At 40.5% G+C, this 72089-nt stretch overlaps 1 protein-coding gene across 1 annotated transcript; it reads right to left on the reverse strand.

Annotated features, from left to right (window-relative positions):
• Positions 1-1251: 1251 nt before the first annotated feature.
• Positions 1252-31350, reverse strand: wscd1b (WSC domain containing 1b). The gene is made up of 9 exons (XM_012868153.3): positions 31110-31350; positions 29003-29568; positions 15923-16037; positions 14647-14831; positions 9141-9262; positions 6125-6314; positions 5460-5624; positions 5164-5364; positions 1252-2145 (listed from the first exon to the last, which is right to left on the reverse strand). Exons 2-9 carry the CDS (start codon positions 29391-29393, stop codon positions 1793-1795), a joined length of 1722 nt encoding a protein of 573 aa, XP_012723607.2. The 5' UTR covers positions 29394-29568; positions 31110-31350; the 3' UTR covers positions 1252-1792.
• Positions 31351-72089: the final 40739 nt, after the last annotated feature.

The raw sequence follows: 72089 nt of genomic DNA on the forward strand, positions 1-72089 counted from the left end.
ACAGCACAAAAAGCTTTGAGCCAGTCAAGCATAACGGTCATTTTTAAATTAGTTTTTGTCAAGTAAATAGTGACAAAGTATGATATGTCATCTGTTGTGTTTAATGTTGTGAGATTTTTCCATGAAATGTTCACCTTTGACTGTGGTGATGTCACACATTGATGTTTATGATATAAAGGGCCTAACGAAAGGATTTAAACCCTTTGAACCCTTTTACCTTTTGTCAAGTAATGACAATGAAGCCCACGCAGCACCCTAAGCAAAATAAATGGGCATTTATGTAATAAACCAGCCCACAGCAGTTTTTGTGACCTGACGAAGATCAGGTCACTATTTTTCGAAAATAGTGCAAGCTCAGTCAGGTTGAGTGGAGAGCATCTCTGAATGTAAATAGCTCCGGCTGTCCTGTTAGAAGGTGAATGCTCACCAGCTTCCCTGTCCCTGCTGAAGGCAGAGATGATTCATTCATCAGGGTGATATCTAATGTTAGTTCTCAGACACACATACGTAGTGCCGTGTGTGCGCGCACACGCATGTGTATGTGTGGGGTGTTTGTTTTTGAATTGCCGTATATTGAATGGCTGCTTGTTTTGACAAATGTCACAGACAAATCTCTTCTCAAAAGGCTAATGGATAGTAAAGTGATCCCGTCTTATCTTTGACAAGTGGGAGCTATCTTCTGACCTGTGGAGCAGGCCCAGCATAGCTACAGCAGCTATAGTCCGTGGATGGTTGCATTCACTGTATAGCGTGGATAAAACTGTAGCCAGGTGTGCAGCAGGTCATCACTCAGAAACCTTTTACAACTTTAAGCCTGTTTTAATAGTTCAAGCTTTAAACTGTAGCCAGTGCTTGCAGTCTGAAAGGAATCAGTTTCTACAGTTGAGCTTCATATTTTTAGCTTTCTAATGACACCCGACTAAGCCAAAAGTATTTTAAGGAAACGTGGATTCCTTTTCCCCCTTTATTCTGTTCATTTAATAGCCTTTTCATACCTGTCACGTTGCAGTACCTCACAGCCAGCAGGTGGCACTGTTATTCCACTGTTCATTTCTTTCCTCAGGGTTCCACAGTGAACGGCTCTGTTTCCTTTCTTTGGGCCTCTATTCTGGTTACATTCTGCGCTCTGGATGGACAACATCTCCTGATATCAGCATTTAGATCAGAGGCAACAACCCACCCACCTCCACCCCCCATGAAGATACTGCCTACCTCCCACACTGCATCGTTAGATTGAATCAAGCCAGTGTATACAGTTGCTCTCGCTTCCAATCTTTAATGACATCTTCATAGAAATTCACACACAGCTTGTGATTGGCTAATGGGATTTCCCACTGAGAGTCCGTACAATCACATGTGACATTTCTGAGGCTTTTCTCTGTCAAGAAACAGTGGCTACAACACACAAATCTCTCTCTTTATCATCTGTGTTAGTATATCTGGATATGCTTATGACTGTGGAGATAAGAACCAGAGGAGTTAAGCACATCCATAATGTGGCAGTGGGGACATGGCTTACCCAGACCCTTCTTCAGGTAAACAGTTCATGTCAAATCTTTTCTGAGTGTTTGTCATCTATGCTGCTTTCAGAGGAAAGGTCAAGGCCTCAAGCTTTCAACAACTGTTCTCTGCTGGATTTCTCAGTGACCTGTCATCTTTTTTGTGACCTGGCTTTTTAAAGAGTCACTTGGTCCCCTCACATCAGCCACTCCTGCTTCCTGCTGAGAATAAGCCACAAACCTTTCTTCTCTCAGGCCAAGGGTGAACCAGTCATTTCAATGTCTACCCACCATCATCTGGGGAGGTACTCCTGTGGAAGTCCGCTAAAGTTCCTGCTCTGCAGTGCCTGGTCAACTGTAAGAATGAAGGAGTCAATCATCCCCCTCATGTCAGGCGTGAACGGGTCAAAAGATGACCGCTGGGCCCCTGGCCGCTTGAAATGGCCGTCCTGGTTGCTCTGTGCGCACAGCAGCCTTTCCTCTGTGATGGTGACGTTTAGGAAGGCGGCAATGAGACGGAGCTGGGAGAGAAGGGCTTTCTGCAGCTCCTCATAATGCACCACCAGCAGACGGCGTCCAAACTTCAGCCAGCTCAGGGCGTGGGAGGCCCACCAGGGGGCGTAGCTGGAGACAAACTCTGGCCATTCTGCAGATCAAAGAAGGCAACATAGCGGGTCATTTCCTGGTAATTACTAGATTATATTTGAATGTGTCTTCATCAGAAATGTCTTCTTACATTAGTGTTCAAGAACAAAGAGCTCAATATCTGGTGATTAGCAGGGAACAAATATCCTGGAATCTAATAAACTTCCAGACAGATTGGGTAACATTGAGTTGGTGGATGGGTCCTTTCAGTTTAGAACCTTTGTTTCTATGAGTAAGATATTTACTGTAAAATCAATCTAAATCTAAATTCTCATTTAGGGTTCCCAACACAGAGCGCAACATTTGGTATTTTATTTTGGCAAAAGAGCAGCTGCCTGCAAACATGGAAGCCATTTAGAGAAGCAGAACAGAAATAGAACAGACTACAACAACATATCCCTGTCCTGTGTAAGTAAAAATTAACAACAGCGACACACTGTTTTAAAACGGCATATTAGATTGTTGTGATTGGCAAGCTGTTGTACCGATTTGAGCCACAAGGTGTCAGTATTACTTATAGCTCCTTTAATAGACCCAACAAAATTAATAGAAAGGAAGGAAACTGGACATAAGATGAAAAATGCACATATTGTAACCGTAATGTAATCCTCAATCCATCTAACATTTGTTATTAGTAATTTTAAAATCCTGTTTGGACTAAATGGTCTAGAAAGACCAAAATGATTAAGTCTGATCTTAAACAATGTTCTGATTAATAATTTGTGATCTGAAACTGTCTCAAAGCTATTTATACAAGTGATGTGAGTGTGAATATAATCACGCAGACAAAGCATGTAGCAGCTTGGAGAGGACAATGTGCTGGTGGGAAATGACTACGAGATCTTTTCACATGGATGGACTCTCTCAACCTCAGCCTGTTCCCTCAGTCCCTCCACAGTTCACACATTTCTGTTGATCAGACTCTCCAGGGATCTCGTTTATAATGCTTGCACATGCACAAAACGGGGCCTGAAGCTTGCGTACATCACTTTCCAAACAAAAGTTGGGATCTCTAGAAAAGGAAAAAAAACCTTGATGTGAAAATTTGCGGTCCTCATGGCATCTCTGACGGAGACGTTCGGTCGTTTTGGAGACGGGGGAGATTGGCGATCCAGATGGTAAAGTGATGAATTGCAGCCAAACTGTATCATGGTTCCTCTCAGGTGTTCAATTTCACTCCATATCAGTCTTTATTCATAGATCCACTTTATCATAAGCATTCAAAACCCCAGTGGTATTCATGCTTGCCCTGGTGACACACAACTATACATAAGGATAAGGGTAGATAAAAAAAAATGCCAACTAGCCAACTGAAACCCTAAGTCAAAGTCAACATTTCATCCAGGTTTTCTACCATCACAGTCCTCTCCCTGATGAATGCCAGGGTGATGTGTAACACAGATTAAGAGATTATTGCGACAAGGTGTGAGGCAATTGCTTTAATTGCTGTAAGCAGTAACTCATGCATGTTGCTGCGCCAACGATGCATTGGAGGACCTTGCAGATGGAAGAATTAGGAGGGAACATGGTTTCAGGGATTTCCTGGTTAGTGGGGTGACGTAGATGCAAGATTTAGGCAGTTCATCTGGCAGGTTGCTGGTTCAATCTCCTGCTCTGACCATCTCAGTCGTTGTGTCCTTGGGCATTGCCTGCTAGTGGTGGTCAGAGGGTGTGGTGGCGGTGATGTATGGCAGCCTTGCTTCTGTCAGTCTGCCCCAGGCAGAGCTATGTTAGCCACTGTGGCTACTAACATGGCTCACCACCATCAGGGTGTGAATGTGTGTGTGAATGGGTGAATGACTGAATGTAGTGTTTGGGGTTGTCAGACTTACAAGTACATGCCATTTACCATTTACCATAGTGATTATGACTGGCCATAATGCCACTTTAGACTCTGGGCATTGCATTCTGTCATAACCTAAGGGACAGTGGAAGAAAGAAGCCACTTCTGTCCAAGAAAAACCTGAAGGACAGATGGAAGATCAACCGTAAGAAAGGATGGTCAGCACAAGAGTGGTGCAAAGTTCCCTTTTCTGCTAAACCTTCCTTCTGATTGTTTGGAACATCTAGAAAATCATTTCCCTGGAATGGTTGTTGTCTGACAGTGAAACATCCTAATATAACCAATGTGTAGCAGTGCTCCAATCCCAAGAAACCTGGCATTACTAAAAAGCATGATCAAAAGATCCTCTGAGAGTAACTTCTTGGAACAATGCTTGGGTTTTAACATTGATCAGCACATTATCCAGTATAATGGAGCTTTGTGCCACAAGGCAAAACTGATAAAGCGATTAAAAAATAAAAACATTGAAATTTTAGATCTGTGCACGGATTTGTTTTTCTCACAGAGAAACTGGTGTCAGTTCTCAGAGAGTAAATTACAAACAACTCCAAGCACTAAACAGACAATAACGAGTCCTCAGCAGACCACATTTGTTTCAGAGGTTCACATGCAGCATGTTGGAGCTGCTGAAGATGTGAAGAGAGCGAAACAGGAAATATAGACTTCTTATAGATGTATTGTATTTGCTGATAAAAGTGCTTAAAAAATGAAATGTTATTTGTTGTTCCTAAGTTTACCACAGACAAGAAAAAATGGCAAACAGTGAAGTCAGAAGCACAACATTTTGACCACTACTAAAACCCATTTGGCTGTAGCTGTTTAATATGAGAGCAGAAACAAAGAGTAATGAAGATTCTGCAGCTTTTGACCCGTTTAGTGCCCTGCTACACACCGGTTACATGTAACTGATCTATGCTCATTGGCTCTGAATGTCTGTGCACCTATTGCTGAAGTGGACTTTAATTTCACTCTATCAAGACACTTTCCAGTTTGTTCTCTTTGAGAAAGCAAAGTCCTTGATCTGTTGAGCACAGAACCTTTTGTTGAAACGTGTGAGTGTGGCGTAAAAGATCTCAGGAAAGCTTGCCTCACAGTGAATATAGGGCTGTGTTATACAGTGACGACAGAATCTTTCAGCAGAGGCAGAAAACACTCGATCTTAAGGCGCACTGTTACCTTTGCTGTCCCACTGTGCCTCTGAGGCATGGCCCAGGTGTCCGGCACACTTGCGGTTGAATTCAGCTATTAAAGAGCGGTAAGGGTTTCGAATCAGCAGAATGGCAGAATCAAACATCTCGATCTCTTTCTGACCACTTTCATGGGTCTTCACACAGATACTTCGGCCACTCTTCCAGTAATCCTTCTCCCCTTTGAAGCCTGGTGCCAGAGAATAAATCGATCAGACAAACACATCCAGAGAGCGGCAAGGAAATATTTCGACAGCTCCTTTTCCTTAGGTGTGCTCTCCCTACCTCTGTTATAGAGACTGCCATCGAAATAGAAGCTGCCAGTGTAGTATCCGGTCACAAGCTCAATCAGGTGTCGGACCCAGGTGTTGCCCGCCCCCGGAAAACTGGAGAGAGCCACCAGGGAGGAAGATCTCTGGGGCAGAAACATCCTCTCTTTGCACCTGGAGTCTGTGGGAAAAGTTTGCTTTCTTTCATTCTTCTTACTGTTAGCTGTGTTCCCAGCAGATGAGAGCAATTGAAGAAGCTGAGAGCCTAAAATGGAGTCACTTTATGGAAAGCTTAGACACAAAAGATTGTGTGACACTAACTGCAGCATGACTGTGAGAGCTCTGAAATGGATCTGAGTCAAGATTTCAGGAAATATGGAGGAAAAGGGCTTTTAAGTGCAATTTCCTACTCTGTCATTCACTAAGAGGTGTTCCTCTAAGAAACCAACACCGGGTTCAGACACAGTGTTACAGTATCGACTACTTTTATCACAGGCCATTCTTCTCAGATAAAAGGGGAGGTTGAGCTTCAACTGAGCTGTGTGATTAGCAAAAATCCCTGACAAATCAGACAGTGAGGGGCATGAAACACTCAGCTGTTACACTGCAGAAACACTTCAGCTGCAAACGCCTCTCCTCTCCGCTCACATGCAGCTGACTAACAGACAGAGGGGGTCTCACCGAGCACAGGAGTGTGATACACCTGGTAATGGTCACTCTCTGCTGGGGCTGTGGACTCAGAGCTTTCTGTGTGGTTCTGAGAATCGCTCTCTGCACACTGCTGCTTGTCCAACTGCTGGTTGATGTTGAAAAGAGATGATGTCCACGTGCAAAAACAATGGGGTCTCTTCAACACAGCCAGGGGGAGCTCCTGAAAACCAAAAGCACAATTACACACAATGACATTTAAAAAACTCCTTTTGGAGTTTTCCACATTTTGTCACATTATAGTTAGAAACCTGAATGTATGCTATTGAGATGTTTTGACCGACACAAAGTATAGCACAACTGTAAAGTGGAAGATAATGTTTTTTACAAACAAAAATCTGAAATGTAGGACTTGGATTTGTGCCCAGCCCTCTTTCCTCTCCAACTCCTGAATAAAATCCATTCCAAGCAATCTCCACCAAAGGCTACTTGTAAAATTAATTTGTAAACAGTGTCCAGTATCTTGTAATCTAATCTGAAGGTAACCACAGCGTTTCTGTTTCTGCCTGCAGAGGTTTGTTAGAGAACATTAGAGAAAAGAGCAGCATCATGAAGACAAAGGATCACAGCAGACCCAACACATGCAAGCTATTAATTATGTAACCTACAAATCTGACCTTTCACAGATGAGTAGGAAGAAGAAAGCCAAATGTGGAGCTAGGTGCTCTGGTCAGATGAGACCAAAGCAGAAGTTTTTGGCCAACATGTGGAATTTTGTGAGGCAGAAAACTGATACCTCATATCAGCCTAACTACTGCTTCATCACGATGAAACATGGTGATGGCAGAATGATGCTGTGGGAATGCTTTTGTTCGATAGGGATGTTGGTCAGAGTTGATAAGAGGATGGACAGAGCCAAATACAGGAAAGAGACTGGAGGGTGACCCTAAACATACAGTCAGAGCTACAAAGAGAGAAATCCAATTTAGGTTAAAGCATATTTATGTGTTGGAATGGCCCAGACCTTAATCCAACTGTAAATCTTTGGCAAGGCTTGGAAATTTACTTTCAATTCAATTACATTTTATTTATATAGCGCCAATTCATGATACATATCAGCTCAAGGCACTTTACAAAGTCAAATTCAATCATATCATACAGATAGATTGGTCAAAAGGTTTAATATCTAAGGAAACCCAGTAGATTGTATCAAGTCTTGACAAGCAGCATTCACTCCTCCTGAAAAAGCGTAGAGCCACAGAGACAGTCAACTGCATTTTCCATGTCTTTGCAGCAATCCTTCATACTGAGCATGCATGAAGCGACAGTGGAGAGGAAAACTCCCCTTTAACGGGAAGGAAAATCTCCAGCAGAACCAGAACCAGGCTCAGTGTGAACGCTCATCTGCCTCCACCCACTGGGGCTTAGAGAAGACAGAGCAGAGACAAAGAAAGCACAGAAGCTCACATTGACCCTTTCCAACTTATATGGTAATGTCAGATGATCTGCCTCCCTGGATGGTCACAGCTAACAGAACACCTGACCAGCTGTACCTACTATGAAGAGAAAGAACAAAAAGTTAAAAGTTGAAATGACAACAATGCAAAATTGGAGAACAGTGGGATAACTCAGCAGAGTGAAATAAATAGACCCTGATGTCCTCCAGCAGCCTAAGCCTATAGCAGCATAACTATAGAGGTAGCTCAGGGTAACATGAGCCACTCTAACTATAAGCTTTGTCAAAAAGGAAAGTTTTAAGCTTAGTCTTAAAAGTAAACGGGGTGTCTGCCTCACGGACCAAAACTGGGAGTTGGTTCCACAGGAGAGGAGCCTGATAGCTAAAGGATCTGCCTCCCATTCTACTTTTAGAGACTCTAGGAACCACCAGCAGACCTGCAGTCTGAGAGCGAAGTGCTCTGTTAGGAACATACGGGGTAATCAGAGCTCTGATATATGATGGAGCTTGATTATTAAGGGCTTTATACGTTAGAAGAAGAATTTTAAATTCTGTTCTTGATTTAACAGGAAGTCAATGAAGGGAAGCTAAAATTGAAGAAATATGATCCCTCTTGTTGATTTTCATCAGAACTCTTACGGCAGCATTTTGGATCAGCTGAAGACTTTAAACTGCATTTTATGGACTTCCTGACAGTAAAGAATTACAATATGAATATGAAGTCCCTAGTGTGTGTGTTTTTAAGATATATATGATACATTCTGCATCTTGTTTCCCTCTTTCCATGCTCTGTAAATGTTACCAATGTCTCGTAAGAAACTTAAAATAATGTGCCTGGTGTGCATCTTTTGCTCCATATAGGAAAAACCTCCAGCAGAACCTGGCTCAGTGTGAACTTCATCTGCCTCGATCAACTGGGGGCTAGAAAAGACAGGATGGAGAATGTCTTCACAGACATTCTCCATCCTGTCGGACCGCATTTGAGTAATGTTGCATAGAAGAATGTTCAAAGTTGTCTGACTGTGCAAGGCTACTAGAGACATACCCAAAAAGACTTTGATCTGAAAGTGAAAAGTGAAAGAAACACTCGTGCAAGGTACAATGTTGTCCTCTGACTCCGGGTACAGGTTTCTCTTCAGCTTTCTGTTCCAGTCAGTCTCATCACATCTTCAATCCACTGTTTATTTTCCTGCATGATGTTTTCTCACCTCCTCAGCTACTGAAGGTGAGAACTTTCAGTGCTGAAGCTTGAAGATGCTGCAGGGAATTTTTTTACTCGAGTTATGCATGCTTGCACACACACTACGTGATGAGAATTAATCACACGGCTGTCAACACCAGGCTGCTTTTTTTTCTTTTAGTTTTTCAGCGGAGCTGCAGCCACTAAGCCTTTAGAGCAGGACTCAGAGAATTCTCATTAAAACCACATTAAAGGTTTAATATTCAGCAAAATTCAAAGAGCTCTGTGCTCCCACATGTGATCCCGTAGCCCTCTGAGCTAGCCTCCATTGTTTGAAGGCAGAGCGGCCCATGGACTGCTGCGTGCAATGAATTAATCATCACGTCTGTACATTTTGGAGCTAGGATTCCGACCTTATCAGTGCACGTCTCGATGCAGGACTGTGTGGTCAGGTTCAGCTGAAAGGAGTGGATGGGGAAGGTACCAATGGTGCTGTTCGTCAGCTTGAAGCAGCCACGGTGGTGGATGTTTCTGACTGGAAAGACAGAGTAACATACACAATAGGGTGAATGAATAGCTGTGTACAAGTTGCTGAATAATAATGATGGAACTGAAATAGTCTTTTCTTTCTCTGGGACGAGATGGTAGCGCATGGCAGACTTTCAGAAGCATGAACGAGAAACGGCGTCTGCAGAAATTCCTTTTACTTAGCATTACTGAGTCCCTGCGCACTGTGTAGCACATTCACAGCTCAGCCGCTGATCTCTGGAGAGAATGAAGCTTCCGATCATGAATATTAATAGTGTTTGTGATTATGCTTCTTTAACACAGCTGCCCTTGCCCAGGTCAGGAAGGAAGTGCATGTCTTCACAAAGCTAAAATCTATTTTTACAGGAGCAAATCATGGGGCATTGTGTTGTTGTGCCTTGAAGAAGCAAACATTTCAACTCATTTTGTTTAACAACCCCAAACCTCATATCTTTGATTGGGATCCTAATGTGGTGGAACAGTGGTCCGATCCTCGAGGTCTGGTGTCCTAGAACTGTTACATCCGTCCCCGATCTAACGCGCCTGAATCCACTGATCAGCTCATTAGCAGACCTCTGGAGAACCTGACTGCACACTGAGGAGCTAATTCAGCCATTTGATTCAGGTGTGTGAAAACAGGGACACATCTAAAAGCTCCAGGACACCGGAACTCGAGGACTGGAACTGAAGACCACTGTGATAGACTATAATGTAGTGCATAATTTTGCAGTGCAAAATTCAGTATTGAACTTTTTGGCCTGTATGTAAATTGCTGCGTGTTGGTAATCTAACAGTAAATTACCACATTCCTACCATGAAAAATGGTGGTGGCAGCATCATACTGTGGGCATGCTTTTCTTCAGCAAGGACAGGGAAGCAGGTCAGATGTTATTGGAGGATGTACGGAGCTCCATTCAATATGACTTATCTTGAGAAATTTTGCAAAGAAAAGGAAGTTACATTTTCAGCATCTTTATGTGCAAACCTTCCATGTCTTAATTATATGCTTCTTGGTCTATCGCATAAAACCCAATACAGGTTTGTGGTAACAGGACAAAATGTGAAAAAGTTCAAGGAGTATCATCACTCTAGCAAGGCAATGCACATCTATAACTGCATCTGTAGAGTTTCTTTTTATGAGGGAGAACATATTTTAAAAACGAACATGCAGCTTAAAAAGCATGGTCCCAGGTTTAGAGACTCAGTCTTTCATCATCCACAGAAAGAGGCTAGTTATGGGCAGAAAATGTTCTTATGTCTTTATTTTTAGTGTGTAAATATGTTATTTTTCGGAAAGTGATTTAAGAAAACTGGCTATTTTGTAGTTACTTTTTTAAAAAGCCCAATGATATGAGACAAACTATTGGTTTTAATATGCCATTTTTGTCAAGCTCAGCTGTTTATTACCAATGATGTTTATCTGCAAACAGAAATTAGCTGCAGCGGCACATGGGAATAGATAGGATGTAGGCGTAAAAAGATTTTGAGCTTTAGACTCTCTCATTTTGTTTCCGTGCTGTTGCTCTCAGAGCACATCACACATGCAGATGTGTGACTTTTAGGTCTTTCGAAGTGTTTCGTGAACACATTTCATCGTAGTGGAAAAGAAAGCAACATTTATAATGACTACACTTACAAATGTCGCTTGGAAAGCAATCGCAGCAGCTTGATGTTTTATGCATTTGTAGCCACAGCTTAGAAGGCTGATGACAGCTCCCAGATGGCTGTCACGCTAATACGGAAAGCTTTCCGGAACGTGACTTTCCCAGGTGTGCATCAGACAGATATAATGACTGTCAGAGCAGTGATGGAGGGCCCTGTCACCTACACAGCAAGGTAAAAAATGCTGACATGTTCAGCCTCACTGCAGGCTGAGATGTCTAACAGGATGTCTAGAGAATATTTTAATATATATATTTTTTTAATCTGTGCATGTTGAACTGCCACACACAGTTAAAACCTATACTATGCAGCTAGATGAAAGACTTTTCAATACATTTTAAGTTTTTTTTTGATATAAGAAAAACACTTATGATACCATGTTGTCAAAAGTCAATCTCACACTCAAAGTGGAAAAGGGGAAAAAAGAAGCAAAATGTTGTGCCTGGTACAAGAAATAACACTATATAAAAAAGGTTGCATGAAGTTATGAGGTTTGTTGAGGTGACTTGTAAGGTTCAGTGCTCATATTCACAAAGAATTCGAAAAGTAACAGTAGCGCTTAGAGATGTAATTTTAGGACAAATCATAGAATCTATCGAATTCTAAGATTTTTCTTAGAATTTTATTTATGAAAGATAAAAGTTATTTACAAAGCACCCTGGGCCTTAAGAGAGCTCCTAACGTGAGAAGAAAATACTACGAGTAGAGAGGAGGACTTTTAACGAGTCTAGAAGTGTCTGAAGCAGGGAAGATGACAGAAACACAGAGACCTGATTGGCTGATCCACCTAAATGTGGAAGAAATGAGCATATAACCTTCTTTAACAATCATACACTTATTAATATGTAGATAAGATAAACATCGACATCCTCATGGAGGGAAATTAATTAGTCTCAGCGGTCCGACGGGTTAAAGGGACGACTTTATCAATGTAATTTTATTCAGGATCAATAAATAATAATAAGGAAAAATATGAAATAATCATGGATAAAAAGTGAATAAATGTATAAAGAACATAGTAAAGAGGAATTTTCATATTATTTACAGAAAATGCTCTCAATAATAAACATTTTAAAAGAGTCTGAAAAAGTCACAGGAATACATGAATATACACTCTAGAAAAGATAAAAGAGGTGAGAAAGTAGTTGCTGTATTATACATGATGACATCAGTATCTACAACCTAAATAGTCATCTAGAGGTTTGCTTGTGAAAAAATGGGCTTCTTAAAAATTGATTTAGGATTTAGATATAAGATATACTATATTTAGATATATATTTATGATTTAGATATAAACATGCCATTTATATAGATATATAAGATGTAGTAATATATTTTATATTTACCATTTACCACTACATGTGAAAAATATATATTAAATGTGAAGAAAGTGCACTAAATAACCGCAATGTGATAGTAAACAAATGTTTTTCTGCTAATTTTTTTCATTTGGGCCCCCCATTATATATGATTCATGGCTAGCTAAAAGTAACGTGCCGTCTTTCCAGAGAGAGAACATAATGTGTTTAGCTTCATCTTTTGTTTTGACTGTAGGTATGAATCAGTCTAAAAAACCCTTTTATATCGTTCTTAAAATAATATATATACTAAAATGTGGCGATGATGAAAAATTCTGGTTTTTGGAAACCGTTGTAATATGCTTTTAATCGTTTTAAAATGTAAAAGTTATTTTAGACAATCTTCAGAGCGATGACTTAAAAGCACTGAGAGAAAACAGTAAAAGTGATTTTTTTTACCCATTTTGTTGTAAGGGGGGGGGGGTGCAACAGAAAACATTTGAGAGATATGACATAATGACCACACCTCAGAGTAAACATGTTGTGGACCCACATCATACTGCAAAACTTACTGGAAGGGGAGGAGAGCCAATCTCTCATCCTATGTCTGAAAGACACTGTACGTTAGCCGGGTTTGTTCATCTATGGGCTTCTGGTAAGTGGTGCACAGAACAGCCAAAACATCAAGAGCAGACTTGATGGACCATCTTGTTGGCCCCACTGCTAAAGATGAGTAAAAAGGCTTAGAAGCAGTGAATCCTCTGTTACAGCAGCATGCTCTCACACTGAGAAATTTAGAAAAACCCAGCTGGGAACGTGAGTACATTTACTCACTGTGGAAAAATATCATACCATCCATCATCTATACCTGCTTATCTACACAGGGTCATGAGGAGGCTAGTGCCCATCTCCAGCAGTCATTGGGAGAGAGGTTGCCAGTCCATTCCAGGACAACACAGAGACAAACAAGCATACACGCACACACTCATACCTAACTACATGCAGAAAGACCCCAGACCGGGATTTGAACCCAGGACCTTCTGGCTGTGGGACAATGCTAACAACTGCCTCACCACGCGACCCAATATAATGCTATGTAAAATTATTCCTTTCAATAAAACCCCTGGTGGTGCAACAACTGGAACCGATTACATAATAATGTCACAAAATATATTCTCTACTTTTTTATAGTTAAGTTCTTGGATGTATTAATCAGTGATCCATTCCTTTCAGGTTGAAATGGGTCTTTGTGAGTGACATGACACATGGTCATTTATATAAGCCACTATCCACTAGACAGACCCATATTTATTTTTGCTACCGTGTATGAGCACAATGTTAGACAGCCACAGCAAAGAGTGGCATGCCGGGTCTGGGTCATCAAGGCTCTACAACAACCATTAGATATTATCTACATGCCAAGTGGTTGTTTAGAGGTGATGCCAGAAAAAGTGTGTGGACATTGTAAAACCCTACTGGCACTGAAGCTGGTTGCTATGGCCGACTGGCAAGTATGGTAGAGAATCTGTGAAGCTTTCAGCCTGTTTCTATTCCAAAGTGCCTGGAAACCTTGTTAGAGCGCATGGCATTGTGAACTGGCTGAAATACCAAGAGCTGCCAATAAACTGAAAATGGGTTATCACAGAGTCAACAGGAAAATGACTCAAAACTTATGGCCAAGACAAACAAGAAATGCTTTATCTCAGTCCTCAGACTGAATCCTCTAGAAACCCTGTGGGCTGAGCTGCATAACTTTAGATGATGTAGAAAGAGCAGACTGTCCTAGTTGCAAAAGAGTTCCTGCAAAAGTATTGACAGTGGAGACATCCAATAACTGTGTCGGGGGGATTTTGGTAAAACACTTATTTTTTAAAGTGGGATGTTTTCCCTAAGGAGTACATGTACCCTTTCCCAAATCTTTTATAGGAAAATGATGCTGCTGCAAGAAAAGCTGAATTTCTTTTTAAGGTGTTTTACACATCATTATCGAGGGAAGGGGAGGATGGGGGGGGGGGGCAACAGATTTACACACTGAATCCCATTCAGCAGCCAGCTCTGGCCTGGATGAATTAAGTGCTCGGGTGGAAGTTAAAGATTTTAAAGACTATTTTTATCAATAATAAAGAACACACTGCTAAAATATGTGTAAGGAATGAATATTCTGTATATGCAATAACTATATAATGAACTTTGAAATCTTTGAGGCTCGAGTCAACTGAATAGAAAAATAAAGGAACATGTTGCACTAAGGAATTTGAAGCTAATTGAATTTTTAAGACCAGATATGCTGCATATGTTTTCATTACAGCAATCTGATTCCCTGTTCAGATTTTTTTTCCCTCTTAGTTATAGAATTGAAATGGTCCTGTTATTTCTCCTCTCGCCTATATAAATAGCAAAGTGCTGTGTTCCCCGAGGGGAGTTGGCTCACATTTTCTGTGACCTGGCAGCTGCTCCTCCACCTTGTAAATGGAGAGACGGCCCACGCCGCCACAGGGAGACCCCCTCTCGCCCCGGCACACCAGACTGCAGTCTTCCTCTGGAGCCTGCGGGCTGCTGATCCGGTTCCCACAGTGACACTCGGCTCCATACTCCAAGCCTGCAAACTGGTATCCACTAACCGCCGCACACACACACACACACACACACACACACACACACACACACACACACACACACACACACACACACACACACACACACACACACACACACACACACACACACACACACACACACACACACACACACACACGGAAGCACAGTTATTTCCCTAGCCAAAGGCGTTTCATAACTTCAGACTCTTCCCTCAGGCTGAGCCGTCCCACAGGAGAACATTAGGTAAGATTTCACACTTATCATTTAATTCAAACTTTCCTGCATTATATATATCAGATCCCCAGAGATGGTTGTCTTTGCTGCTGCTCATGTTCTCGTCTGACTGCGTAATGTCCTCTTCTGCATGAACTGCAGTCACCTCTGATCTGCACTTTACATATCTGAGCCCTGGTGACTCATCGCCATCGTTCTGCTTTCATCCTTCTTCCTTGGGAAAGCAGAGCCCTCATGAAAACTGACCTTTTCATGTGTGTCCTTTGAAGCTTCCTCGTAAATTGCCCTGACTTTTTTACTTTAGCTCATCTCAGTAATTGGCCCGCTCAGGTAACGAGCCTGACTGCTCCCCACGTGGACACCGGGTCTTGACTGTCCTGGGATGCAAGCAACAACTCTAACTCTCACAAGCTCTCTGCTGCTCAGGCTCTGTGCGGCTACACTGCTCCTCTGCTGTGATTTAGGAAAAAGAATAATTCAAAGAGGTCATTCCTTGAGCTGGCTTTGAAGGATTCCACCTGCCTCTTCACATTTCCTTGCAGGTCTGTTTGAAGGTCATGCAGCGTCGCTCACACTGACCCCCTTGGCTAATTTTCAAAGCTGAGCTTCAGAAAGAGCTTATTTCTAAAGAGCGCTATATTTGCTCCAACTGCTGTGGTCAGCTCATTAGGCTTTCCACGGCAACGGATCGAGCCACCAGTCCACACTCTCCCCTGGCTCTTCCCATCCCTCGTCTTTTAAACTCCCCCAGACACCTGGCTCTCCATTGGCTGAAGACACAGGAGCCATTCATGGTGAGACAGGGATCCAAAGCTTCCCTCAGACAACGGGCGCTCTGTGGTCCCATTCACAGGAGCCGGCCAGTAGCAGATTACCTTTCGGAGCAGGTGTCCTGACACAGGGAGCTGGTCATTTTGCGCAGGTCATACAGCATGGTTCCACCCAGGGCTCGGTCACTAGCGTTATGCAGGAAGCAGCCGATGTATGTTCCTGCATGTTTCAAAATTTAAAAAAGAAATGGCATTCAGTCAGGCTGAAGTGTGCGAAATCACAATATTTTTTAAAGAGTGGCAGGGTTTGGCAGTCCAACGTTGTCTGGCTCTCTACATTTCCTCACAATGGGATCCATTAGTTTCTCTAAAACAGTGACATTTTTGTGCAGTACCACTAAATTAATACAGGAGAACAGAACAGAATTAAGTTGAAATAAGTTAAAACGATTGACCTAATTTGTTTTACACAAGTTTCCATACATCTTGACCTGGTAATATTTACGCACTCTGGTAGGGAGACACACAATCCTGTCCACAGCTCTCCTCACATAATCCCATATTTTCTGTCAGATTTAGTTCTGGGCTGTGGTTCGGTCATTCCAAAACTTTTCCTCCCATAAATTCCTTGTTTTGTTCATTTAGACGTATACTTGGACTAACAGTGATGTTAACAAATTAAAATCAATATCAACCTATAAGGTTTAGGGGCTTTTTAGTGAAGCTTAGCATTGTTTTGAAGCAAATCTGCCTTTTGGAATTATAGGCTATTGTTTCATAAACCTACCCCTTAGCTGAGACATATAGAGAACATAGGAGATTGATTATATGTGGATTTATTTCAAATCTCAGAAATTTTTGTTTTGTCCAAAAGGAAAGGTAAATGTTATTGTACTCCATGTTGTTGTTTTATGACAGTTTCTTGAAGAGGATGCTCAAGGTTGTCTGTAATGTCCTTTATTTTATGTGGCTCGGCATGTGTGCGCACACCCAGTCCAAGATGGCAGCCAAATAAAGTTTTTGCGGGTCTCACATATGATATTTTAGAAAATTTTAACATCTATGAGAACTTTTTAAGGACATCTCCAGTCTGTCAGGTATTTTTGGACAAAGCTTTCTGACCAGATGTCTTTATCACCAGAGCGCTCTAAACCTGGACGGTTGGATACTATCCTGAACGTTTTGCTTTTCACTTTAAAGACCTTTACATCTCTTTCCAGTTATCCTACAATATGGACCAAAACAATAAGCCAACAAGTTGTACTTGTAGTTTAGTGGAAATGAAAGTGAACAATGGTGCTAATAGACATAGTTTGCTTCAATGCAGATAATATCCTTCAGAGCTAAACTTCAAACCAACTTTATCAGCTAAAGACTTGTTATTCACAGGAGCAAATAGAGAGACTTCAGTGACCTCCAAACCTAACAATGTTAAAGGACTATTTTACCATTTCAGACCACTTTCTTCTACAGTTTGTAGGTAATGGAGGTTCTTACAAGTCATCATCCTGTAACCACAAACTGTGATGTAAAATTCTACTTTTATTGATATCTGGAAATGCTCAGCCTAATGCAGGGCCTACTACCTCTATCCACTGTCTCTCAACTTCAAATGAGTGTAAAAGTAGAACACATTTGGGTTTTTTACATTTAAATGTTAGACCCCCTGTTCCTAAAATAGGTTCAGAATCTGGGCACACAATGAATATTGATGTATTGGTGGTTTCTGAAACTTGGCTTAAGAAGACCATAACAGAATGTTTAATTTTTATTGAAAAGTGTATAGAACCGACATATTTCTAATGATTCTATCGGTGATAGATTATGGTGATATAATATTCAGGGATTAAGCATCATTATCTTTGAAAAGACTCCCTGCAGTCTATCATGCGTTTATTTCAATGCAAAATCTCTCACTCACCACTGTGCTATATGTGAGCTGGTTGGCAGGACATCATTAAGTGCAACATCATTAGTTTGTGTTGATCTACAAAGCTTTACTGGGTAATCTCCCACAGTATCTCTGCGCCCTGCAGGCTACCAGTTGTAGTATCAACCCTTGTGGGCCTCCGACTAAAACAGTCCGCAGAACAGAACCGACCTTCTTTTCAGATTGTTGAGCTTTTTGAAGCCGCTGGCTACGGTACGACTACCCCAATAGATGATGGCAGAAGAGATTGCCCTCTCCAGCCCAGGCTCATAGAAGATCTGCAGCTTCCTGCTGCAAACGCTGAAGGACTGAAGCTTCCTCAAGAAGTACAGTCTGCTCTGTTCCTTGTAGTATGCAGCTTCAGTGTTGTGTCTCTATTCTAATCTGTTCTGTAGGTGAACAGAGGTATTTATACTCCTCCACCACCTCCATAATTATCTACTTTGTTTTGTTCACATTCAAGATGAGAGGACTGTTTCACACCAGGCAACAAAGCAGTCCACCAGCTTCCTGCACTCAGCTTCCTGCCCATCTCTGATGCATCCAACGACTGCAGAGTCATCTGAGTATTTTCTTTTTTAAAAGCCCTAAGGAGATTGTTTTTGTTAAGAATGAAAGGACAAAATAATTCAGCCCGCCCTGAATCCAAATTACTTCAATCTGAACTGATCCAGAACAGTAGTTGCTATAAAACAAGATGCTAAATAGCCAAAAGTTTTAGAACGTACAAACACACTCATCTGTCTGGTGTCCCTCACCACTGATAAATTAACTTTAGTGGTGAGATAAGTTTATTTTTTATATTAAATGACCCAAAGATAAGTTTAAGAGGCATTCTTGTAACCAATATTATGATCCTACATAAAACAATGAACAGGTTGTTATGAATGGTGAACAAACTGGTTCATATTAGTGAATAAAGGTCAGTTTTACTGGAGAATATGTGCATCTCTGTCAGAACTAAGGTCTGTGTCTTACTTAACGTAAAAGCTGCTCGATGGTAGCAGCTGACAGACTTGTAAACTCCTTTTACTGGTCAGTACTGTTTACAGGACTTTACCCAACACCCATATGTACTGTGTGCAACATTACCATGGTAACTGTGAAATGGGACAACACTGAGCACTTACTGGATATGATCTACACTTATGGATTAATTCACTCTTGATTACATGAAATAAAGTTTCAGACAAAGACCTCAAGGCTAAGTCACAGACTCGAGTCTCTTTCTCTGACACGCACTCAAACATACACAGTTAGTTGCGCTGCAGACTTATGAGGCCAAAGCAGCCTTTATGTCATAACTCAATCATAATAATTGTACAGCCTGTACTGTGAGCCCTAATACCTGCAATATCTGTCATTTATGACTGACAAGAGGTAATTATCTTCCCAATATTCCAGTTATTCTTAATCCCAATTACTTAGAATCTATGCACTTTTACTGGAACAGAAACTGCCCATGCAGAAAGAAAGAAGTAACAAATAATATTCTTTGACAGGCTAATATGATGTTCTGACAAGATTAAGGCCCCGTGTAAAATGTCGCCTGAATTCAGTCTTTGATGTTATCTTTGCTGCATCATCCGCCACTCAGCTGAGACATTAAAGCCCTCTTTAGAAATACCAGTTCCTGTCTACAGAGCAGCATATGCATTCTTCTTGTCTTCAGACTTCAATTACATTTTTCCCTGAGGAATACAACTGGTATATTTTTAAGTTCTAGGCTTAAAGTTATTTCACAAACCTCATATACTGAAGGGGTTCGTGTTGAGCTGTTGCATAGAGTGTGTGAAACAATACCCTCCAGATTAGCTCTTTGGTTTTAAATTACAATTTCTATATTTAGTTTGCATAAAACAACAGAATTTAGGTTTTAGTATAGCTGAGGCTTCCTGCTGAAGTTTTCGCTGAGCACAGAATGGACTGTCACTAAATTCTGCTTAAGAAACGATTAAAAAAGTGTTGGAAATATGGTACATGCGGCAAGGTGTTCAGGCAAGATGACAGCAAGCTATGGGCCGTGAAATCTCTGGCTGTCAACCATCACCGTATCGAATAAGTGATTCAATCAGGACACAACATCCTTTAAAGCCCATCGAGCCAGGGGTGCCTTGGGCGAAGCTGAGTCACCAGCCCCCTGTGGCCCCAAAGAGTAACGGTGGAGAACACCAGGAACTGCTGTTTGAAAACACTAAAAGGCAAAAAAAAACAAAAAAAAAAAAAAAACACTAAAAGGAAGTGGCTACTAAAGGCGGTCAAATTAAGAGTTTTGAGGAATCGCCCAAGGTGAGACCACCTTCTCTCCCTCTCAGGCACCCAGAAGGACAGATTAGTTCTTTAATCAAAGTGAGGAAGAAGCCCCAGGCAGCAGGGCTTAGGAGGGACGCAGCCTGAATTTGTAGACAAGGATAAAAATGACTGCATTGAGGTCTGACATTGAATGGCTTTCTTAAACACTCAGACAGATGGCCATGGCGAGTCTCATCGTTCCCCGCAGGACTGGATGGAGGAAGCTAATGACGGGATGGCCGAGGAAAAGGACACATGTCCCTGCCAACTGTTAGCAGTCATCAAAATTAATGAAACAGGAACTGATTGTTAAGTAGCTGCTTTCTCACCCAAATGAGCACAACTAATAAATCTGTAATAGCATTGCTAAAATGTCATAATATCTCTGTATAGCCTACAGTTTCTGCTTTTCTGAAGCTGTAAAAATGTCTGATTGCTGTTTGACCTTGGAGGAAACCTGAATCCATGCCACGAAAGGAGTGTTTCTGTGCTGTGAAAGGCCCACAGTTGTGATCAGTTGTTTTACATATAACAGTTACCTTTATACACCCTGGCAGATTCAGATTTAAAATTACTTTCAGTCAACCAAAAAGTTTGTTTCTGATCACATGTGACTGCTCTTGCTGAGAAAAATCTGAAAACAATGTAAATGGTGTTTCAGTTTTTAATTTTTCTTTTGATTTTTTATTTACACATATATATATATATATATATATATATATATATATATATATATATATATATATATATATATATATATATATATATATATATATATAGGGACTGCAAGATGTTACATGTTGATAAAATTAAAAGATTACTTGACCTATCAGGACTGAGTGGTACTCTTAATTGGCATTGACATAATTTTTAGTTTGGGCTTTACTGAGAAACTTGACCCTGTTCTTTTTCATGGTGGCATGATTAAATAAAACACATTTTCAATGATTTGAAAAAACAAGATGCTTGAGTTTGATCCAAATGATTTCGATAATGCATAGATATATACATCCTTGCTAATATTTGGTTAAATGTCCCATAGCATTTTCATCTGATCAACATGGATTCTTTGGACCACAACAAGCTTTTTGCACAATGTGACTGGGCATTGACTACTGTTTTTGGGCAGGGTTGTTAAAGTCTATTTAAAATAGTTGATCTCCTTAACTGATCTCTCACTTTTAAGCAGTGCATATATTTCCAATCAGGTTGAGGTCATGGGGTCATTCCAGAAACCTAATCTCAGCAACTTTGTTTATCCAGAACCATGAAATAAACAAATGTTTTTGATGTGTGTTTGTGATCACGATCCTATTAAAACACCCAACTGTGCTGAAAAGATAAACCATTTTTTATTATTCCATCCACTAAGTATAATGAACAGTGATGACTGACAGTAAAACATCCCTCAGCAGAATGCCACCACAACATTAGAGCTTTGGATATTCACCTTAGTTTTAAAAGCCCATCTTCTCTCTCTCTCTCTCTCACACACACACACACACACACACACACACACACACACACACACACACACACACACACACACACACACACACACACACACACACACACACACACACACACACACAGAGTGAGAGAGAGAGACCTTGGACTTTCTCTCTCTCTGACCCACCAGAAGTGAACAGCACCTCTCAGTGTTCTGTCCATCAAAATAGGCTACATATCATGAATTAGAAAACAAAGTTACTGCAGGAATTAAAGTCTCTGTTGGATATTATTTCGGATGGTGCGGGGGTAGAATATGTTGGGTTCTACTGAAGTTACCAGGTTATCTCCAACGCCTTTAGCGGGTTTAGCTCTTGGTGATTCTGAGCGCACTAATGGACCAGCCTCCTGTCCTCATCTGGACAACAACCTGGACTGGAGACACAACTGTGTCTACAAGAAAGGACAGAGCAGACTGTACTTCCCAGGAGAGCTTAGGTCCTTCAGGGTTTGCAGCAAGATTCTGCAGATCTTCTATATGTCTGTTGTGGAGAGTGTAATCTCCTTTACCATCATTTGTTGGGGTAGCAGCAACAGAACAACAAACTTAAAGAAGTTCAACAAATTTATAAAGAAAGCAGGATCTATTCCGGGGACGCTTCTAGAACCTCTAGAGATAACTGTGCAAGGATTCTTCAAAAAATGAAGAACATTATAGACAATCCTCAGCATCCTCTTCATCAGACAGAGGCTTCTCCAGACCCGCTGTACAGCAGACCGCTACAGGAGAGCCTTCCTGCCTGCAGCCATCAGCATCTACAACAACTCCGTGAAGAGACCCCTATGAGTTACCCGAGCCTTTAATTTCACTTTGGGATTAATAAAGTATTTTTGAATTTAATTAAATTTTCCCTCAGCATGGAAATGTTGGTGTTCTACACTAACCTGTCAAGCAAATTGGAAGAATGCAGATACACACAAAGGTAAAACTATTAAAATGAAAAACAAAACAACAATAAGAGACTGCTGAGTAAGGGCAAATTTACAACATTTGAAAATAATACTGTACAGTTATTAAAACAGCATACTCAGATTAAAAGAATCGTGCACCTGAGTAAGATAATTAAAAAAAATGAACAAAATGTGCCTTTACATTTCTTGATCTAAACGTTGTGGCTGAAGCTGCATGCACTATACACCGTCCATGATGGTCTGTAGAAGAAATTTCTCAGCACAGTTTTGGATGGTAATGACCGTAGAACCTGCAGCTTCAAACCTGTACAGGTGTCTGGCCTGTCAAATAGTATAAGGCCTGTTCACAAAATGTTTGTTAGTTATATAATGATCTAATTTAACTCAGTCTTGCAAAAATCTCATTATTACGGTGCTAAAACAAGCACTGGACAGCTAGGCTCAATTGGATTTTTCCAGCACTTGAAAAATCTATGCAGACTCAAACATTTGGGCTTTTGTCCAGAGATCTGAGATGTGAGATTTGGATAACAAGATTGTGTTGGATGGATGAAGGCTGTTAAATGACAGCTAAGCTTGGCTGGATGCCTCATAAGGCTCCTGGTTTGCATTTAATTATTTCTCTGAGAATTATGAGTTCCAAGAATGGGAGAGCTTCCTAACACAGTTTTGATGTAATGCTACAAAATGCAGAGCTGGAAGTCATTTGAATTTGTCATTTTGTCTTTTAGATCAACCAAGTCATCCCTAATGTCAAGTACGTGTTAACTCTCAGAGCCAGAGGCTACACCTGCTAATATTTAACAAACCGGGTGTAGCTGCCTGTTTTTGCTGTTAGTTTAACCTTACTGGGTTTTGATGAAATACTGAGATAACTAATGGGGAATCCACAGTGTGCACATAGCAATGCCTCCATATTGCCTTGACTTTACTTATTCAGATTTTTGGTCTGTAGATTTTCAGCCCCTTTTTGACTTCTAAATATAAATGTTAATAGGACCCTTACGTTAAATGTATTTCACGTATCAAGGTTCATTACCTATAAAAATGAAATCCGAACAATATACCAAATGTCAGTTGCAGAGGAAAACAACATAAAAACCAGTTGCCTGTTATTGTTATGTTCGAAAGGTCAGGCTGTTTAAGTCTTCTTCAAAAGAGACAGAAAAAAATCCTTTTGCATGACTATGTTGCTATTTCTGGTAAAGCAGAAAAGGCTGTGTAAGTCTGAGGTCTGCGCTAACTTTCTAATGACAAGTTATGTTGTAATCTTCAACGCATGGCATATGGTTTGCATCCCTTCAGTAAGTTTATCTTGGTTTGCAGATGGCTTTTAGATCCATCTGTCATGATCTGCTCAGATGTGGTGTTAACATGAGTCCAGGCTGAGTCACGTACCAGTGGACAGATTTAAGCATGGCTGTTAGCGTCTGGTAATAATCTTTGTCCCAGATGATCTTATCTCCTGTATTTACTTCTCTGCACTTCCTTGCTCCATATTCACAGCCCGCTCTAGCCACTTTGGTGTCATACTCGAGATTATGGTCATGTTGGGAGGGGGGCAGTTGTATGTATTAAAGGTTTAATTATAACTCTTATTGTAACACTATTTCTGCTTTGGTCGATTTTGTAAAAAAAATTATTCAATACGTATGGTTGCAGTCTGTGATCCTAAACTATATTTACCAACAAATATGTTTAATTTCAAAGCTTTTAACACAATATAAGACAGTAACAAGACAGTTTTTTAATATTTTTAATAATAGATGTGGTTGTTTTTTAAAAAAAAAAAAGGAGTCATTTGAAGAACGACAAATATTTGAAAAAGCGGTATTAAAAGATCTTTAGAATCCATTTGGAAGTTACAGTTCACTTACTGTCTCTATGGAGGTTTAGAAAACTTTGGGAGATTTTGTTGTAAAGTACACTTTTAACCATATGGACAGATATTATCTTAGTGTGACTGTCCAGGATAAATGTATTTAGATTTACCTGTTGCTGAGCAGTACAAGCAAACGGTAAGGTGACTTTATGTATTTATTATAAATCCGAACTTACAGCACTCACAGCATACAGTCATTGTGTATAAATATACAAAGAGCAGTATTTACATGTGTGTTTTTTTCTCTATTGTAACATATAGAGAAAAAGAGAAAAGCTGTTCATCAGAGAGACAGTCTGGGAGATAAGCCGCCTCTTTTGGTGGGTGGTTTTAGCAAATAGTGCTCTGTAGTTTGTGTGTGAGGTATGTAAAGATGTTAGCTGCCATTTTCCTGACCCTAGAACTGTAAAAGTCCTGGATGGAGGGAAGGTCAGCGCTGATGATCTTCTCTGCTGACATAATTGTTTGTTGTAGTTTGGACCGGTCCTGTTTTTGTGGATGAGCTAAACAACACAGTGACAGACTAAATAGTTGCAGTATAGAAGATGAGCACCAGCTCGCGTGGAAGTTTGCACTTTTTGAGTTTCTGCTGAAAGTCCAGTCTCTGCTGGACCTTCTTTAAAACAGTGTCTGTGTGTGAGGGCCATCTCAGGTCCTGAGAAGAGTGGTTTCTAGGCACCTGAGATGGTCCTCAGTGGACACAGTGTTCTCGAAGATGGTGTTCAAGGGCCTTCAAACTGCAGCAGGGTCATTAGCTGTAGCTTCTTTTAGCTGCTCTGATCTCCTTTATCAGTTTGTCCCTTGCTTGCTTGTACAGGGCCCATTCCCCAATGCTGTAAGCCTCTTCTTTGGTCTGGTACAGCTTAATATAACATAAATAATCTAGTTGAGATCATGGATTTCTAATAAAGTAGGTTGCAATACGCTTATAAAGTTACACAGCAGTAGCTTTAATAAGAAACATTTTTAGTTAATTAACCAAGCTGGCCTAAGAAGATTAGACCTTCAACATAAAAAAAGAGCAGAGCTCCACCAAATTCACCCACTCAGCAAAAATAACTTTCAAAGAGGGGGATGTTCCTACCAATAACATTTTAGAGCAGCTCTGTCAGATATAAATATAACATTTGTTGTTTATTTTGCTCAGAGACTGAGAAATCACCTAGTTGCTACTGCAGCTAATTATTACTGGTAGTTCTAAGCAGGAGTGGTTACGACTTTGATGTAATAACATGATGTGGAAAATGTGATTTGGGTTTTCTTTTGGGTTTTCGTGTTTCCAACTGCTTGGGGTCATTTATGTAAAACATCCCAATCACCTATGGGACCTTGTGATAAAAAACTGCAGTACCACTCCAGTCCAGCGCATGGTGACAAGAAGACAGCAGTCAAACAACAGAAGGACAACGTGATGGTGTTACATCTCCTCAACCCCCAACTCTATTTCTCACCACCAGACTCCACTCTATTCTACTCCTGTTGGTGGAAATAAATGAAAATAAAGCACAGCTTCTTTCTGGCTGGACTGTGTGGGGACTGTGGGAGGGGAGTTGGGGTGTGTAACAGAAGTGGAGGGGAAACAGCACTGATCTTTTACTAAAGCACATAACATGGCTATATGCTTTAAGAGCAATTTTTCTTTGCCACAGCAAGTTCAATGGAGACGGTATTTAAGTACAGTAATGCAAACCTTTGATCACAACAGAATTATTTTTATGTAAGTTAAAGGCTATACGCAATGAGCAGCTCTTTCTCTGCCACAGAAAGCGAGCCTGCTCTGTGCACACACACACACACACACACACACACACACACACACACACACAGTGGTGAATTCGTTTTTAATTGATCCAAGTCGCCGAAAACATCCAGCCAAGATTTTCACATTTCATATCTGTTATGCGCAGATATCCCCAACTAACTTAGCAAACGCTTTATAGTGACTTTTCAGCCATGACGAAATCACGGGAAATCACAGTCTGGCCAAGTAATCGGGTCGCATCGGCGGAGCTGGACTCGGCCAGGCTCGCCTGTCAGCGGGTCTCTGACACACCCGACAAGTCTGAGTAGAATTAAAGTTGGCTCATAATCCTGATGAACTGACTGCACAGATGAAGTTTGGAGGTGTACTTACTTGCCTAAAATCATCCTAAAACAACTTTTTGTGATAAATTAAGATTAGAAAATTGATAGGTTTTTAAACCTCCCCCCTTGTGGTGGACAGTTTTTATTACTGTGCGCAACCTCGCACCCTCAAAAAGCCCCGAGAAAGCCGAGAAATGCTGGGTTGGTCGGGGGACCAAAGGCCCGGGAGAGTAAAACCCGGGGAAAGTGAAATTAGTTGGGTAAATGTGTATGGAAATGCTCCCCTTGATTTGCAAAGCCCCAGGCTTTTGATAGGCAATGGAAAAGGGGCTTATTGTGTTAGAACATGGAGCTTCAAAAGTCTCTTCCTTTGAAAAACTGTGATTTATTAAAGTTTCCCACCTTTGAGATTTTTACATTTCTAGATTAAAATTCTGATATTTGCCCTTTAAACAAAACGACTAATGATTTTATCAGCTAAAACCGATAAAATACGGACAGTTTGTTGCTGTAGCATGCTGGAATAGGTAACACCACAAATATTTTTCCCTTTGCTTCAAACTGAAATCTAGAGGACAGGTGGAACCACAGACGTCAATCATTTAATTCACTGCAGACACACTTCTGAAACTGTTCCTTTGCCAGAAAACAGCTTTTAAAACTGATATAATTCCCGCCTGCAACATTTTTCATCAGTATTAACTCACTTAGTGATTGAGCAATCACATACTGTTTCCTTTTAAAGAAAGGATTAAGTGTGCTGCTTTTAAGAATGAGATGGAAGAACAAATCCTTCACCAGATCCAACGTCATTACACTTAACATTTTAACAAAAATAGTACAAGCAGTGATAAGCACTGTTAAGTATTGGAGAGAATCTGAAAGAATAAGGCAAAAAAACTTGAAGTCTAGTTCAAAGAAAGCAAAAGCTAGAAATTAGATTGCTTTAATCCTTGCTGGTATTCTGTTGTTTTTTCTCCCTGTGTACTACTTTGTCTCCCCAAGGCTTTTCCTCCTCTGGTTTCGAGAGGACCACTAAGCTCGTCATCTACAAGATCTGGGGCACCCGCACGTAAAATGTCACATGAATGCATAATGAAGCTCTTCTGACTGTTCTGGGGTCATGATTATCTCTTTCATACATGTTGAATGAAATCCACTGTGAGTGCTTTGTGAGCATTACAGTGAGTATAATTCCTCCGCTCCTGGCTATCTGAGATAAGAAGGTACATTACCAAATATATAATACATAATATAGCTGTATATGTGCCTTTTCTAAAAGAAAAAATATATAATTCCTCAGTAGAACACCAGCCCAGGTCGTCACCACAACATTTAATGATCTGCAGGCTTCTACAGCTCTAGGTCAGGTAGCGGATGTCTGCTTTCTGTGTGAGTTTAAATGACAAAAGAAATACGCATGACTGGAGTCAGAAAAAGGGACTGAGTGAGCGGTAAAGCCACATATCCAACAGGCCTGGATGTAAGAAAGAAGAAAACCACAAAATAACTGATTGGCTAAATTCAGGTTTTGCATTTTGAACCAGACATCTGACTGATAAGCTTTTTTTTCCTGTAGTAAGAAGTCATTCACTTTGCATTCACCTAGAGCTGGATGGTCATTTAAATGTTTTTAAATGATTTTTCCCCATTGAATGCTTGATCTCTGCTTATATAGCGAAACTGGGTCAGCTCTTCACTCATTTCACTCTGAATCTATAGGGTACAGAAAGACCACGTGTGTCTCATTCATGCCTTCAAGAGAATGACTTTTAATGAAAGATGTACCAAAAAATAAACTGGTGACCAAACAGAAAGCTGAAAATGTAATCTTGTTCCGATCAGTCAACACACCATATGTTAGTGCTTTCAGGTCATGGTCAGAAACAAGTAAAATCGGCGTTAGCAGGTTTGGGCTTTGAAAAAACTCAGTAGTTGGAAAGTGGCCACATATTATCAGATTGGTGCATCTTTAATTTGAATTTTTTAGCTTTTGGATCCCTGGACAAATCACCTGCCCCAGCTTGTTCCATTGACGGTTGTTGATAGCTGATAGCAACCAGTGTTGTCAGATTAGGCGGTTTTCTGCCCAGTTGGGCGGTTTTAATTTTTATTTTGCGGGTAGACTGCTTTGGGCAGGTGGACATAATTTGGTAGGATTTTTGAGTTAACCTATAAATGTTGTCATTTCATCATTTCATCATTAGTCATTGGTTCACAGCAGTTATTGGGGAAATTTGACTCAACCATGTACTGATCATAAATCACAATGAATTGTATTATAGTTCAGAGGAGTATGTTTAGCGTTCAGATATTCAGCCTTTCAGCCAACAGTGGATTTTGTAACAAAGGTAAGAAACCATAACGACCACAGTAAATGTAATTATTTTAAATGTTGTGTAGAATTAAGCTTTGCATATTTATGTGTGCACATTGATCATAGTTTGTGTCTTCAAAAGATGGACCAGTGTTTCATTTCCAATACGTTTGATTACAGACTAGAAATATTGACAGAACACTTCTCACATGGAGACACAATGTTTGCATGCTTAACACTGTCAGGATTTTTTCTTACCTTTGTGTCTGCTGTTCCTGTGCTGAGACACTTTCTGCTCTGGACTCTCTGGCAGCAGACTGTGAAACCAGCGGCGATGTAAGTGTTGGACCCCCAGGCTGCGGGAACCGGTCCAGTTCCGCGATGCTTTGGCTCCCCCGCCAGATACAGCCTGAACGGCAGCCCATCTGGAACGTGCCCTCATGCCTATACCTGCCGTACCAAGGGCAGCAGGGGGTGCAACGAGAGACAGCAGGGGTGGCAAGCTGGGGGGATTGGGCGGAGCTGTCTTGATGGTGGAGCGCTGCAGGAGCAGGATGCTGCCTGCCATCAGATAGGCAATGCCCAGGCAGAGCAGCAGCATCTGAGCTCTCTTCAAGAGGCAGTGGAGCTTGCTGAGGGGTACCACCATACCTGCACAGTTAACTGCCTCCCACTTCAGTTAAAGGTCATTCAATGAATTAGGACTGAGAAAATATGCAAGAGGTCTCCAAAATTCTGCAAAGCCTTGCAGTATGTGCATCTATAATGGTCCATGTTGCAGCAGCAGTAGAAGAATGGATGTTATTTGTGACTCCAGAAAGATCCTGAAGATGGGAAGGTGGGGAGAGGATACACACATACATTTTAGGTTGGACTTAAAATGCCAAAATATATATTGTAAGAAAAACCAAACGTAATATACGGTATACACCAATGAGTAATAACATTATTAAGATTGACAGGTAAAGTGAGTGACACTGATTATCTCTGGATCATGGTACTTGTTAGCAGCAAGTGAACACTATGTGCTCAAAGTTGAGATAAAGACACACAAAGCGATGGTTAGATGACTAGGTTGGAGCATTTCCCAAACCACAACTGTTTTGGGGGTTCTAGGTCTGCATTGGGCAGTCTAATAAAAGGATTATATGAACACCAAAGGTTCCTAAAATAGTGTTTGTATACATCCCAATCAAATGTCTGCAATTGCAGGTGTTTTAGAACGGTAGAATAAGTCTACTTTGGTCTTGGACTAGCCTTTAGATTCAGCCGTTATCTGCTGCAGGCACTGCTCATAATCCCTCAACAGAACCTGAACAGTTATGGGTCTGGTTGAGTCACGGCTGTTTTGACAGCAAAAGGAAGACCAACAAACTATTAGACAGTGGTATGCCTAATACTTTCATAATAAGAGATGCATTAGGTGCTTGTTAACAGACAATCTTGCAGCATTTTGCATAAACAACCTAATAATCTAGTTGTGGTTCGCCTATATGTTCTTGAAATAGACAAATTCGGTTGTGCCCAGTGATTCCTGTTGCTTATTTCAGGTAAAAACTGAAGAGGATTAAATATCCCTTCGCCTAAACCTAATATGTGTTTCTTTTGTGAGAGATGTCACTGGGGTCCTGCCCTGCAAGAATATATATAAATGCGTGATGTTGCCCGCGCAGCCTGAATCCTGGTCATCAGAGTGAAAAAAAAAAAACCCTGCAGTGATAAAAAGCTGTGGGCATTATGGGTGCTTATGAAAGCGGGATTATCACAGCAGCCCAGGGATCAACTCTCACCCGAACAGCGATAAATATACATGTGATGAGCGACAAAAACACAGAGAGAAGAGGCGCTGATGCTCTATCAGAGCTGGTGATTGCAGCCAGTGTTTTATGTAGCCTGACACGGCGAGCAGGGGAGCAGAGAGGTGAACACCCGCTGATCGGGCTGGTGGCCGTCACACGTCGTTATGTCCTTCAGATCCACTTTTTCCTAACCGGGGCTCTCCCGGCAGCAGCAGCGGGGGTTCGGCGGAGCTCCCGACAACAACAGCCTACAGAAGCAACAGTTTGCACGACGATCGAGTCCGGATATCTAAGTTGTGTTCAACTCCTGTTATTATTCGCTAATCAAATAGGCCGACCACCCCCCCCCCCCCAAAAAAAAAAACAAAAAAAAAAAAAAAAAAAACAATGCGCAAACGCGTTGGATCAGATAGAAAATTGATGACACACTGCCCAAAGAAACGGATCACTTGAGGGAGTGAACACGCATCAGTGGTTGGAGAAGGAGGTCTTCCATCTTAAGCCCCCCTTTCACAGCGCCTCCACCATTAAGGCATTGGCAGAGGCTGCTCAGCTGCGCGGCTTACCTTCAGCGGCGGTTTCCTCAGCCGCTCCGATGGCTCCTTGCGCGGTTTTCTTGTCCTGCATGTGAAGGTCTGCCGGGCTTTTGAGTATTTCCCGCAGCTGCGGTTATGTAATGTGTCTGTCTCCGGAACTCTGAGTGTGGACGAGCCAGCGCTGCTTTCTGTCGCCCTGAAAAGGCTGCGGCGGCAGGCAGAATGTGAGTGTGTGTGTCTGCTGTGGATGAAGAGGAGGTGATGGGGAAGGGAGGAGGAGGGGAGCTCAGGCTCATTTACATTGGTGATGTTAACGCGTCACAGCTCCTCCACAGTGCAGACAGGAGAACCGAGCCCAGCAGTCTGCAGCCTGTACTGCAGCTCCACCGTGAACCCAGCTGATCACTGAGCTCATTATTTGTTCAGATCCAAATAAAGTTTGTCTTTTCACTCTCCGGTCGCCTAGTTATGCCCTGCAGTCATGGCTGGGTTGTTTTCACTCGAAGTGCTTCATTTCCTGGTGTTATGCATGATCTCCGCGCTGCGTTTTGAAAAGCCATAAGCGCGTTTCAGCACCACGAACAGCGCTCCATCTACGAGCTGCTTCCGTAACAAAGAGAACTCCCACAGATCACACGACAACCATGAGGAGCTAAGCAGCCTAATGCAGAAAAGAGCCGGACACATCAGGTTGCTGCGATTCTGAAGTTAAACGATCCCTCTATAAAAAAGTTCTGCTCCACAGAAGCGCTAGCCAACATTTAGAACTACCACATTCCCAATGAGTCGTGCTCGGGAATTTCTTCAAAATGCATGTTTGTGGAGATCAGCCGTGTACTGGTGCCGGAAACAACGTTTGTCAGTGGACATAATCAGCAACGCCATCTGCAATCTTACAGATACATTTCCTCATTTCGTTTTACCTACTGCACCTTGCAAAAACATTGATACCACAGTAACTCTCACATTTATTTTAACATTACAACCAAAATGTCAATATATTTTGCTGGAACTTTATTTGAGAAACTCCACACATCACCCTGAAAACTCCATCCTCACATTGAAACAAGGTGGTGGCAGCATCATGCTGTGGGTAATAAAAGTTGGCCAGTGTGGTGTGAAGATTGATGTAAAGTAGGATTAATAATGGGCAATATTTTAAGAGAACCTGGATCAGACGTTTTCAACAGAACAACAACTTACAGTAAGAGCTACAATGGAAGGGTTTAGAACAAAGCACGGTAAATGGATTGATTTCATACAGCGTTTTTCTAGTCACATCAGCCACTTAAAGCACTTAACACTAGGGTCACATTCATCCAGTAACACTCACATATTCCTAGACTGATTGCTGGGAAACTTGGGGTTATTCACTTTCCTAGGAGGAAACTCGGAGGCTGGTATCAAACCCACAGATTTTCAGATTGCAAGACGGCTACTCTGAGAGTTGCCCCACCAAATCATACATCTGTTAGCATTGCCTAGTCAAAGTCAAATCCCAAATCAAATTGAGAATCTGAGGCTATACTTGAAAATTGAAGTTCACAGTTGCTTTCCATCAAATGTGACTTATCCCAAAAGGCCTCCAACTGTTACTGTAACAGAATATATTCAGTATTGACTCATTGGTGCTGAATGCAAACAGATGAAATGGTTTTTATAAGGTGTCATTGTGCTTCCACTTTATAATTCAGCATTATGTTTGTGAGGTGCTATAAGTTACGCTTCACAGCTTTTTGTCACTAGAAAGATTTTCATAAACAGCATTTGGTTTTAAGCTCGGGAGACAACTTGAAGGTAGAGAGAACTGAAATGCCCTTAAGTGGAATGCACCAAGTAACTAAAACACCGTTACCTTGCCTTAAAACCACAGTGTATTGTATAAGCCTGTCTGGATTTGTTATGTTGCCCAGTGGGCGTAAGCTGGAGTAAACTGTTACCTTGCTGTAACCCCCAGTGGGAGTCTGCTGCGCTGAGGTTTGTTGCACATCCAGTGTATGAGGAGCGACATGGCTTCCCACACTGAGCGTACCAACACTGTTATTATTCCAATCAGCCTTCATATTGCTTGAGCTTGACATTTTGTACTGTGGTTACATTGTGGAGCTGCAACCTTTTCTAACTTGACCTCTTTGCATGAACAGCTGCGCAAGAAGCTTATCTGCAGGCGGTCGTTGGAGAAGAATGAAGCAAATCCCCGGCAGGATGCCTTTTTTTCCTATTATATTTCTTCCTTTATTTCTCCCCTCACGCCATGCCTACTTTTCCTGAGGACAGGGCCATCTGTCCCTAGTGTCGCAGTCAATTTAACCTTATTCAACCCTTTAGATCGGCTAGCACTCAGACCACTGCACAGGCAGGAGGCCTGAGCTGTCAGTCTGCAGTCTAGACAATAGAGCTCCAGCCTTCCCTCTCTGCCTTTCTGTGCCAGCTCACAGACATTGATCACCTCTGACAAGACAGAAACACTTGCTGTTGAGTCTCTGCAGCAGAGCCTCTCAGTGTCTCCTCCATCCTGTAATTCTTCTCCTCCTCCTTCTGCAGCAGCGTTCTACATCCTGAAATTGTGAGTTTTAATTCAAAGTGGATGCTTAATTGTCTTGGAAAGCATCATTTCAAAGTAACTACCTGCAGAAAAGTGTTTTTTTTAATCTGAGGGTGTGTGCTGCAGAGAAAAATATCCAAATAATCAAAGCTGTATTTAGACTTTTCAGAAGATGACGATATATTATTGCATTTTGTCACATTACAACCAAAGCTTCAATGTTTTTTTTAAGCAATAGACTAATACAAAGTAGTAGACAAGTGTGAAGAGGAAGACAAATATGACTTTTAAATGTAACAAATAAAAATCTAAAAATGTGTGGCGTGCATATTGAGTACCCTCATTCAATTCTTAATATAAACACATAAATCAGTAATTCAGGTATATATATATATACATATATACCACCTTTTCACATCTAGAAACAGAACATTCCCACACTCTACTTTGCAGGTCTGCTCGATTCAAAAGCAGTCTTCTGTGAATATCCATTTCTAAGATGCTCAGTTATATTTAGTTTTGGACTTTGACTGGGCCATTCCAATAAATAAATATTACTTGATCTATATCATCCCATGCATTGTAGCTTTGAGTGCATGTCCAGGGTCATTGACCTGCTGGAAGCTGAACCTCCACCAGAGTCTTTGTAAAGTATTTTGCAGCTTCAAACGGGTTTTCTTCCAGGTTTACTCTGTATTTAGCTTCTCCCATTTCAGTTTTCCCTTCATTACTGAAGAAAAGCAGACCCACAGCATGATGCTGCCACCACCAGTTGACAACTCTCCACCGACAGTTGATATGCAGGATGTCAGAGAGATTGCTAGACGTGTTATGACTCTGCTATTAAAAAGCTCTCTATGTCCGGCTGAAATTTCAGGTCTCCTGTCTGCCTCATTAATGTCTGTCTCCACATACAACTGAAGTATTTTCTAGTCAGAAATACATCAAAGATTTATAATATGTTTTGTTGGTCTACCAACCACAAACCCTGACAAAACAAAGGCCAGAAAATTCAATTCAATTCAATTCAATTCAATTTTATTTATATAGCGCCAAATCATGAAACATGTCATCTCAAGGCACTTTACAAAGTCAAGTTCAATCATATTATACAGATTGGGTCAGATTATACAGATTGGTCAAAAATGTCCTATATAAGGAAACCAGTTGATTGCATCAAAGTCCCGACAAGCAGCATTCACTCCTGGGGAACCGTAGAGCTACAGGAAGAGTCATCTGCATTGTACATGGCTTTGCTGCAATCCCTCATACTGAGCAAGCATGAAGCGACAGTGGGAAGAAAAACCACCCATTAACGGGGAAAAAAACCTCCGGCAGAACCGGGCTCAGTATGAACGGTCATCTGCCTGTTTTGGGCGTAACAAAACAATATTGTTTTGTTACGCCCATTTGCCCATGCTTGATATTATATGAGATAAAATAGCTTTTATTGAGTTTAAATGTTTTTTGCATTACTTGATTAATTCAATTCAATTCAATTTTATTTATATAGTACCAACTCACAACACAACATCTCAAATCACTTTACAAAGTCAAATTCGATCATACCCAAAAGACAGATTGGTCAAAAAGTTTAATATTTAAGGAGCTCCAGCAGATTGCATTGAGTCTTGACAAACAGCATTCACTCCTGAAAGAAAGTAGAGCCAGAGTGAACAGTTGTCTGCATCGTTGATGGCTTTGCAACAGTCCCTCATACTAAGCATACATGAAGCGCCAGTGGAGAGGAAAACTCCCCTTTAACAGGGAGGAAAACCTTCAGCAGAACTAGGCTCAGTGTAAACGGTCATCTGCCTCCACCGACTGGGGGTTAGAGAAGACAGAGCAGAAACACAAAAAGCATAGAAGCTCACATTGATCCAGGAATCCTTTCTATGTTAAAGGGTAATAGCAAATGATCTGCCTCCCCTTGATGATGTCACAGCTAACAGAACACCTGACCAGCTGTATCTACTATGAAGATAAAAAAATGACAGAGAACAAAAAGTTAAGTTGAAATAACAACAAACAATGCAAAATTGGGGAACAGTAGGTGAATTCAGCAGAGTGAGAAAAAATAGCCCCATATGTCCTCCAGTAGCCTAAGCCTATAGCAGCATAACTATAGAGGTAGTTCAGGGTAACATGAGCCACTCTGACTAGAAGCTTTGACAAAGAGGAAAGTTTTAAGATTAGTCTTAAAAGTAGACGGGGTGTCTGCCTCACGGACCAAAACTGGGAGTTAGTTCCACAGGAGAGGAGCCTGATAGCTAAAGGATCTGCCTCCCATTCTACTTTTAGAGACTCTAGGAACCACCAGCAGACCTGCAGTCTGAGAGCGAAGTGCTCTGTTAGGAACATACGGGGTTATCAGAGCTCTGATATATGATGGAGCTTGATTATTAACGGCTTTATATGTGAGAAGAAGAACATTTAAATTCTATTCTTGATTTAACAATGAAGGGAAGCTAAAATTGAAGAAATGAGATCTCTTTTGGTAATTTTCATCAAAAATCTTGCTGCAGCGGTTTGGATCAGCTGAAGGCTTTAAACTGCATTTTGTGGACTTCTTTATAGTAGTAAAGAATTACAATAGTCCAGTCTTCAAGTAACAAATGCATGGACTAGTTTTTGAGCATTGCTCATGGACAGAATGTTTCTAATTTAGAAGGTGAAAAAGGAAACTCTGGAAACCTTTTTAATATGGGATTTCAATGACCTGTCTTGGTCAAAAATAGCACCAAGATTTTTGACTTTATTACCAGAGGCCACATGTGGAATATTGCTAAAGTAATACTTTAGCAATATTTCCAATTGATAAGGTGTTACTGTTACAGTATTTCTTTTGGGTGTTTATCCACCAATTTAACTGTCAAAGGTTCATAAAAGCTGTCTTAATGCAAGAAACGAAACCCTTAAACACATGAAATAACAATTAACTTTAAAGTTTTGTTAACTTTTGACATAAAGCTGGATTAACAGCTAGTAAGATACCTTTGATTAAATTGGTGTACTACTAATGTTTAAACCAGGGGTGTCAAACGTACGGCCCACGGGTCGCATCCGGCGACATGCATATATATTTATCATATATATATATATATATATATATATATATATATATATATATATATATATATGATAAATTCTGCATCTTGTTTTCCTCTTTCCATGCTCTGTAAATGTTATCAATGTCTTGTAAGAAACTTAAATTACTGTGCCTGGTGTGGATCTTTTTTGGCATATTTTTTAATTGGACTTTATACCTCCTTCACAGTTTCTGCTTGCAGTAGTATTTCTCCATAAACTGCACAATTCACTTGTGGAGTTTGCTCCATTTTCTTTCAATATTTGCTATTATTATATGGTTTCCATTGCAAAGCTTGGAAAAATGTTTGGAACCCACCCTACTGCTGACAGACAGTGTGTGTGGGGAAAAAGGCAATCCTCAATTTTAGGAAGAACCTGCACACATTTGAAATCCATTTTCTTTTCAGAAACATACACTTTCTTCCTTTTTCCAAAGCAACAATAAATTATATAAATCCAGTCAGAACCTTGTAAGTACATACATATACCTTGTACTTTCTTTACTTAACAATCAAAAACTTCAATGTATTTTATTAACCCTTTATGTGACCAACATAGAGTAGTGCATAATTGGGACGTGGAAGGAAAATAAGGAAGAAAAATAACACATGAGTTTAACATAAAACATTATTGTTAAAAATATATATAGAATGTATTTCTAGTCCACTCCCTCTACAGTCATACTCGTAAATAAAATCTAACACAAACACTTGCATTCAGCACGGACCTGCTTAAAAAAGAAAATCTCAGAGGTTTGTTAAAGAACAGACACAATTATTAAGATCAAGAACACAGCAGACAGGTCGGGGAGAAAGCTGTGGAGAAGAATTAGTTTCTCAAACAATAACCCGACCTTTGAACATTCCTATGGTAACTGTTCATACACACACTCAGACCATGTGCAGATGCATTAACTTCCCCTCCGGAGAGATTGTTTCCTTTCAGAGGCCCACCAAAATAAAACACCCTCTAAGGATGACTCAGATTCAGAGTTATACTTTAACACTTTAATCTAAATATGGCAGAGGAATGATTACAAGATTCCAGCACTGAGCCCTTGCTGCCCAACACACGAGTTCCAGCACGAAAAAGAGGCAGAACAAAGGATTTAGAAGTTTTTTTCCCCCTCTTCCTTATTCTTCTCTGGTTACTGGCTGGTCCTCTAATATTAGGCACAACCTCAAAGGGGAGGGTAACAGATGACACATGATGAGTTACTTGTTACTGAAAAATACTATATAAATAAACTTGTCTTGCCTTGGCTTGCCATCAGTAGAAAAATGTGTCACCACTTAGGTGTTTATCTGTATATGAATCATTATATGTGCTTTAAGTGTTTAAGTAAATGGACGCGTCAAATCCACACAGTACAAACGTTCCAGTAATCAAATCTATTTTATCCCATGATCAGTTGAACCAATTCTTACTTTTAACAGCAAAAATAATGTAATAATTTAATGAGCAAATTATGTACACAATTCTGGCAGAACTGCAAAGATCTGAAGCTTGCACTTTACAATCATGCTCTACTTTGTGTTTGTATTTCTCACATAATCCCAACAAAATAATAGTATTCTGTAATGTAATGTGAAAAAGAACAGATCTGCCATGCACTGTACCTTAAATGTGATGGAAAACCAAAGGAGCTCTCACCACAATGAAAGCAACTGTCCTTTAGTGAGTAAAACTTTCAGCAATGGTCCAGCTACAGTCTGTTTCTCCTTTCAAACTAAATGGAAGCTTTGCTGTCACATCTGCTTACTAAATACTTCTTAAGACACATGTCCTTACTGATATATATTTCTGTACTCACCAGGATCTCTGCTGTTATTCCCTGGGCTGCAGTGCCACTGCTGCTTCTCTTCTCCTTGGCTCTGCTGTCACATAAGCACACCATTGTTAGTGCTGACAACATGAAACTTGCCTCCCCTGGACTTGTGTTTGGAGTTTTCTACCTCTGCTGACAGATCCTTTTTTTTTTTTTTTGAAAAAGTTTCTGTTGAACATCCAGTGCTGCCTTTTGCTCCTGCTATCACTACTTTGTACTGACACACAGTTCAACCCCAAATCTGTCCAAGCTTCTTTGCCATCCAACCTCCAGTCATTGCATGTCAGTGATGGTACATCTGTTTCCTGGCCAGTCTCTTAACCGACCTTTCCTCAGCCTCTTGAGCTGGTCTTCTAGGCTGCCACATGTCTCATTTGATTCCAGACAAAATTCTGTCATTTCTACTCCTCACTAGTTCTGCAGCTCCTCGTCTGGAATTCAAAGCCTCATCTCTCTTCTTCCTGTGTTGCCAGTTGTACAATGACCTCTCCAACCCTGACAGACTACATACTTGCTTTATTTCTCCAGTGCCAAAATCTAACATGCCCAGCTGAAATGCTTCAAGCCACCTTTCTCTTCCTCCATGCTTGTGTACTTTTGTCTAATGTCTCTTTTTGCCTGAAAAGGATACACATAAACTAATCTGTTCACATTTCTAGGCAGTCTGCTTCTCTATTCTCTCCATTGTGTGGGATGAGCCACGACATATCTTATTTCCTATGCAATAAGACCCTCAGAGCAAGTATTGCATGATTTTGATGCATTTTGGACGACAGAATATTTTTTATTAAATTCAACAGTCAAGTCTCCTCATTTTGAGTTTCGATGTGAATGACTGAGCCATTCTTAATAGGCTTTGAGCTAAACCCTTCAGTTGTCCTGGGATCATTTTAAGCATCACCTGCTGTGAGGTGAACATCTGCTCCAGTCTCATGTCTTTTACAGCCTCCAGCTGCTTTTCTTCTGGAATGACTCTGTATTTAGTTAAATCTTCTCATATACTCGGACAGGCCTTCCCTATTCCTCCTGAACATGGCATGATACTGCCGCTGTTAGGTTTCATGTTGTGTTCATGACAATATTCAGTGGTAGTTTTAGTGTTTTGCATGCAGGCCTTGTCTTAACATACAGAGCTTGTGACAAACTGCAAGCAGGACTTCTGCTGATATGATTTAATCAACAAGTCATATCAATACTTTCATAAAAAGCAGACTTTTGGCATGCACACTCTCCCACCTGAGCTTCAGATCTCTGGAACTCCTCCAGAGTTATCATGGCTGCTTGGCTGGTTTTAAAAAAAAGATTCTCTTTCTCTGACCTGTGAGTTTGGGTAGATAAGCGGCTACCAAAGTTTTTTTGTTCCCAAAGTTTATTAAAGACGACGTGTTTAATCATAATCAAATGACCAGAACCCACATAACAAAAAAAAAAAAAGAAAAGAAAAAGAAAAAAGAAAATTGATATTACAATAACACAACCATCATAACAAATGGAAGTAAAATCCATCGGTGGCTCAGCATGGAGCGAGAGAAAGAAAGAGACGCTCAGATCGGTCAAACCCCCACAGACAACCTGAAACGTCTCTGAAGCAGAGACCAGCCCGGTGGATTCACAGACTAAACTCTGATGATCTACCTGTGTGTGGTATCACTTTTTCTATTTCATGTACCAGCTTCTAAATCTGAGTCTGACTCACAAATGATACCACAAAATAGAAACAAAGGAGAGAGAGAGAGAGAGAGAGAGAGAGAGAGAGAGAGAGAGAGAGAGAGAGAGAGAGAGAGAGAGAGAGAGAGAGAGAGAAACAATAACAGAGAGCCGGCCTCGATAAAGCTGTTATTAATCAGATAAATAAAAAGTTATTTTATTTGGCAGTTATAAACACGCCCATGGCAACACACCTCAGCTCCCCACAGCTCCCACCACCGGTTTCCGGTTTCCCTGTTCCAGTCTGAATCCGCGCTAAAACTGCATCTGTAAAATTAACTGCACCTTTCTGAATTATATTATCCAATAAAAAGTATAACAGCTCTGTACGTGAGCGGAATCAAGAAACCTCGTCTACCACCAATTTTCCCACCAGCAGCATGGCCATGAATGCGCATCAGTGCTTGTAGCGGTTCAGAATCACGGCACCATGGGCAGCCAGTAAATAAAACTTTTTGCCCAATTTCAATTTTCCCTCTACTGACGTAAACAACGTGAAGTGAGGAGAGAAATAGAGAGACATTTTCTGATATTCGTTTTCTTCTCCCGGATCCGTTGCAATTATCTCCTTTGTTGCCTCCATTTCCTCTCTCTGTTGATTCCTCTCCTCCTTCATCACAAACTTTTACCTTAGATGTCTCACCTGACAGTTTCCCTGTTTTCAGCCAATTCAGCATATTTGCGAGAATGAATGAAGTCGAGGCCACAAGCTAGGTGCGCATATACATCACAATGCGTTGACGGAGACAACTTCTTCTATATTTCATCTTATAATGAAGCGTAGAAGAAGACTTCATCTCTAAATACATACATTTTCATGTGAATATATTTTTATTTGTTTATTCAATTTATAGTTTTTGATTTTAATTTTTACAAAAGTAAATGTTTATTTACACATCTTTATTGTGTGGGGAAAAAATACTGTCAGACCAGCAATACATTTTTCATTTTGCGTACCCCCTAGTGACAGCTCACGCACCACCACACTTTGGGAATCCCTGGGGTAGATCATCATGAGAAGGTTTTCTCTAGAGCTGCAGAATATATTGTCATCGTAAATCAGTATGTGCAAAATCCCTGTTACAAAACACTGCTTAGAGGCACAAATTGGTAGTTTATGCTTTTCAAAGGCCAATCATTCACCCTCCTTATGCCCATTTTGCCAGTGGGGTGGTTATTCCCTGCCATTGGATATAAATTGAATGGGTGTGCACAATTGGTCCTTCATAATGTCTGTGTGAGAAATGAACGGGCACTCTCTACCCATCACATTGTTATGAGAGTCCAGTACTGAAGCTGTAAACATCCCTCTGCCTTTTAGATTAAATGTGTTAAAATATAGTTTCTGTTTCAAGAGTCTTTTTATTATTACAGAAGTCTACAATAGAAGCACCACATTATTCAGGAAAAGGACCTGGGGTGACCACAACCAGGGCAATTCTTTAACAGTTCTTTGAGATCTTAAATGCTCAGGATAATGTATTCTAACCTAATCTCAGTGTGAACTTCTCCACGTGTTTCTCCCTGACCTGTCTGCTGTGCTGCTTGGTCTTCCCGATGCTTTTTGTTCACCATTCTTCTCTAACACACATCTGAGGCCTTCACATAGCAGTTGTATTTATCCTGAGATTAAACTGCAAAAAGGTGGGCTCTATTTATTAAGTGGGTGACTTCTGAAGGTAATTGGTTAGACCTGGATTTATTAATGGGTACCAAAGTAATGGTTACTGAAAACAACTGCACACAAGACTAGAGAGTTTTATTTCTAAAACAAATTGGAAAACCATGCGTCCCCTTTCTTCCCACTTTACATTTCTCAGCTACTTTGTGTTGTTCTATCAGACAACATACAAATGAAGATCTGTGCCTGAAATGTTAAATCATTCTAACAACACCGTACTTAATCTATATTAGATGGCTTGCACTGATACCAACGCCAATGTGGCTGAAGTACTTTGGTTGCAGCTTCCATGGTGACATCTTATTGTGATTTCTGCACTATGAGGCATGCTGATCTGTTAGCTGCGCTATCTGTAAACACCAGTGTTTGTTTTCCTTCATAATCAGAAGAAACTCTGAAAACACTTGCCAGATTTATGTCTTCTGATCCTAATTTTCTGTTCTCCGTTTTTAAATGATTAGCTCAGCAGGAGAATCCTGATGCATGAAACACAGCGCTGGATACAGTTTAAGCTGCCTGGCTCCCTGCTGGAAGCTGAATCAATTATTGACTTGCCAATATATTCAGCACGCTCTACAAGAGAACTGCTGCAGTAAATCAGATCACAGCCTAAAGCGAGATTAGATATGTGCAAAGAATAAGGTGAAATATGAAGCAACAGAGCCAAATTCAAAGCTCTTTAGAATGATAGTTTTTGGCAGAGATCAATATTTTAACACATAAGTCATCATATCAGACAATTCCCGATTTTAAAGTTTTTGTGATAAGTTCTTTTCATTTTGCTATAAAGGTTTGATATGAAGCTTTCATACAGACAAGCTTTTTTTAGACACAATATAAGTAATGTGCACATTAGGTATGCATCTGGGCCACTAATGACTACAGTGCTGCACACAGGTAGGCAAAGTGACTGCATCAGTTCAGACAGCACACACAAAAAACTGCCGCTTGTTTTCTTTAAGCCATCTTTGTTCCTGCTGTTGGGTGGTTATAACCTAACATTGGGTCAAAAACTGCGATTTAAGGTTGTTGCTAGAGAAGACACTAGAAGGACCCTCATCATTCTTCACAGGCCGCCGTGTTGAGCTGCACAGCGATCTGATTAGACTGAAATTCTTCCACAGGATTAAATATGAAACTGCCAGATGATTAAAGGGTGCTGGACAATAATGTTAATGCCAGTGGGTTGTATTTAAGACTTTAATAACACTAGAGAAGCAGTTTGTTCACCAAAGATAGCATTAGCTTTTTACCTGCTGATAAAATTCACACTTTGGTCATGAAGTTAGTAAAGACAAGCTATATTTTGAAATGTGATATAGCTTATTTATTTTGCTCTTCAAATGTTATTTATTTTTTGTTAATAAAAGTTTCAATATAAAGTAATTTTTATTTCAAAGTACTATCTGAATTTTAAAGCTTGTAATTTTAAAGCCTGTCTGATTAAGGATCTTAATCAGACATCCTGCTCCCAGTCTGATTCCGGCCTGGTTGCTTCTCTTTATTTTGTTTTAATCTGTTAATTGTTCCTGTAGAACTTGATTATTTGGCACTATACCTTGTTAGTGTTGTGGCACTATTCTGAGAAGATCATTGGTTCAAATCCCTGCTGGGGCTTCTCTGTGTGGAGTTTCCATGTGCTCACCGGTTACTTCAGCTTCCTCCCACCATTCCAAAATGTAAATAAGCTTAACTGGTCACTCTATGTTGGCATTAGGTGTGAGTGTGTATATGGGTTGTCCTATGTGTCTCTATGTAACCTGCAATAGACTGGTTACCTTTACGTGACACACCCTCCATTTTGCTCACTGACAATGTTAAAATGACATCATCTTTATTTCTGTTTTATCTCAGATAGCACCTGTTTAATAATCTGGGTTTAGGGTTGTTATCATCAACCCACTCTTTAGGGCCCTTCACGTTAGACACTTCTCACTTTGAACCAGAGAACCCCAAATTCAGCAGGACTTGGTGTGGCGTTTGAAATTGTTTATGAAAACAACAAACAACGCCCTTATGCAGACAGGCAAAACTTCCACTGGAGTCCGGCAAGGCTGAGAGCAAACAGGCAGACAAGGCTGAAGCTCGAGGCAGGCGTAAGACAGGCTTTGGGTCATATGTAGCTGACAGGTCCGATGGGTTTGGACAGGGTCATCATGGTCATGAGACAGTCCAGGTCATATCCAGAAAGCCGATGAGGTGTCAGACACGGGTCCAAGACGAAACAGAGAAATCCAGAACTTGGTCAAGAGCAAGGCAAGGCAAGTAAGGAACACTGGACATTTACTCACACAAGGCTTTTAAAAATCTGGCGATCTGAGGCTGTCGCAAAGGCAGGTAAACAGGTGAATGGAATCTGCTTAATGAGCTGCTGTGGATGACAGGTGCAGCAGATAACACTAATAAGGAGAGACAGAGTGAGACACAGTCAGCCTTGTTATGCCATCACACCATGGCTAAATTGTATTAATTTTGTACAGAATGTGACATGAGGAAGGATTAAAATTGGGTTGTGAGAAGGAGAGTTTCAGGCTGGGACGGCCTCCCTCTCAACAGGGTGCCTGCTGTAAACCCAAAGCACTCCCCCACATACAAAGGTCAGAGCACTCCTAGCAGAGACCCAGTCTATGGCTTACAGAAAATTCCAAAGAATCTGGTTTATATGAAGTGCCAGGATACAGCTCTGTCCATGCTATCAGACAGAACCGGACAGGAGGGGTGTCAATTTTAGTGAAACAAAATCTTAAATTTATTCAACAAGATGATCTAATTCTAAATAATGAAGAATGTAATATACAATCAATGTTTGTAGAGCTTGAGACTTCTAAAAACAAAAATATTTTGATTGGTCAAATTTATAAGCCACCTGATGTTGATATTATTACATTTAATGATGGAATGAACAAAGTTTTTGACAAAATAAATCAAGAAGACAAAATGTGTTATAATATGGGAGATTTTAATATGAATATTTTGAAAAGTGAAATCCATAGTCCGACAAATGAATTTCTAAACATGCTGCATGCTAAATTTTTTTTCCAGCTATAGACAAACCAATTAGGATAACTAGTCAATCTGCAACACTGATCAACAATATACTGTTTAATACTTTGGAATATGATATAATGTCTGGACTATTATTTACAGACATAACTGATCATTTACCAGTTTTTCATTTTACAAAATATAATGTAAAGGTGAAGACAAGTTGAAACTCAATACTACAGAAGTTTTAATAAATCAAATAAAATCAAATTCCAAAAAATTATACAAGAAATATCTTTTGATGACGTTTATAATGAAAATTAACCAAATTCTGCCAATAAAGTGTTCATAACACTGTTTAATTCTTGTTTTGATAAACGTTTCCCATTAAGATCTGGAGTTGTGAGGAAAAACAATCCTTGGTTTACAAGTGGCTTGAAAAAAATCTTCTAGAATTAAAAATAAGTTATATAAAAAATATCTTACATGCCCAACTCCACTAAACCTGGCTACATATAAATCATACAAAAATAAATGTGCTCATTTGTTAAGAGTCTCTAAGAAAAAACATTACAGCAAATAATATAAAAAACACTTGGAAAACCATTAAATAGTTACTACAAAGAAAAAAGGCTGCATCGAAGTTTCCTTCAACGTTTGTTGATGGAAACTCTGTTTTGTCTGATCCATATAAAATTATTTGTCATTTTAATAATTTTTTTCAAGTATAGGTATCGCACTTGCCAACAAGATCCAAAATACAACGATTGATCCAGTTGATTATATTAAAGACTCATTTAAAACAATGGATTGCTTTGATCTTCAAAACAGTAATGAAGTGTGTGAGGTTATAATGCAGTTGAAAAATTCTGCTCCAGGGCATAATGGCATTAGAGCTTCTTTGGTTAAAGATGTACAGACTCCATTAAGCAAACCTCTGACACACATATTTGCACTGTCAATGAGTACTGGTATTGTCCCTACAGATTTAAAAGTAGCTAAAGTCATACCTTAATTTAAAACTGGTGATCCAAGTATGTTCACAAATTACCGTCCTGTTTCCGTTTTACCATGTTTTTCAAAAGTTCTAGAAAAATGTATTTACAAAAGATTATTAAAACATTTAAATACATATAATATAATTTATCAGTATCAATATGGTTTTAGAAAGAATCATTCCACTTATATGGCACTTGTAGAACTTACTGACAGAATACTAACTGTGTTAAACAATAATGAATATACAATAAGAGTGTTCTTGGATCTTTCTAAAGCATTTGACACTGTTCATCACGAAATTTTATCGAAAAAGTTATTCAAATATGGGTTTCAAGGTCTTGTTCATAAATAGTTAACTAGTTATGTAAAAAATAGATATCAGTATGTATCAATGAATGGTCTTGATTCAAAGAAAAATGCAATACAATTGTGAATTTGGAGTACCCCAGGGCTCCATCCTAGGACCTTTATTGTTTTCAGTTTACATTAATGATCTTGCTAAAGTCACAAATTCTACAATACCTATTTTGTTTGCAGATGATACTAATCTTCTGATCTCTCACAAAGAATTGACTACGCTTACAGAGAAACTGAATAGAGATCTAGCCCAATTTTCAACTTGGTTTGAAGCCAATAACTTATCTTCAAATTTGAAAAAAATGCAATTTCATAGTTTTTGCTGGGCACAGAAATACATTTAATGAAATAAAAATTTGTATTCAAAACCAACAAATTGATAAAGTTTCCACTGTTTTTTGGGTGTTCAGCTTGATGACGAAACTCCTTTGGATAGAACCAATTGGTGCAGTCTGCAAAAAAGTCACAAAATATCTAGGTATTTTGAGAAGGATTAGAAATGTTGTTCACTATAAAGTGATATTAACTTTATATTATTCATTAATCTATCCATACCTGTTATACTGTAATATTGTTTGGGCAAGTACATGTCCTAGTTATCTTTTGCCAAGCGAACAAAAAGCTTTTGTTCGCTTGGCAACATTTTCTAAAGTTGATGCAGCTAGTGCTCCCCTTTTCTCCAAATTACAGCTGTTGAATATTTATGAAATTAATATTTATCAAACATGTACCTTTGTTTTAATGATAAAACAAGGTCAGTCTCCTGATAGTTTCAAGAATTAATTTGTTAAGAACTGCAAGTGCATTCTCATAATACTAGACAAGCTTTGTCTTTTCATTTACCATTAAGTATTTAAACTCAAGTGTGATTTTCTTTTCGGCACTGTGGTGCAAAACTATGGCATGAATATGGAAAATATTTGGAATCTTCAGAGATAAATGGTAGAAAGTCTTTGGTGCGGTGCGTGAGCTGGGCTCGTCCCCCTGCTCTGGTTCCCTGTTCACCCACCGTCACTCGCCTGCCTCTGCCACCACAGCGAGCGGTCCCAGAGGGGGCATGACGTACAGTGTGTACAGTCCGGTCACGCCGCACAGATCGTGAGCAGTGAACTTTTTAAACCCCGCGGTTCCGTTGTTAGCACACTGCCAGTCTATTATGGTAGGCAACCTATAGAACGACTTTTTGTCCTTCCCAGCACGATTCCCGCAACCAACAATGCAACAGGTTTGCACCATATTGAACAATCGCTCCGCCGGCCATGCGAGTAATAAGCTAACTGTGCCAGTGCAGTGGTGGGCTGTCACGCTAGCGTGCCCACCAAGATGGAGGCTCGCACCCCCGATCATGTGACTGTGACGTCAGATGCAAGGGGTCTATTCTGAGCTGTGGTAGGGAAGAGGTAACAAAATAATTCTATCCTGCTGCAAACATAAGGAGAGGGAGTCAGCTGGGACTGCCATTCTCTCGGCAGGAGGTCAGCTGTGACCACTCCCGACAGATAAGACTCACAGTCCACCTCTTCTCCTCAGCATTCTTCTGCAGACTTCTTCAGCTTTACAGCAGCTCTCTCAGAGCAGACAAAGAAGGCCAGACCATGAGGGCCTGGTCGGCCCTCACCGACCCACAAGCCAGCAGCTGAGGGAGATTGCCTGGACCAGCCACGCTTGATCGAGGGTCTGCTAGATTCGACTGCCTGCTTCAGCAGAGGACCTGACTGAATCCAGACAAACAACATGTCCGGGCAAATAAAGAGCTAAGTTGCTGTCCTAACCTCACAATCAGATGCAGGGACAAATATCCTGCATGCGAAACAGCTCTGTGTACTTTTCCTCAGCCTTTACAGGGAAGCGAACCCCAATGGAGCTGAAGGCTGGATGCTGAGGAAAACCACTGCTCAAATCGGACTGCAACCGGTCAGAGAATGTGGCAAGGACTGTCTCCAGGACACCAGGCCTCCGACCCGACCATGTGGCGCAGCAGAGCCAAGCGCTAGCCCGCTAACGCTAGCCAACCACTTCCTCCTTCAACGCTTCTTCCTGGAACGGCCAAAGTGGACAAAACTCACATATGAGGCATCAACAGGTTGGGCAGCGAGATGAGGGTGAAGTTAGGTTTATTGGGAAACGATTTGTAAACCTGTGTGACCCATGGTGTTTAGAACAAAGGGCTAACCGGTAGCTCGCATTAGCCAAACTGCTATTATTCTTGCTAACATCTGGTTTCGGACATTTCAAAAGGAGTTTGTTCTAAAGCATAAAACAGAACTGTTCTGCTCTGCCATCCTTCGATGGTGTTATCTGCCTTATTCCCGCATCAATATGGTATATTAATGCCGGTTTCCAAGGCAATTTTGGCAACTTTATGTTGTAACCTCTTAGCCACCGAGTTGCTGAAGTGACCCCATGCGCCCGGAGGGAGAATCGCTTTAACAAACTCGGTGGTAAGGGTTTAAATGCTTTTACAGGACAAACCGGTCCTCAGAATATTATTTCAACAAATAATGTTGTGTTTAACTTGGGCTTTGCATTGTGAATGGATTGATATACATGGCAAATATTTTAACTCCATTCCATGTTTTTGTTAATCAGATCTGCAATGAAACAGGATTCACTGAAGTATTCTGATTATGACCAACCACTTTTGTTTTGTCTTTTGTTTGTTTTTGCTCGTAAATAGTTCCTTAGCTTAGCTTCTTTTTGTCTTCATTTTGCTTAGTAGTTTAGTTAAGTTTCACTAGCCTAGTAGAGAGGATTTATTAATCGAAATATTGTGCTAATTCAGGTAAACAGCATTAAATAGTGATGTTCTCTGGATGTTCATTTTATTTCTGTTATTAAATTCTTGGACTTGAAAAGAAGTTGTCACTCCTTTATTCTGTGTATGTGCAGGTTTTGCTGTTAAAAAGATCGCTAGTGCTCGAATTCATCCCTTTCAAACATTGTCTTGATACCAGCTTAAGAGCTGATCATCACCAAACAATACTTAACAGACAGAGAGTTATTTATGAAACATTAAATAACTTTAAACAGTGTATAATTGCACAACAATACATTGATGGGATATTAATGTTAATGTTACCAGGCCACTCATTATGGCTAAAATAAAAGCCGAAGCTTTTGAAATTAGCACAGAAATCCACAAGCAAAAATGATATTAGCATCTGGTAATTTCCAGTCCTGGACATTCACAAAACACCGTTTTAAAGCATAAAGCTTGCTTGGTTCCGCTCCACCACCGTTCGATAGTGCTATGAGCCTTATTCCTGCATTAATATTGAATATTAATGTAGATTTAAAGGCGTTTTGTTTAACTTTAGGAGTAACCAAGTTTAGCGTCCGATCACAGGTAGAATCGAATCAGAATCAGAAATACTTTAATAACCCCAGAGGGAAATTACTGTTTCAGTACAACCGCCTTCACATACATCACAAACATTTCAAGGGGAGACAATTTACTGAGGCCTTGCTGCCAAGGACACCGCTTACACAGTGTTTACAGGGCGCTGCCATTACTCTGTGGAAAGATAGTGGTCACAATAGGGGGAGGAAAAAACACATATTTCACACTTTATCCTAATACAGAATACCGTTTGAGACATCAAAAACCTCGGCACGAGAAGCACAAATAAGACGAGACACACAAAAGCAGAAAGGTAAACATTGGAGACCAGTCGCGTATAAGTTCATATGTCGTTGTGAGCATCAGTTATTGTGTGTCTGTTTGGGTAAAGTGTTTATATTTCCGTGAACACTCTCCAGAGGCCATTGTCCTTGATGTTATTAGCCGGCCAACAGTTCAGAAAGCATCCAGAGATGTCAGCGGGGGAGGAGGGAGCAAGGGATAGTTCTAAGCACTCTACACCATAACAATCCAGGAGTGATTATAGATAGGGAAGGCATAATCTAATACTTTATTTGTTATGAGGACAAGCTGCACTGACTTTCCCCTCAGCTTTAAGTCCAAATGGCAAATCCAATATTCCAAATTGTTGGGCTTTTCTGCGTTTCACTTCCAGATTTTATCCCATCTCCCCTTGAGTTCAACCACCAAAGCCAGTCTGCGTACCAGCACATCCAGCTTTTCGGCTCTGTTCCTACAACATCCGGGTCTGTTCGTTCATCACCTTAGTGATCGCGTCATATGCAGCCAGTTGACTGATCAAGGCCAAATGGCTACCGACATCCGCTGTATTTGCTGATACATCAAAAATCACCAAAACCAATAAGTAGAAATCCAAGTATCCTGAATTCGAACATGTATACGTCTCCATGTCCAGGACTGACAGAGTCGATAGACACACCGTTATCCATCCAAGAATATAGGGTGTATCCCACGAGATGAGTCAAGTCAGGACAGGACGGGTCCCCCTTTCGCTGCCTACCCGTCGAAAAAATTTGATCAATAGCATTGGGAGACCAGCTTACCAGATCCATGTTATTTCCTCAAAACAATGTTTTGTGTAACTCAGGATTTACATTGTGAATGGGTTGAAACACATGCCAAATGTTGTTCTGAATTAGTGAAGCTAATTTAACCTCAATTGACATTATTTAAGACAAATTGGTTCTTTAACTCAAACAAAATGTTATTTCATCAAATAACGTTTTGTTTACTCAGGATTCACATTGTGAAAGGATTGAAAATATGCCAAATGTTTTTCTAAATTAGTTAAGATAAATTAACTCCATTCCATGTACTTTAAGTCAGACCTGCAATGAGCCAGGATTCACTGAATTATTCTGATTATAACCAACCACTTTTGTTTTGTCTTTTGTTTTGTTTTTGCGTGTAAATAGTTCCTTAGCTTAGTTTTTTTAATCTTCATTTTGCTTTTTAGTTTAGTTAAGTTTCACTAGCCTAGTAGAGAGGATTTATTGATTGAAATACAGTATAGTGTTAATTCAGATAAACAGCATTATATAGTGATGTTCTCTGGATGTTAATTTTATTTCTGTTATTAAATTCTTGAACTTGAAGAGAAGGTGTCACTCTTTTATTCTATGTGTGTGCAGCGTTTGCTGTTAAAAGACCGCTAGTGCTCGAATTCATCCCTTTCAACCATTGTCCTGATATCAGCTTAAGAGCTGATTATCACCAGGCAATACTTAACAGACAGAGAGTTATTTATTAAACATTAAATAACTTTAAACAGTGTATAATTGCACAACATACGGCAGTATCACAACATTGCCATATTTTGGGGTGAAAAAACCTAACACAATGTGCTGGATCGAACCCGTACTTCAACTCTTCTGAGGTAAATCAGCCTAGACCAAGGTCAGGCCGCGCTGGGTTCGTTTTTCTATCCATCAGATAATGTAGTCAGCCGTGTTTTATCATCACTAACACAAATGATTCACTATATTTAAGTAAAGTGAAAGATAAATAAATGACTGTTCAGGATGAGGTCAGTTTCCAAATGTAATGCAATATCTCTTCTTGGTTGATATCCATGATATTTAGTTTGCTACTGATGTAATAAATAGCTAAAAAAGAAAAGAAGTAGACTAAAATCTGTTTCAGTTTGGAATGAGGATTTCATGAACGAACTGTGGATAATCTCACAGGCTGTTCCTAGAAGTTCAACATGCAAGAAGAAACTGGATCAACAAATGAAAGTAGAGAGGGTGGTTTATTGAAACTGACATTTAAACTCAAACAGGCTGTTCATTAGCTAACCAAGAGCTTAAGTCAATCGCCCTAAAAGATTTAAAAAGAAAACCAAGTGTTAAGAAAACAGTTTCAGGAGTGAGCAGAACCCATGTTCTTACTTTGTTAAGGTTTGCTTAGGTGTTTAGAATAGGCTGGTGGGAAGGGTGCTCTACATGGTGAAGGTGGCTTCATGAAGGGCATCCTGGGTCTGGAACTCTATTTTTGTAAACCTCCCTCTCCATCCATCTTCAACAGTTTTATGTGGGATTTTGTGAAGGTTAACTGGTTACTTGGTGTTTTTAAATGTGCTATATAAATAATTTTGACATTGACAGGAAAGTTAAGGTCCTTACTGATGATCACCACAGCCTAAGTTAGACCATGTTATATAATCTCCTGAACTAAATTGTTGCACCAACAATCATAAAATAGCAAGTAGAAAAAAACTGTAACTAATATACACAACACACTGAAGGGTTACGACTTTCCAGAACTATTTAGAGTCTCGTACTCTGTCAAAGGCCAGAGACAAGATATGAGATTCTAGCAGACATTTAAACGATTCTATGCTCTGAGCGGTGCAGACATGTAGCAGTAAGGTATTCCACTGTCTTGGTGTGGACACAACGATAGCTTGATCATCTGTATGTCTCGGGACATCGAGGAGAAACTGGCTGGTTGACCAGAGTGGTCTTAAAGGTGTGTGGATGTTGAGGAGAACATGTAGACAAGATGGAGTTAGACTATTCAAAACTTTAAAAGTGAGCAATAAAGTTTTCAAATCAATGTAATAATAGACAGGAAGCCAATGAAGAGAGTTTAACACTGGAGTTATGTGTTCATGCTTCTTTGTAGCGGTTAAAAGACAAGCTGAACTATTTGTAAACGCTGCAGGGATGATTGTTCTTGGCTGACAAATAAAGAACTACAGCAGTACAGACGAGAGGCGATAAAGTGAATTCAAAAATAGAATAATGTTTTTGGGATAAAAAAGAGAAAGCTTGATTTAATAACAGCAGTTATCTATTTGTCCATCTTCAGAGAGCAGTCCAGAATAAAACCCAAATTCCTTACTGCAGAGTGACTGTCAACAGGTGGTGGGAAGCTTGCTTGGTAACTTAAATCAAGGATCTGCCTGTTTATTAAAGGACAGACCATCTCAAAACCTTTAGAATCCTGTAAGAAATACTAAATTACTAGATTACTGCTTAACAAACAAGCCACATTTAAAGACAAATGCTCTGGTTTTTGCCATCAGGTTTAGGACAGTATGGATGTCTGACAGAATATGCCATGAGAGCTAGATTTATGTGCAGATTCAGACTTTTTAAGGCTAATAGCCCTTAGCTTTTGATCAGCGGACAGCTGAGTTAAAATGGAGTTTTCACTAATTTGTTTCTTGCTCATGTTTTTTTTTTCTTTTTTGTATCTAGTTGCATTCTATTTAAAACATAAAATGTGAATACTTGTAGCTTCTTTCCTAATCTCTAGATTTTGATCCAGAGTAAAGACAGGATCAAACTAAAAGCCATGGGACATCCACTTCTGGCGGCGCCTCCGGGCAGCGGCTATGCGTACAGCTCCGACCAACTCTCGACATTTTTCATAAAAAAATGCTACCAAACTCACTAGAAATCTCTCATCCACCCAGCCAAACAGTACTTGACCGCGAGCGCCTGTTGGAGTTATGGTCATGTAGTGTTTTTGGACTTTTAACTACTACTACGCTCGACTGTTTACGTGGCTTCGGCGTACTACGGGTACCAGTCCGGGGGGCCTGTGAGGCGACAAACTCGACGAGCAGTTCACGCCGGTGGAGAGCGAAGCGAAAGCGGTGTAGCCGGCGGAAGAAACGCGGCTGCCGCGCAGGCTTAGCAGCTAAGCTAAAGGCTAACCCCCATAGATAACCGCTACCATCCATCCTGCTCTCCAACATCCACTCACTGGAAAACAAAATAGACCATTTACAACTCGAGCTCTCTGCAAAGAGGGAGTTCAGGGACTGCTGCGGTCTCATCCTGACCGAGACATGGCTCACATCATCAATCCCGGACCACGCCATTAGCCTGGAGGGGCTAGCTACTTTCAGCGCCGACAGAAACAACGATTTCTGCGGTAAGACCCGAGGAGGCAGACTCTGCGTTTACATCAATAACACCTGGTGTAAAAATGCTAAAATTGTCACATGTTTTTGCTCTCCGGACATCGAGACCCTGACTGTTAGCGGCAGACCTTTTTATCTGCCCAGAGAGTTTACTGTTGTTATCATCACAGCGGTTTACGTCCATCCGAGCGCTAATACAAAAGAGGCCATGAGTGTTCTATATCGAACTATCTCAGAGCTGCAATCTGCACACACGGAGGGCGTTTACATCATTGCTGGGGATTTTAACCAGGCAAATATGAAAACTGTTCTCTCTCATTTCTACCAACATGTGGATTTTGCAACTCGGGGAGAGAACACTCTAGACTTCTAGTTTATACAAATATTAAAGGCGCATTCAAGGCAGCACCTAAAAGCACGGAACTCAGCCTTCAAGTCTGGTGACAAGGAGGCACTGAGGACATGGAGAACCAACTTGAACCATGCAATCAGGTTAGCGAAGCGCAACCACAGTCAGAAAATCCAGGAGCTTTTCCATGACGCCAGCAACACCAGGAGCATGTGGAAAGGAATACGGGTGATCACTGAATACAACACGCCCTCCCCCCGGTGGGTGAAGTTGATGCTGACTTCCTAAATTGACTAAATAACTTCTTTGGGAGGTTTGAGGCACTAAACAGCACTCCAGCAGTGAAAGCTGTTCCCCTATCAGGAAGAGGAGGTCCTCCGCCTTGACACTGTCGACCCTGAGAAGAGTCAACCCATGGAAGGCCCCAGGTGCCGAAAACATACCTGGGCGCTTGCTCAAGGAGTGTGCAGGTCAGCTGGCTGGTGTCCTCACAGACATATTTAACACCTCGCTGGACCAAGTCACAGTGCCAGCATGCTTTAAGTCTGCCTCCATCATTTCGGTGCTGAAGAAACCTTAAGTCACCTACACTGACTCCCATCATGATGAAGTGCTTTGAAAGGCTGGTGAAAGAACACATATTCTCCAGTTTCCCCCCAACTTTCGACACACGTTCCAGTTTGCCTACCGACGAAACCGCTCCACTGAGGATGCCATCTCCTCCGCTCTTCACCTGAGCTCGACCCAACTGGAGGAGAAGAACACGCACGTGCGGATGCTGTTCCTGGACTTCAGTTCAGCGTTTAACACCATCATACCACAGCATCTGGTGGGAAAACTGGAACATCTGGGCTTCAGCACACCTCTTCGCAACTGGCTGCTAGACTTCCTCACCAACAGACCTCAGTCAGTCCGGGTCATCAGAACACCTCTGATGTCATCACCCTCAGCACGGGCTCCCCTCAGGGCTGTGTCCTGAGCCCCCTGCTGTTCACTCTGATGACACACGACTGCGTCCCCAGGTTCACCACCAATCACATTGTGAAGTTTGCAGACGACACAACGGTGGTGGGCCTGATCAGAGACGACAACGACCAGGACTACAGAGAGGAGCTGGAGCAGCTGGTGGGCTGGTGCAGAGACAACAGCCTGATCCTGAATGTGGAGAAGACGTTTTATCCCATCTCACCTCTGTGTACCACCACCGCAGTCAGCTTATCCAGCCTACAGTTCTGTACCCAAAGGGACAACACCCTCACCCTGCAACTGAATAACACTGCATTACCACAGAAACTATTCACAAGAAAAACATGTAAACCTTAGGATTCAACATCATAAAGTCTGATAAGGAACTTTCTGCAACAGCTGTTCCTTGTAAATTATGTCCACACAGTCATCTACACCAGCCAGGATTTATACACAAGACTCGCTGCAAACAGCTGTACCAGAATATAGCCCAATATTTCCAAGGTTAACAATGTTTGAAAAACATTTATTGTTTTTGAAACTATTTCTTATTGACTTTATATTAAAAACGTCAAAGTCATTTCAGCCCTGTTCCTTTTCATTAAGCTGCTTAAGTCTGAAAATATTAAGTGAGTGGTTTAGATTTAGATGGGATTGCAATGTCCCAGCTCAAGGCAGCATTATCCAGCCTCGATGATTTAATCTCTTGCCAGTACTTGACCTCTGCTTTCAGAGGTCTGGGTCACAGTCTCATCTCATTCAGTTTCACAAAAACCAAGCGCCGGGAGCAGAGAATTTTCAGAATGAGGAAGAACATGGCTGTTGTACTTTTTGCTCTCTGGTTCTTGACCAGAGAATGTCACAAGCCTTAGAATAATGTGCCAACTTATAAAAAAAAACACAACAAAAAACATCTAAATTTATGTCAAACGTTAAAGCTATGGTTGGTAATCCTGTTCAGAAACTATTTTTTGTTAAACTGGGTAAAATAGTCTTTCCATCCTGAAAGTAGTCAGTAGATCATGTATTCAGAAAAAGGCGGTTAAAAATCGATCTGTGTGGGCGCTGCAGGCCTGTGATTGGTTAGAGTTTTGGTCCTTCTAGTGTTGATGTATCCGGTTAGCTTAGTGGTTACATTTGGTGTTGGCCATTCATTGTAGCTCCGCTGCTCTCACCGAAGACTTTGAACGTGGCTAAGAGTCGCAAGAAGCAAACCGCATACAAGTGTATCAGAGGAAGGCCTTAGTATTAAAAAAAATATGACCAGAGTGGATTTGGGAGATTTTTTTTTCAGACAATCTTCCTGAGGAGTGGAAGAGCACATAAGATGGTCTTGCGCATGCGCAGTTACTCACAGAGGGACTTGGGACTCTACTTTTAAATGTTTATTAACTCAATTTGATGTTGCTTATGATTAGACACAAATAAAGTTTTAAAAAGCTTAGTTTCAATATGTCTAAGGTGGGTAACAATGAGCATGCATGCGGCTTCTCTGCCAACCCCCTCTCTCACTGCTCCTAGTGAAAAAGCGGCCAGCTGCGGTGCCGCATGCGTACAAATGGTGCTCACAAGGACAGAAGTTCAAGTGGGTTTGTGCAATTGCCGTGAGTTTACAGGATAACTAATGCAATATTTAGGAACTACCTTGTAAATAATAGCCGTATCTGGCTGTACAAGCGCTACCTCACTATTGATGCTAGTGATGCCCTACCACGCACGTTTGTCCTTGTGCCACCTCTTATGACATAATGTTCACATTTCCAAGTAAATACATGCATGCAGGGAAAGAAAGAGAGAAAATACAGCGTGCAGAATTATTTTAGAAAACTGAGTTTACACACTGATTTTAATTATTTGGGTTCCTTAAGGCACCCACACTGAACCCCCACAGTAGTCAGCTTGAGGACCTCCCTAACTGGACCATTCTAACACTTGAATAGATAACGATATATGCTATCCCCATTTTCCAGCAGTGGGTCGTTTGTTTTGGGAGTTTTGGGTTAGTTTTCTACAACTTATATCATTTTCATTTTGCATGTAGGCCAAAAAGTTTTTGATCTCATTGGATATGAGAACCTTCTGCCACATGTTTGCTGTATCCTCTACATCAGGGGATTCAACCATGGTCTTCAGGACCCTCTATCCTGCATATTTTAGGTGTATCCCTGCCCCCACACACCTGACCTTAATAAACGGGTGATTAACAGGCCTCTGCAGCTCTTGATGGCTGCTGAGGAGGTCATGCAATCATTTAATTCAGGTATGGTGGAGCAAAGATACATCTAAATCATGCAGGACACTTTTCAAATGAATGCCAGGCCTATCATTTTAGTTTGGCGTCCATGTCTTGGTAGGTCTGCATTTGGTCCATCCTCTTTTCCTGTACAGATGATGGACTGAACAGAGCTCTGGGAGATGATGAAAGTTTTCTAACCTACCTCTGCTTTAAACCTCTCCACAACCTTCTCCCTGATCGGTTTACTGTCCTCCTTGCTGACTGGCTTTACTAACTGCTTGATTACTGAAGGCCCTTAGTTACACTGGTGGGATATCCTGTGCTGGTCTATCACAAAATCCCAGTAACATGCATGTGATGGTAACATGAGAAAAGGTTCAAGGGGTACAGATAGTGCTCAAGGTACCGTAGATGAGTGGCGTAGCCAGAAATTGCATTTCCGCCAGGCCTAATAAAAAATGGGTGGGCCAAATAATTATAGTTGAAAGTAAGTGTATTTGTAAGTTTCTAAGATCACTATGGAGAAGATACAGGTTGAAGAGATGGAAAAAAAAGACCTTCTCTGTTCAAGTGAACATCCTTGAATTGACAGCAGTAAAAAATAATCAGGACCCATCACCTGTAAGAAAATTTAGAGCCACAAACACGGTGGAGTTGTCATGATTTGGGTTTTTGTTTTGGTTCATGCTTATTTATTTGATCAGCTATTCCTGTCTTCCACCTCAGGTTTTGTTTCTGTTCTGTCTGGTTTTGGATTCTTCAGCTTTTGTACTGTTTTAGTTTATCCGGTCTATGTTTATTGTTTTGGTTAAGTAGCTTATTTCTGCCTCTGGGTTCATTTCTGTTTTGAATTCCAGTTTAGCCTTTTTACTTCGTCAGTTATCTGGTCCCTGTTTTAGTTCTGATTTTAGTTCTATGTTTTGTTTATGATCTAGTTTCCTGTCAGTTCTGTATTGCTCCCGCCTTCGGTTAATTAGTTTCAATTCCGCTCACCTGTTTATCCGTCTATTTAAGCCTCACTCCCTCCTTAGTTAGTTGTCGGGTCGTCGTCAATCATACCATGCGTGCATCCCCTGTTTCCTGGTAAGAGCTCCCAGCGTCTTGATTCCGTTTTTGTGACTTGTTTTGTATTTTTCTGCCCAGTTTCTGGTTACATGTCAAGTGTCGCCTGGATGTCTGCCTTACCCTTTTTTTGGATCCTGTCTGTTTGCCCGTTTGATTCCCTCTCCTCACCATCCTTTAATAAATCACCGTAAAGAGTATTTCTATTGTGTTGGTTGAATTCTGGATTCATCTCCCTTCAAATTCATGACAGGAGTTAGATCTGGACAGCGGCAGCCTGTCAAAGTCCTTATTTCCGTTTCTGAATGCAAGTAAAAACATCTATTTTCTTTTCTTTTATTAAACACAATATTACACTTAACAGCTAAAAAAGGGGCAAATATGGTTGCTGCGGCACTTGAAGCATGCAGTGGTTGTTATACTGCGTCTTTACGCATGATCCAGCTGCTGGTTTTTCCTCTGATATGATCATTATCTCATATCCCCAAATTCTATGAGTGTAGACGCAGCCCTATAGGCTCTACACTTCACTGCATCTCACTTTTCTACACAGACTACATGGCTATAGAAAATAAATAGGCTATTTGGGAAGTGATCCCAGCATAATTTATGTTCAATGATAGCAGCTTGAAGCGGTAAGGGGAGCAGAAACTGTTCTTCTTTTCAGTTCAATTCTTATTTTCAGTTCTGCGCTGTGCACAAGGGATAAACATTGTGGGGGAAATGCATAAACACACACTGTAAAGCGCTCTTTTTGAAAGGGGGAGGAAAAGGAATGAGGGGTCTGGACTGATGTTCCCAATGTTACAAGACCCTAAAAATGCCTCTTAAAAGTACGCACCGATATTACCGTTTGACTAAATTCCGTAAGTGCACCTTAGCTTGAGCTCAAGGCAACGCAGAAGCCCCACAGCTCCCCTACCCCAGAATTAGAATCAGGCGCTCTTCTGTTGCTCTGTGCCCCTTAAGAGGAATGTCCCATTTGGCACACATCATGACAATATCCGACACAACCTTCACATGCTAACAGTTTCTCAACAAATGTGACATTTCCAACATCTCCTTATATTTGGCTTATTACAGTCCAGCGGCGCTTAGGCGAATTTCTCTTTGTGCCGCTGGTTTACTGAGAGCGAGAACATGAAACTTGCTGTTTTCATGTTTGGGACAAGCATATACTCTATTTATTCTGCTTGATGTTATTGTATTTTAGGATGATTTTTATGACGACCTTAAGTGACAACAAAAAAAGCCACTTCATTGGGTGGGCCTAGCCCCAGACAGGCAGAACAAATCCAGAATGAGCTCAGCTATTTCAGTTCACAATTCTTCAATTTCCCTTATTGACAGCTTGGTATTGAACAACTGGTGCTTTACCAGTGTAGATGAAATCACACTAAGTCATGGGTTAAAAACAGAAGGGTCAGTTAAACAGTGTTCCTCAGATACAAACTGAGTGATGTGTTGGTCAGCAAGTCAGGTTCCACTCAGGTTGTAACATCTGTTCCACATGCCCATGTTTCTTTTGAGTTTCAGAGGTAAACTTCATTAACAATTGCTTAAACAATCTTATTTTCATCAGGGAGACCTACTTATTGTTGGATTTATCAACAATCATAGTTGCTGATAAGGGGAAATGAGAATTTTCACCCTCTGGCAAAGAAGGAGCTAGTGTTATTTTTTGAAGCTCAAGAACAAGTATTCATAGATTGTATTTGCTTGTTTATTTCAACAGGAATGAGATGAGAATTTACATCTGAATGCTCCATAATTATCTTGTGTGCTCAGGCAGATAAAATTTGTTTGCCAGAAAAATGATCCTGTCACAAAATAGAGCCCTTAGAGATCAGATAAACTCATCCTTTAAGGTGAGGATATTAGCTCTCAGAAGCAAAAATGTAAAGGCCATTTTAATTTTCTATGGAAAATAAATATTGGTAATATTGAAAGGAGCAATAAGCGATATTTCACTACTAGGTAAACCTTGAGCACTGTCTGTAGACTAAAACATGATGTGTATCAAGTAACGCCTTTCTTTAGCATGCTCCAGCACTTGGCTCCCATTTCCCCTTCTCACCCTTCAGCTCGTATGAGCCTATTTGTGAAGGATAAATCCACAGCAGAACAGCATCATCTTTCAGAGGAACATGTCAAGTTTAGAAGTAAGTCAGAAATGTATAATGCTGTTAGCAAGACAACGTTTTGATCTGATGGGTGTGCTCTCAACCATTTCATGGGCAGGGAGTGGCTAAGCTCTGAGTGGCAGCTGTATCACCTGCTCTGTGGCCGGCCCGGCTATGTAAGCAAGAGATTGGAGAACACAGAGAGATGGTGTGTGGCGTTTAACCATAGTCCATCTAGAAAGATGCCTTTAGTTCTTTCTATTTAAAATTTCTATTTTTATTAAATTTTGCTCATTGCTCCTTTAACATAATTTAATTTAAGAAATTAGGTTATAAGCACTTGTAAGTTTTTGGCTACTCCAGCACATTTAAAGTAGCACTGTGTAAGTTTTGACCCATATATTAGCTCAATTTGAGATATAGTAAATGGTTTTTCAGGTCATTATACAGTACTCGGCCCATATGAATGCTCAGTGCAGGCTGCCCTTCTCAAAAACACCTGTGTAATTTCAGAGGTGCGGATCTAGCTCTGAATGGGTCATGTGACCTTGTGCGCCGCTTTAAGGCAGTCTGAGCTCCCCTTAAACACGGGAGCTAACCTTACATGCGTCTATTTTTCTCATCCTCAAGACAAAGTTTGTCACAGCCATGGTTATTATTGCAAAATACAATAAATATAGTTCACAAGCCTGCATGCCAGCTCTTCTCTACCGTTGATGTTCCTGCAGCCTTTCAGAATCACATGACTGAGTCTGTTCTCTTCATCCATAGTGCCCTGCAGACCTCTAGGATCCCCACCTGATGTACAATTTCCTGATTGAGAGCATTACTTAATATTTTGAAGTTTGCTGAGACTACAAAAAAAATCTGACATAGACATTCAGGCTGGTTTCCTTCGACCACACTCACTGACTATTCAAGAGGGATTGTCCTGGTCCACTTCGCTCGCTCCAATATCCACTGTTATCTGTACACAAAAACAGAGCACAAGGCCATGAAACTAATTTCACCCGCAAGGCTTTGATATATCAAAAACCAAAGCATCAAGATGTGAGTTTTAAGGTGGAATCTGCTGCTTTCGTTTTTGATGCCATGCTTTAGAATAGGAAAGATTATTTTAAACCATGTGCAAGAGATTAGAAATACAATACTCTTATTTGCCAACCTTTTTACAAATGTTACACATTTGTATGTTATAGATGCAAATGTGAAATCGTACCGGAAAACTGAATGACCGGATTGGAGCAACAGGCACCACCATGATGGCCATGTCATCCTGGAAATACAAGGAATGAAGCCAACACTGAAAATTTTTTTTTATTGTTAATTACTTCAGGACAGGCTTTCTCCAATGGGGATACAATACAATTTTGCCTATTGTAATAGTTTTCATTCATTTATTAATTTATCAATTTCTTCATTTACCATCTACAAACCCGCACTTTTATCAAAAAATATCTTAAAAATAAACCTACATGTGTTATTTCCCCTGCACACTAACATTTACAAGACAAGATAGAATACAGAGAAAAATGTTCCTTGGCTGCCTTTCTCTTTCAGACATGGAGTAGCTACCTGGTGTTAGTGACAGAACCCTGAGTTCTGTTCCCTGGCAGAAAATCTGGAAAGCTCAGAGTTCAGCCATTGGTTTGTGACTTTAGTCATAGTCTGAATGTCTATGCTTGGAAAAGCCTCCAATAGAACTGAAATAAAATGCTACAGAAAGAATGAGTTGAAATTCCTGGCCGGTATACAAGATTCATTGGCAGTTATTGATGGCAGTTGTTGCTGGCAGTGGTGGCACGAGCATTTATTAGATATTTGTGTGTGTGGGGGGTTGTCACAGAGGTTTAGTGAGCTGTTATCCCCTATTTAAATGATACCAACACTTGAAACTGCATGTACATGTTATATTTGATATTTAAAAAGTGTTTTATTATCTGAACTGTTTAATTCTGATAATAAAGTATGACAAGATAGATTCAGATTCTGTTTATTTATTGTCACTTCTATCATACATCTTCAGCATATCAAGAAGTGAGATTCTGTTTTCCATAGATCACGGTGCTCAATATAAAAAAGTTTAAGAGAAGGCACACACACACACACAAAAAACACGAGATAGATAAAATACAGTCAGACAGCATCATAAATTATTTTTAATAGTGTGTAAATCTTCATCTAACAACAGTGGGGGGGGGGGGGGATCTGTAAAGGACAATATACCATTTCTCTGCACTGTATTTCAATATGCAGGTATTCCTAAAGATAAGCAGCCCTGCTAAGTATTTCAAACTTACAATGGTGGCTTCCTAACAACCATCAGCAAGTTGTGGTTAGGCAGTGAGTTCAGAATGGCACACACACAAAGTAACACAGACAAGATGAATATTTTTGAAGATGAAGGCTTAATCTCCACAAAGCCATAGCTGGAGACTTTTTCCACGTCTTAGAAGGTTGTGGCAAGGAGACGAAGCTTGGGAAGCTTGGAATGTTAACAGAATCAAAATCATGACTCACTAATGACTAATTGGACAATGATTATCGTCTGCAGCACTGCAACATGCAAATGCACTTATTGAGTTAAAGTCAAACATCTAAGAAAAGATTTCAAGCTGCCAAATGGTACAGAGTTATAAACAGAGGAGATGAAACTGTTGGCAACACCGCTGCTTTTATGCTCCCACCTTTTTGCCAATGCCAGCAGCTCATTGTTAGCCATCCAATACCAGCTTGGATTGGCGCTCTTGTATGTGGGCAGAATGTGTCTCTGTAAAGCTAAAACCGTCACTGGCAAGATCTTCCTCCAGATGGCTCCTCCATCTTTCCACTGTTCAGTGAGTTAATAACTCTGCCAAGAATTGTTCTTTATTTTGACCAAAAATACATAAAAGATGAACAAAATGGTTTTGATCTGTACTTCCATAATTACTAGTTATTTTTACTATTTTGGGTCTAGACATTCTAGATTTTCCTTATGTTTTCATATACATTCTAAATGAAAGTGTGTCTTCTAAAGCAATTTATTTATTTTTTGCTTTTCTTTAGACATGCCTGTGCAAATTCTCAGTTATCAGGGTCATCGCAACAACAAACAAGCTTAAATCAGAGGCAACCGGGCTTTTGCTCAGTTCTTTCTGAAAACATTTCGACACCTATCCAGGAGTCTTTAGGCCTGTTTACACTACACTTTTTTAACCGAGCCGAGACCAGTCCGAGCTTGGTAACCGAGATAACTCTTGTGTGTAAATGGTCAGCAGACTGAACCGGACCGCGCTAACTGCAGACCAGTTCCTGAGTAGGTCTCGGCCTGTTTGTTTTTTTCTGGCCCGGTTATCTGATAAAGAGCGCATGAGCAGACCGCGTCATCCCCTTACAGTCAGCTGACTGTCCGCGGGTTTTCCGGCGTGTCTGGCTGCACGTCCCGATTCACACTCCATTCAGACAAATTTCAGACATTCATAATAATACTAGCTTCCTTACCATGCCACACGGTTTCCAGTGATGATTCGGCTTAGCAGCGCAATGAACCTCAGCGTCTGTCATTGTTTCCGGCGTCTGTAAATCCTTATTAGACGTTCGTTTGTCTCATCCAATTCCCAAAAAGCCAACTTTCTCAAGTAAATTCACCAATGGTTGCCTTCCTCCTCTGACTCTCCGCAAACACCGAAATATCACAATATCAAGCATAACTTCCTGAATGTTACGGGCGGCGCTGTTTTGTTTTGCTGCTTCCGCCTTCAATCTCAGAGAGCGGTAGTACCGCAGATCGCCACTAGGAGGCGAGGAGCAACCAAGGAACCGAGATAAGCTTGGTGTGTAAACGGGTCGGCTTGTCTTGGGTAACTGATCCAAGCTCGGACTGGTCTCGGCATGGCTCGGTTTTTAGGTGTAGTGTAAACGGGCTATTAGTCAGTTCTGGTGGGTCACACTTGAGAAACCTACATTTGGTGCACTGTTGTTTTTAAGGACATGGCCCATCCTCCTAGGCACATTCTAAGTCAGATGCAAATCAATGACCCACCCATCACTGTCCTGGGTCGTTAGAAGCTATTGCTTAGTGTGAGCAGAGAACTTGGTCACCTGAAACATGTTGAGACTGCTGATGTAATCTCTTTGGAACGCGTTGGAGGACCAAGCTGTAAACACTGGGGAGTTGGAAGCGCAATCCTCCCCCTCTGTTTAGTGATGGCTCTTCTCTTTTGACCAAGATGGCTTCTTTCACCCTTCTTTCAAACCATCTGTTCTCCCTGTCCACAATCTGGACATCATTGTCATCAAAAGAGTGCCCTTTGTTCTTGAAGTGCAAGTGGACTGCTGAATCTTGCCATTAGCTGCTGTTGCCCCGAGCACTGTTATTGTCTTTTCTTTAGACAACAACAGCATTGACAAGCAAATGTTGGAGCAAATCACCAGCTTTTGGTCAGAAATCACATATCGTTCTGACATAATGGTCATGTTACATCCATAAGCCATGGGGCAATTTACATCACAAAGTGATGCATAATTGAAAAGCACAGTTGTATTTTGTGATTTATAAAATCCAGTGTAACCATCTTCATTCACCTAATTTGTAAACAGAGTGCTGCCGCTCTGTGTAGGCCACCTCTAACTGTAAGGATTCTGTCTGATCCTTTCTGTGAAAACACTGTTTGCAGTCTCATGATGTCATTTCCTGCTCCTGCTCTGCACAGGTAATCAAAGTCTGAGCAGTCACACCTGGGGCGGCACCAATTAAGTTGAGTCGCTGCACCTGGGATGATCGCTACATATTCCTGGCTCTCCCAGTGGGTAACCACCAGATTCTTGAAAGCCAACGTGTCAGTAAACCATCCAGCTTTCCTTGATTGGCTGCTTGATATTGACAAGGCTCATTACTCTGAATTATCCTGCCTGTCTTACCCCTGTTGGCTTCTCATGTTGGCTTCTGTTTCTGGACCTCAAATACCCAGAACTGTCTCTTATTGTGGGAAACAAAGATAACTGATCCCCCAGTTACTTATTGAATGCAAGGAAATGGTGATTCCATGAAGTTCCAGCACTTAATTGAGAACCAGAGCAGAGACAAAGTAATCATCCCTGGGTAGGCTACAGCCTGCCTTCTTGTCTGTTCTCAGCTCTGCTCTCCTCCGAATCCCTGCCTATCTCCTTCCCGCACTCTGCTATATCGTCTGATTAGAGCAGACATAACACAAATATCTCAAACACAAACATTTGCTGCCCCTCTGTGTATGACCCAAATCCGGACATCGGATTCCCCTTCTGCCTCTGCCATGCAAGCTGACCACGTGTAGTGGATCACTCAGTCAGTGATCCGAATCACCCAGACGGAGCTTTTGATCACATCGTCAGAACCAGCAATACTGCCCGGGTACTGATAAGGTTGGTGGCTTTTATTCAGTGCTCTCACATTCCCATTGAGTTGTTTTCAGCCACTAAACCTGTCCTCTACCCCGCAGTGGTTCCAGAGCTTTCTCCCGCCAGTTCCTGATCCAGCAACACCAGTTAATTAATAATTAATAAATGTTTTAAACTGTTCATTCCTGTCTTGGCTGAATTAAGTCTCCATATTCTAGTGCATTGCATTTAACCCTGCCTAAATGATAACATTTAAATTTAAATACATTAATCACAACTAGGCATTGTTTTGTCACAAAATATGAAAAAGTGAGGTGTGTTTACTTTTGCAAGGCACTCAGCAGTTGATCTGTTAGCCAGTTGTAATACTGCTAAAATTCTTAGGAGAGACTAATAATGCAATATCCTTACAGTATCACATCCTTCTGTCTTGTTAACATGGTGCCTACTCATCAGCTCTAAACTCCTGTGGTTCTGCCCGGGTTGAGCACAGCTTGGTAAGCTTACTCTAATGGGCCTTAAAATATCCCTGCCAGTGAAATCAATACCTGGCCTTTGGGTAGTACTGAACTGAACTGTTTGTTGCATGCAAAAGTGATGTTTTATTTTCTTTCCTTTTTTTCCTTTTAAATTTGTGTTGTCAATTGAGCACTTTTTCTTTGTAGCTGGGACTTGTTTGAGTTTGTCCACCTGAAAAATGTAAAATTAAAATTAAACAAAATGTCAATGATAATACAGCAGCTACCACAAACAGTTCAAATAACGCACTAGCTACAGTAAACAGTGCATTGTTGATGCAAAATTAGTTTGTTTTCCAAGTAATAAAGAGAAACAGATTGATAAATAATGTACTATTGTTCCAAAAAGCTTTTGCGCTCAGGACACACAAAATGGATAGCACCACCACTACACTGTTGCTTTATTGTTTTTTATTTTGCCTCATATTATCATCTGATCCTAAAGCTGTGATCATTCCTTATTGCACAGTTAATTAATTACCCATTACTGATTTATCCCCAGATCACCACGAGTTTATCATCACATTACAATTTTGGCCTAATTGTCATTAATTATTTAACCTCATAATATATCTTTTCTCCAATTGCTCCCCAGTTAGTCAACTTTGCATTTTATTCTGTTATTTTATCTTTTTAAGAGTTTAGTTTAGTTAGTTAATTGTGTGTAAATGGAGAGTTTGACTCATTCACGCCGACTGTAAAGTTGAACTGTTTAGTTAATAAATTCAGAAACATATAAAGAAAAGTTGTTTGAGCTTATTTTGTGTTAGGTGATTACTCCCTGAAGGTTCAGACTTGTATCATTCCTTTTTGGTTAACTGTCTGAAAATACAATTACATGTTGGGTCATTTTTAATTGATCATTATTAGTTATTAGTTAGGATTATGATTAATAATCAGCCAATCCTAATTGCACAATATAGTGTTAAATCCTCATTGTGTTTGGTAAAAGAAAATGTAGCCCACTTGGAAAAGAAAGTAGTTATTCATTGGATGCCGATTCCCTGGTCTAATTTAGGGCTACATAATTTAAAACAGAATTTTAGGGAGTTGGATTTAAAATGGCGCTCTACACATCTACAGGAATCCTACTTAATCTGGAAAAAACGTCTACTATTGTATTAAAAGTGTAACGAATAGTTTTGTTTTAAAAAGGTTTATTGTAGGAAATGAGAAGTTGCAGATGAGGCAGGTAAGTAGAACCAGACTGAACAGGACTCACTGACCAGATGCCGTAGACTGGAGTCTTGATTAGAAGCCACAGATGGGTCTCCAGTGTACAGAGAGAGAAAAAACAGAATCCCACAGTAATCCTCCCAACAACGTGGTGCACACAAACACTAACAGGCAAACTAGTGAGGGCAGAGTGCTGGATGAATCCAGAGAAAACACAGGTACTGAAGAATGATAGCTGCTGGAGCTAACAACATATGCAGGCTGGTAACAAGACACGACGTTCTGGCAGGGAGTGGTAGAGTGAAGCAGGTATAAATAGGGAGAATGACAGGTGGGCAGAATTGGCTCTAATTAGTGGCAGCAGGTGGGCCTGATCTGGTGCAGAGTGGTAACTAGGATGTGACTGAGCTGATTGGCTGGTGACTGAGGAGTGGACTGAGCTGATTGGGTAATGACGCGTGGCTGATGGCAGAGAGGAATGCAACAATAAACAGTCCAGAAAACTAAAAAAAACAGACAAAAAAACAAAACTGTGACAAAAATAGTCTTCCCAAGGCTAGAACAGTGTATATTTCAGCATTATTAGAGGAGATTAAACATATGTTAAGTTCCCTTTTAGTACAGTTATCAGACTTACAGCGTCAAAGCTTTGTTGCACCATCCATTCCCTCAGCTCTCAGCAGTAACGACTTTATAGGATTCTTTATAAATAAAATGGATTATATTGAAAATAAGATCAATGATATCCTCCTTAACGTGATTATTTCTTTCTCAACAAGTGAGGCAGCATAGAAAGTATCTGTAGAACCTCATCTATGCTTGGAAAGATTTGATCCACTTAAGCTTTCTGAGTTATCTTAAATAGTGACTTCATCTAAACCTTCAACTTGTATATTAGACCCACTACCAACCAATTTGTTTTTATTATTCCCTTTGATTACCACCCACATTTTAGATGTGATTCGTCTATCCTTAGAAAAGGAATATATACCACAGGCTTTGTAGGTAACTGTAATTAAATCTTTCTATAAGAAACCCTCTCTTGATCAAGATGACTTAATAATTTACAGACCTACAGCTGATTTCCTTTTCTTATCTAAAATTCTTGAGAAAATAGCTGCTAATCAAGTATGTGAACATTTCCACAGTAATGACCTTTTTTAAGGGTTTCAGTCAGGCTTCAAATCAGAACTCATCATAGCACTAAAACAGCTCTGGTGAAAGTCACTAATGATACTCTCATGGCCTCAGATAATGGACTTGTGTTAGTACTTGTCCTGTTATACCTGTTACATTTCCCCCCCTTGCCAATTACTGACATTACACAGATTCCAAGTTACAGAGTTTGATATACTTATAAACATTTAAGACATGTATAGACAAACATTTGTTATAAAGGTTTTACATTTCTTTCCTGCTTTAGTCTAGAATCTAACAGTTTCAAACCTTCCAAATTGTATGTAAAGATTTGATTGTCATGCTTCCTGGCTATCTTCTGTTGTTTTTTGGGCTGGCTGTTTTCCATTCTCTATGTGCTGCTCCACTCTACTGATTAGTGGGAGCAGCTTAACCTGTGCTCATCCCAATTTACCTGCACGAGTTTCACTTCACTGACTCTGCCTATATAAACCTGCCTTCACTGTCAGTCTCTGCCAAATAGTCTTTGAGCCTTGTATGAGTTGCTGTCCGGGATTCTTGACTCCTGCCGCATTATATGCTTAAAAAAGACCAAAAATTGTTTGTTTATGATAATGTAAGGTTATATACAACAAGCGTCTATCCTGATAGTGTTTTGATGGTCCTTTTGAGGCTAAATATAGCCCCATAATTGGCATAATTTGTTTCGCAGAACTACATATATCATAATGCCTGTTTTTGCTTAATTAATAAATCAGTTGTAAATAATTCTGGACCGAGCCTGACCCTCTGCAATGCCTTGCAGTAAAGCGGCAGCTTGGCCTGATCGAAGACAACCATTATTAATTAAATACACTGATCTAAAGCAACTTTAAGAGCCTCAAATCAGAACATTTGCTCACGTCAATCAACTCTACAGTCAGATCTGAGCAATCGGCAGGTTTAGCATCAAAGTTCATACTGTATTCCCAGCGACATTCCAGACTTTTCCCTCTTGGAATCCTTTTTTTTGTGTGTTTTTTTCACTGAATCATTATTTCACTGGGAGATGCAAATACCGTTAGCCGCTTCCTTGTTTTATCCCTTGCTGTGCATGCGCAGTGATGTACTTCTGTTATCAAAAATAAATTAAAGGCTTTATTTACTAACAAGTTGAGCAAAAACAAGGCATAAAACACCAACACCATACTTGCTCCGTTCCAGACTGCTTCTGTGAGTCCGTGAAAAGCAGCACCTACTGTATCCGCGGTTACTCCGACTTGCTCCGCTCTGTTCCTTAGAATCAAAATGAGAGGTACGAGTTCACGAGATAAAAAGGGAGATATAAAGGACCCGGAAACAAAACAAACTTTTCATTCATTCTCTTAGCAGCCTCCGAAAAGTTCTCTGTTGCTGATTATACATCGACTTGCCATATTTTTACTTCCATCAAGTAAGGGTGAGTACATTGGTAAAAAACTTAGATTTTTGTATTTATATACAAAGCCTATTAAATGACAAATCTGCTTCCTTGTTCAGTGACAAACCAGATGTTGTTAGTGTTTTTTTTCCTGTTTGATACAATTGCAATTGTGGAGCTTGACCTGGCTGGAGTCTGACAGACTGAAACGGAGCAAATATTTTGGACTTGTTCTGTATTTTGACGGTAAATGATGGAGAGCGTGTCCGCTGACAGTGACATTCGGAGAAGTCACGGAGAATGTGGAACCGTTCTCATCAATTAAAATAATAACATAGTTGCTCCGTTGGACGGACGTAAATGTACGTGACTGGAATGGAGCAACCACGAAGGATGTAGAATTTGGGGGTTAAGCTCTACTTTTAGGTTTTTTAAGGTCTTGTTATTTAATGTTTCATTCCTTTAATGTCTCATAAAGTATTTGGATAATCTTCTGTATGAATAGAGCTATAAAAATGAACTTGCCCTGCCTAACTGTTTTTCATTGACTGTGTAAACAAATGATAAATCCTGTTCCATTCCATTCAATAACCATTAACTAATCATTAGGTAATTAAAATGATCAGGATTATTATCATGAGGAAATGTTTAGCTGACAATTATATAATATCAAGAGACAAAAATGATGAAAATATCATGACAGTCATAAACCTTGCTAAAATAACATCTTTCTGCTGTTTGGGATATTTACCCCTACAGGTCTAGGCTGTTTTTTAACAACTTGTGCTTGTACTCAGTGATGTAATCAATAGGTTTTAGTTTTAATGAGATTATTCTTTTTTTTTTTAGATGTCTGTCTTGTTGACACTGCTCTGTTGCAGGATAGCCAGTAGGACCCAAGCAATCTCATTACTCACTTGCTCAAGGTCACTGAACAATCAAGAGATTGACGATGAGCGGGGTTGCTGTTTTTGCCTCAACAGGATAAACTGGATTAAAGTATTGGAGAGCTGTGCTGTTAGGCTTTTGAGATTGCAAACTCAATCACAATGTCTCTACATGCCATCCTTCTTTTAATCATCCACATGGCATGAAAAGTACATTGCATATAAGAAAAACAAACAAGAGTGAGACATGTATTTTAATGTCTCTTGTAAGGTTTTTTGCATCTAAATGTTTTCACATCACCTCTACACAATTTAATATCAGATAAACATAACCTGCATAAGACTGACTAATGCAGTTTTCCAATGATGAGTTCATTTATTCAGGGAAAGAGCGGTTCAAGCCAACCAGGCCCTTTTTGAAAAAGTAATTATCTCCTAAACATATTATCTGGTTGTGGCAGCAACAGTGGCTTTCAAGTGTTTGCAATAGCTGGCAATGAGTCTTATACATCTGTATGGAAAGAAATGTGCCTGCACTTTATTGATATTTTTTATTTTTAATTAACCAAAATTGCAGAGTTTTTGAGCATGTTTAAGGTCATGCCACAGCATCTCAATTGAATTTAAACCAGGACTGGGCTACTCCAAAGCCTTAACTTTTTTTTTTGTGAGCCATCACCATTCGAAGTTGAACTTGCTGCTGTCCTCTGGATCATTTCCCTGCTGCATAACCCAAATGAGCTTGAGCTTAAACTACTGAGCTGATGGACCCACATCCTCCTAAAGGATTTTCTGCTAGTGAGAAAAAGTCATGGTTTCATCAACTGTAACTACCACTAGCTAGCCAAGC

Source organism: Fundulus heteroclitus, chromosome 11 (assembly GCF_011125445.2).
Source record: "Fundulus heteroclitus isolate FHET01 chromosome 11, MU-UCD_Fhet_4.1, whole genome shotgun sequence".
Taxonomy (NCBI): domain Eukaryota; kingdom Metazoa; phylum Chordata; class Actinopteri; order Cyprinodontiformes; family Fundulidae; genus Fundulus; species Fundulus heteroclitus.

What these genes read in the sequence shown, in the direction of transcription:
- wscd1b (XM_012868153.3), bottom strand. Translation starts at nt 29,393, where the DNA reads ATGGTGGTACCCCTCAGCAAGCTCCACTGCCTCTTGAAGAGAGCTCAG. An exon ending in CAGGAACAGCAGACACAAAG is followed by an intron (nt 16,038 to 29,002) that starts GTAAGAAAAAAT and finishes TGAAACATGCAG; the next exon opens with GAACATACATCGGCTGCTTC. An exon ending in GCTGCCAGGTCACAGAAAAT is followed by an intron (nt 9,263 to 14,646) that starts GTGAGCCAACTC and finishes CTGTCTTTCCAG; the next exon opens with TCAGAAACATCCACCACCGT.